The 70,573-nt window shown below is 40.4% G+C and overlaps 5 protein-coding genes across 7 annotated transcripts; 3 read left to right on the top strand and 2 right to left on the bottom strand.

The window, feature by feature from the left end:
• Positions 1–13,593: 13,593 nt before the first annotated feature.
• On the top strand, positions 13,594–14,800 carry LOC124349346 (polycomb group RING finger protein 3-like). The gene is made up of 4 exons (XM_046799834.1): positions 13,594–13,753; positions 13,820–13,972; positions 14,029–14,174; positions 14,230–14,800. The coding sequence occupies exons 1-4, from the start codon at positions 13,648–13,650 to the stop codon at positions 14,500–14,502; spliced, it is 678 nt and encodes a 225-aa protein (XP_046655790.1). The 5' UTR covers positions 13,594–13,647; the 3' UTR covers positions 14,503–14,800.
• Positions 14,801–15,386: 586 nt separating this feature from the next.
• LOC124349344 (FHIP family protein v1g243165-like) lies at positions 15,387–19,676 on the bottom strand. Of its 3 annotated transcripts, none has more exons than XM_046799830.1 (12): positions 19,405–19,676; positions 19,185–19,340; positions 18,512–19,123; positions 18,362–18,457; positions 18,131–18,178; positions 17,429–17,731; positions 17,199–17,367; positions 16,547–17,139; positions 16,112–16,487; positions 15,917–16,037; positions 15,779–15,855; positions 15,387–15,712 (listed from the first exon to the last, which is right to left on the bottom strand). In XM_046799830.1, the coding sequence occupies exons 1-12, from the start codon at positions 19,570–19,572 to the stop codon at positions 15,627–15,629; spliced, it is 2,805 nt and encodes a 934-aa protein (XP_046655786.1). In that variant the 5' UTR covers positions 19,573–19,676; the 3' UTR covers positions 15,387–15,626. The 3 variants fall into 3 exon arrangements, with proteins under 3 accessions (XP_046655786.1, XP_046655788.1, XP_046655787.1); XM_046799832.1 differs by having other exon boundaries at positions 19,185–19,335; positions 19,405–19,545; XM_046799831.1 differs by lacking the exon at positions 18,131–18,178.
• Positions 19,677–20,682: 1,006 nt separating this feature from the next.
• Positions 20,683–24,099, top strand: LOC124349345 (exonuclease mut-7 homolog). Its single transcript, XM_046799833.1, has 10 exons — positions 20,683–21,137; positions 21,205–21,345; positions 21,423–21,837; positions 21,922–22,106; positions 22,208–22,275; positions 22,336–22,463; positions 22,530–22,671; positions 22,740–23,082; positions 23,332–23,487; positions 23,554–24,099. The coding sequence occupies exons 1-10, from the start codon at positions 20,843–20,845 to the stop codon at positions 23,694–23,696; spliced, it is 2,016 nt and encodes a 671-aa protein (XP_046655789.1). The 5' UTR covers positions 20,683–20,842; the 3' UTR covers positions 23,697–24,099.
• A 587-nt stretch (positions 24,100–24,686) lies between these two features.
• Positions 24,687–45,490, bottom strand: LOC124348408. The gene is made up of 3 exons (XM_046798613.1): positions 42,246–45,490; positions 27,133–27,310; positions 24,687–26,829 (listed from the first exon to the last, which is right to left on the bottom strand). Exons 1-3 carry the CDS (start codon positions 44,559–44,561, stop codon positions 26,402–26,404), a joined length of 2,922 nt encoding a protein of 973 aa, XP_046654569.1. The 5' UTR covers positions 44,562–45,490; the 3' UTR covers positions 24,687–26,401.
• A 4,034-nt stretch (positions 45,491–49,524) lies between these two features.
• On the top strand, positions 49,525–54,852 carry LOC124348690. Its single transcript, XM_046798965.1, has 9 exons — positions 49,525–49,558; positions 49,625–50,193; positions 50,657–51,008; positions 51,107–51,291; positions 51,411–51,949; positions 52,036–52,718; positions 52,766–52,966; positions 53,035–53,424; positions 53,489–54,852. The coding sequence occupies exons 1-9, from the start codon at positions 49,525–49,527 to the stop codon at positions 54,850–54,852; spliced, it is 4,317 nt and encodes a 1,438-aa protein (XP_046654921.1).
• The last annotated feature ends 15,721 nt before the right edge of the window (positions 54,853–70,573 follow it).

Here is a 70,573-nt window from a genome sequence, read left to right as displayed (position 1 = left end):
ATATTGCGGTATTGCCAAATCTTGCCTAGAACCCTTCTATACCTAATTAAACCTAAACAAACTTTTTGATTTTTCTTATAGATGTCGTTAAATAATTGACAAAAAAATTATCTAAGTTAATCGAAAATCCAATCTTTTCTACCAAAATTTTAATTTTGATCATTTCTTTACCGATGATCAGAAATTATCGAAAGATAAATTATCGCGTAGCAAGACTGTTGTTATTGTCAAACAATTATCTGACTAACTTTTAAGGTATTCGATTGAGATAAATAATGATTGGTAGTTACATAGGTAGCGCACACGCCCCTGACGCAAAAACATAGTATACGAACCCACTCACGGGATATCTTATTATTCAAAGAAAGCCTCAAAATTTGGTCGTGCAAAAAAGTAAAAGTTGCTTGTTAGCTATCAGTTTTGGTTGTACTGGGTGTGGCGGAAAATTCAAAATAAGCGACACGCTTTATTTTTTTTCGCCATCACTGCGCTGATCTCCATTTGATCTTAAAAAAAGAGAGGTAGGGATTGCGTCAAAACGAAAGCACTGGTGAGATAGTGATAATGGATGGCGTGATGTGATGGATGGGAAGCTCAAGGAAAGGGGAAATGGAAGAGTCGCTTCTGGGTCAATCCACGCCAACTATAAAGACCGAGGGCGCACTCATCTCACCGATTTAATTCAAATTTAGAGGGTAGGTTTCCCCTATTTTATGCCCTATAGAATTTTGTTTCCATTAAACAAAGGGCAAGGGATTACAGAAGATTTAGAAAAATCTCAATCGAGTGTTAAATAACTCCCCATGGAGTTAACCTTGCCTTTTTGGTGCAAACTGTGACTGAATCCATATTCATTACGGGAAAAAGAAACAAAGACGGAACAAAGTGTCTCGTTTTCATACTGATGGGATACCAGACTACATAAATCATAAATGCTAAAGACGAAGCCGTTATTTTAAACGATATGTGAGTACTTTGTTTGCATATCAATTTTTTTTTTTTTTCTATTAGAATAACCATATTTTCAGTTAACTTTGGTTTTAACCATCGATTATAATTTCATAAGATAATTTCTACCGAAGTTCTCAGGAACAGTATTGATACAAATGAACGTAGGGTAGACAGATGGAACGACGAAAACGTTATAATGTATATTGAGTTAAAACATTGTGTAGTGAAAGAGTAAACCAAAAAAAGGAAACGTGAGAAATGCCGGTAAGAGAGAAAAAGTGAGGAAAACAGATTATGTTGAAACAGGAGGCCTCTTACAGAGATAGGAAAACTTAACAAAATGTTACAACATCGTTTTTCTTACTGAGAAGTGCTGGAAAAAACACGAACGAGTGTTACCACCATTTCTTCAAGATTAAATTACTTAAACTATACAAAAACAATTCAAGGTGAAAAAAATGTTTTATAATTAGGCCTATTATTTTTGTGTAAAAGAGCGGATCATATTAAAGCAAAGAAGATTTCTGACGCTGGAGCAAAGACGCTTTTTTGGTGGAAAATCAGAAAAAATTTATGTAGTTAACCTTCTTTAAGATAACTTCTTTTAAAACTAGCTACAAGTATTTTAAAAAATCTTATTCCTGTTACAAAAAGGAACACTCCTCACTTAACAAAATGTTACAACATCGTTTTTCTTACTGAGAAGTGCTGGAAAAAACACGAACAGTGTTACCACCATTTCTTCAAGATTAAATTACTTAAACTATACAAAAACAACTCAAGGAGAAAAAAATGTTTTATAATTAGGCCTACTATTTTTGTGTAAAAGAGCGGATCATATTAAAGCAAAGAAGATTTCTGTCATGGCTTACCTGCCTCCCCAGGAGTTTCTCAGGGTCCCCTTATCGATGTGTCAGAGAGAAGGAAGATATTCAACACTCGAATTTCCTCTGCCTTAAAATGGTGACATTTTGAATCATTTCCCATCGACAAGTGTTCTATCTGAGAGCAAAAACAATAAAAAATAATAACGTATCCCTTATTTTGATTTTAATATCAATGAAATAGATATGTAATTGTTGTTGCATGGATATTACAAAGAAAATAAGAAATTATTTCAATGGAAGACAAGATATATGAATAAGAATGAAGAATGAGCGAATTCTTAGAGTGAAAAATAATTATGACAAAGATCAAACTAGCAAAAAAGAAATCAATCAAATGACCTCCTCATTACTCAAAGACCTCAAAATGGAATACTGTGTTTCTGAATACGTCAGTAACATCATGACTGCTGTGTATCTTTTAATTTTTTTCAAAAGACCAACTGGGCGCAAAAAAATGTCAAACGAGAAGTACACGAAGGAAGGACAACGAAAAAATAAGGAATATTAGTTGCTGACAAAGACGCTTTTTTGGTGGAAAATCAGAAAAAAATTTATGTAGTTAACCTTCTTTAAGATAACTTCTTTTAAAACTAGCTACAAGTAATTTTAAAAATCTTATTCCTGTTACAAAAAGGAACACTCCACGACTGGATTTTCGGTGGTATTAATCAAGTATTTAATAGCAAAATTTTTCAGTAAAACACACTGAAACGCAGGAGGAATATTAAGTTGTACAACGATTTCATCATTTAACAATAATTTTTTTTTTCAAATTGGAAATTTTCTCTGGAATTTTATTTGCCATTAGTACAGACAGTTATAAATTAAGCACGACCCTTTAAAGTACTGTTGCTTAATTTTTATTGGTTAAAATTTCTTTAGTTTTTCATGTGAAATACCAGAAATCACTCCATAACTTCTGTGTCACTGTCTGTGTGAGTTAAAGTCGCTGGCCTCTACCTTGCTGATTATGAATCAAATTGGGCGAAACACTGTGTGGGTAATAATCTCGATTTCAAGTACTTTTATTTTACGAGAAACGACTCATATCAAACCAAAAATATTAAAATTTGAAACAATATAACAACAACTCAAGTCCAAGGCTCAAAGGGATATCAAGCCAGAGCATTTTTTAAATTTTATTTCCATGCCAAATACAGATCTTACAGAGCTCTTTTTTATGACTATTTTCTCGTCCTACTCCAATAATACCAAAAATAGAGGATTGTAGAGTAGAGATAGTATTCCCTACAGTCCCTCTTGGCCTTACCTATACTTAGGCTTCTGGTAGGTGCTGCAGGTTTTATCATGGATGCATCCATGATTTATTTTAGACGCCGTGAAAAAGTTTTCATTCTGAACGAAGAATATGGTCATGAGATTCGTAATAGATATGATGACGAATGATTATGATGAATGATGTTGCTGATTTGAATTCTCGAAGTCGAATATACCGTCCGCAAGGAAGACGAACCAAGAATTTGGTTATAGTGGATATGGTATTATTTTATGCATGAAATAAATCCTAAAGTAAAAAAAGATGTAGTCAGATGTTTCCTTTGTACCAAGAAGGTCATCTCTAAAGTGAGAATTTCTTTAATATCATGTGCAATTATTAATTACATTGCTTGGGATCTGCATCCCTTGAATTTGGTTTAAGGCACTGGATTTAAATCCCTAATGAAATTATTTCAACCTCTGTATACTAACGGCTAAAAATTCAAATCCTTCTGCTTTTCTATAAATTATTCAATGGGGAAAAAACATCTACTAATTTCACCGAAGCTTTCGTAGTTCAAGAATGGGAACTATAAAACAGAAACAAATTTTGTGTTGTGGTGCAAACATTAAAAAGGCAGTTTGATTCAAAAAACGGTTTGGATTCAAATTGTTTTTGCCGATACTTAAATTGCTGCATTGCGAAATACGGATTCTTAAACATTCCTGCCTTCATAAGCATAAATCAGAAATTCAGTGCCACCACCTTTTTTCCGTTTTCAAGGATAAAAAATTATCTCAAAAAAGAAAAAATTGGCAAAATCAAAAAATTTTATGACAAAATAATTGAAACAGACTCCTGTCAACTCAAGCTTGTAACCGATGACGACTATGTTAAACATTAAGACCTAAAAAGAACATTCAACACAATGGAATTTCACATGAACTAGTATTGAATCTGATTTTTCTGGTTTCGCCGGCAGTTCCAGTTTTGTTAACCTAATACAAAATTTAAGGTCTTGGCGAGTCTTCTAGTCTTTCGTTCACCCTCTGACATCTCTTAGACTCATCGACTCAACTGAAGAGTTGAAGATGTTAAAACTGCTGCGTTTTCTTTCTAACTGGTGCGTAACTGTTACGTCTCGAGACGTTTTAAACTCGGTATTAGGAAATGGACTAAGATATGTTATTTTATTTAAAAAATCGTGACAGAAAAAAAAATTCAGGGAGCCCGGAAAATCTATGATCCCAACTTTACAATTTTTGAAACACCAAATTATTGCCGATGTACGCTGGTTTCTTCCTATCAATTGCTTTAGTGTTAATATTTTTTTCTATGAGACTTAAAGGCAGTCTTATCTTTTTGTCGCTTGACATCTTGAATACGATATTTTAAAATTTGTTCTACCTTTTTTTAGCTTACTTTCATTACCTGAGGTGATTGAGCACGACTTTCAAGAATCCGAGAGCATAAAGGAGTAGGGATTTGGAAACGAAGGGCACGGAAAAAATTAGAGAAAAACGACAATTGACTCACGAGGTTCCTCTTAACCGCAGTACCTCACTTTTGTATCTCCAAGAGTACCTCACTTGTCGGTTCTCAGACTCCCATTTTTCTTTTAGTCTGCTTTACTACGTTTTTCTTTTTCAGAGTTACTAAGGAGTTAAATAATGGTAAGTGCCCTAGAATTAGTTAAATACTAAAAAATTAAACTTCAAACCTTTTTTTTCCTTTTAGGCTGAAGTATTTATCTCAATCATGCTAATCCCGCAGTTATTATAAACTGTATTTTGTTTGTTTGTAGTATTGCTTTATGCTGTTTCGAGAAGCTTCACGAAACACTAACAAGAAGCTATGTGTTGACCACAACAGTGTTTGACTTTGACTAACTGACGACTGACTTTTTGTTCGACTTTGACATCGTCTGTCGTACTGAGAAACACTCAAATATTGCTGACATTTCAGACTTTTCCAAATATATTTTCCAAATACAATAAATTGAGTTGGAAAGTTTGAAGGTAATCTATCACCAGTAATCTTGTTACATTTTGACGTAGTGAATGCTTTGTTCTTCATTGCAGGTTGATCTTGATGGTTTTCGTGAAGAGTTGGCTAGTGGAAAAAGTTTGACAGAAGATCAGCAACGTGCCACCGAGCACTATAATAAGGTTGTTGCCAACTTGCAAGATATTTGACAAGACACTTCTTGAAAACTTTTGATCAACAGAAAGTACAGGTCCGCACAAAACTGCAGTCGACGTAACAACCGATATGAAATATTGAGTCTTTATTAAATAAAACTTTCAGAACCCTAATTATTTTGGTCTTATTTTGCATGTCAACAACAAAGAAGGATCCTAAAGCAACTTTACCCACTATCCCCCATCCGCCCCCATCTGATATTGTGACTGAGCAAAAAGCCGAAATTCAACTGAATAAGCTGCCAGAGGAAGCTGTAAAAAAGAAGGAAGACTACCAAAACAATCCCAAGTGAAATAATTCGTCAATTAATTTGGTGAATGTTTCGAAAATTATAGATATAATGAGGACTTTAATTCCAGTAAACAAAGACTACAAGAACAATTTGATTATACTTGCTCATCTTCTAAATCTATCAATTTTGCTCTTATCCGCGGTTTCTGTCGCTCTGGTTATAATCTTGTTGTTTCTTCATTATCACTCACCTGAATCGCGTCCATGTGTAAAAAAATTTTCAATTGTTATGTTAATCTTAGCTGTTATAACTAATTAGTTCTATTACTTCAGAACCGAAGTTATGTAACACAACTAAGTTAACTAGTGTGGCCTTTAATAAACAAACAATTCCATAACTTTTCAAAGATTTTAATATGATCAACTTTCACAGACAGTCAAAATGTTAGCAAAAATTATAAAATGGTTTATTAGCAATTATAAACAATAACTACACAATGGGCACAGGGGAGATGAAGTGCGATCATAGAAACAAAAAAAATTATTTGCAAGAATGGTAAACTTTTCTCAAGGGTGAAAGACTTTCAAATGAAAAGTCAATGCATTTGGAATAAACAAATACAAAGGAATTTTACAAATATTGCCATATTTAAGCGTTGTCTATTTCATTTGCGTTAAGAGTACGTTGCAATTTTTATTTAGAAACAAGTTTGAACTTTCTGTTGCTTTTCTGTTTAAGGCTACCCTGGTCGAGGTTGTTTCTTGAGACGATAACCTCATTCTCCTTTTTTGGGAGTTCCCCCTTCTGTCCTGGCTCGGCCAAGGTTGTTACTTGAGGATAACCTCATCATCTGTCATTTTACCAACCCCATATTTATTCTCCCTTTTTTGGCTGTTCTGAGGGACGTCTATGCCCTTGGGCTGTGAATTGCAAAATTGCATTGCAAAGTTTTTTAACAATTAATATTCCGTATAATTTCTAAATTTCTCAATTATGAAAGACAAAATTAAAGAATTTTTAGGTCGAAAGCTTGAGAATATGTTTGTGTTTTGCAGCTTTTTTACGTTATTAAGGAACTGTGAATCACAGTCTGTGATTTCCAATAATACTTGTTGGAATGCGGGGTTGACACAATTAAACATGTACACAATTTTTACGCAGACATTTCCATTATTTATAAAGTAATAAATCATCTGGAAGTTTGTTGTGAATTTTTGTAAATACCACTTCTCACTTCTGAAACATACTTGTTCATATCTTAAAATAGTCAGTAATGACTCAAGTTTCTTATACTACATACCACTTGTCTGGTTATTGGAGAAGAAAAAAACCCGGACATGAGGAATTGGCAATATCGTAAATCACATATAAGTGGTTTAAGTCATGTTAAAACGCGCGTGACAAAATTTCCCCAAATTTTTCTTCATATTAACGCTTGTGAAGAACGCGATCATAACCAGTCACAGTTTTTTCTCAAAAGCTGATTGAGCAACACATAAATTTGGGGTCAGATTAAAGCTCTTTAAAAATTTAGTTCTTCGCAAGTATAGATTCTAGAGAGCGGTGTTTCATTGGTTTCATGGAAATGGCAATATTCCATTATCTATAGAGCTCTTCGGAGTTTTCTTTTCATTTACCGATTACTTGGAAACGCAGCCTGCTGAGAGAGCCAAGACGAGAGGAGTAGGGGATTTGGAAACGGAGGCCAGGCCACGGCCAAAAATTGAGAGAAAACAACAATCGACTCATGAAATTCCGCTGAACCTCAGTACCCACTTGTGTCTAAAGTCTATAGTCTTACTCACTTGTTTCCAAGTCCTGAATCTCAGTTATTGGTCCTCTCTTTTTTAAAACAATGGTAAGTACCCTAAAATTAGTTGAATACTAAAAAAATTCAACTTTTAACTTTTTTCCCTTTAGGCTGAACAAATTTTGCATAACTTACCAGTCACAGTTGCGGCGACAGCCACATTGCGCAATCGTTTGTTGCGCTCATGAAGGTCATTCATGACTATGTTGCTTCTGATCTATCCCGCAAAGCCTACCAGTTGACCATTTCTTACATCACGCTCTTGGGGATGGAAATTTTTCTCTGTGCAATAATCGTTTGTATAAATATTGAAAACAACAATAATGCCCCCCATTTCCGTCATCTTAAATTTTTACTCTGATTGATTGAAATGTGCTGTGCTAATGGGCAATTTGATGGAATCCAGAATCGCAACAACACCTCCATCATTATCCGGATTATATGGATTAATGGATATTAATGGTGACTTGTCAGACGACGATTTTCAAAATACCAGTATCAGTGGTGGGCGTGGAAAAGAACGCAAATTTGAAAACTAAATATAAATTTTTTACGTAATTTATTTTGTTTAGTTTGAAACATTGACTGGCTTTTATTCTAGACATTATTAGCGATTAAAAAATCTGATTGGTTCTTATAAGGTGAAGGAAATAGTCTGTGATTTTGAGCGTGCTGTATGGAATTCCTTCAGACAAGTATTTCAACGATTAATGTGGCTGCGCTTTACATTGGACACAGGCAATCTTCCGTTGCCTGCGTTTAATTGGCCTGTCCACCATTTATCATTCTAATCCTACATTTCAACTTCTTGTTCGTAAACTTATGTGTCTCCAACTTTTACCCCAAACTAAAATTAAGCCTTCTTTTAAGTTAGTGGCCAAGGAACTGAAAGCCCTAGATATCCCCCTAGTCAATGCTCGGGTTGTCGACTTGAACAAATTTTTGTACACCCCAATTATACCTAACATGTGTTTTGTGAAGCAAATTTTGTATGTATGTTTTTTTTTTCATTTCTTTGTTCTTCATTGCAGATAAAACTTGGTGGATTTTATATTAGATTGATCCAATCATGTCAGAAGACTCAACCTACGATGGGACTGGCAAAGAGTCTATTGAGCTTCATAATATTGGCCAATCAACCTCAATCAATATCGGCCAATCAACCTTAGCAGGTAGCACTTATAAAGAGATAAAAAGACCTAGTTTACGGACTAATTGATGTTAAGACTGTTGACATTATGTATTGATCAGTACTCTTGACAATGGCAGCAGTATAACTTACACGTGAGAAGAGACAAGTAATGAACAAAGACAATATACTTAGAGGTGTACATAATCTATTCAGACGTGGTGTCAGAGTAAGAGACACGTACCAGGGCTCTGCAAACGAATATATATGGCTAGATGTCAAGGGTAAAAGAAGATGGGATGGACAACAAAGATGGATTTGGGTTCAGCAACTGGAATCTCGGGGTTGATTATTAAAATCAACAAAGGCTCCTCCAGAAGTTGAGCCTTAACAAGATGTGGCTATGGTAAACCAATAGTTTTCAATAGTTTTTTCGTGTTCTGTTTTAATTCCCAGGTTATATTAGATTGATCCATCAGTAGACTCTTTTCAGCTACGCAAAATTGGCTAATCAACAGCAGCGAACACAACGGTAGACATCAGGTATTGAATCTTGATTGAATAATTTTTTTATGATTATTTTTGTCTTTTTTACAGGAATCTCGATAACATCGAAGCACAAGAAGGAACTGACGATGGGGCAATTATAATCCATGTAAGTTGAAGACTGTTATGTCAGCATTATTCTTAGAAAATTGCGAACAAAGCTATCACCCACTTTCAACACCTAATGGACGGGTGTAAAACAGAAGCAGCAGGTTCCACATATAAAGAGATTCAATTCCTGTGAATGCAGTAACAACAGAGCCGTGTGTTGATGCTGTACGACTCCGCTTTGATGATTGGGTGGAGGGACAACTGAGTAATGCATCTGATCAATCTGGGAATGAAGCCAAGTGACGATAACCTGGAGGATCCTTTTAGAGTATCTATTTAGAGTAGAAACCATAGAGAAATTTGCCTGCTCAAAAAATAAACAAGCGTGACTGTATATAGAGAGGGTAAGAGAAACCGGCCAGTGAGAAAAGGTCAAAAGCTGGCAGAGAAAGGGTGACTTAAAATGCAGGACAGTCAAGATGAATTATTAGCGGATTAATTATTAAATGAAAGATTTATTTGTATGCGATGCGATGTCAAGATTTACAGAAGCTTTATCACTATATGTCGTTATTGCCCGTCTTGCCTCGATTTGATCTTCAGCTGCAAATAGTGCTGTCGGAGAATGCGTCACTAACCGGAATGGTAATGGTGCTGTTTCAGGAGGTCAGCTGTTGGCGTTTTCCTCCACGTCCGTCACGCCAAAACCGAAAATATCATGTCAAATCGAGAAGGAGTTAAACGCCGTCTTATTTGGCCTGATTTAAACAACATGTCTATGGAAATCAAGTTACGGATGAGTCGTGCATGTGCCGTTTATTGGACTGATTGACAAGAAAATCATCGAGTGTTCTCCGAGCTTCCAGTGCGTGAGGCTGCTGGAAATTTCCCGACAAGAAAACGCGTTCTCTTCTATTTAACGTCAAATACTTGCAAGGAAATGTTGAATAATGTCAATAGGGATAACGCCCTAACTTGAACCCACAAGCAGCTAGAATAGTGACAACAGCCGCTGATGTCAACGCGTCAAGGACTGTTCGTACTAAGCAACCTTACGTTTCAACCAACGCGATACGAGTCCAAACAGAACGTGTGAGGTGGAAGAGGCGGGTGAAGTAGAAGAAATGGTCTTATCCATGACCAGCTCTCGATTGCTTGGCTTCAAGTGAAAAGTAATTCTCCTGTAACAATACGGAGGCCGCTGCTTCTGACCGCTTCTAACGCCAGTCAGCAAAGCATTGGAGTTCTAATTACAATTAATTGTAATTAGACCTCCAATTACCTCTTAAGAGGTAATTCTAAATGGTTGCTTTGAAATGGATTTTTTCTACAGGATGTTTGATATACTTAAGAAAATAAAACTTTTATTAGCAGACTTGGAAGTATATGTGACTCGATATAATACCCCTCCTCATAGCCAAGGTGAAATCATTTTCATCAGACTTCTAGTAGTGAGCTTTCATCAATGTTTTTCAAATCAATATTGGACACTTAATATTTGTATTATTGAAACTTAAAAGGGATGACTCTAGATTCACAGGAGTCATCTGTGGGTTTGAATTGCCCCGGGGATGTATAGTACGCTTCAGCGATTCTCAGAATCTTGGTAATCAGCAACGTTTGAGTGAAGGTAAGCCTGTAATTGAATCAAAGCAATTTTTATGCAGGGCAGCAATTTCAGGCCATATTTAATGCTCATAGGAGAGTTTAATACAAAAATAATGTAAATTTTGTGAAGTCGAGTCGCAGCATTTTGTATATGCCATAATCGAGATATTTTGTTTGTAATACTTTGTTCACTTCAATAAACTTACTGGCTCAAATCACTTCTTCGTCAGGGTCGATTGATAACATATTTTTGTCTGTCATTTAATGCAGTTAGGACAAACTATTTTGTTCATTTCTAGTAAAGTGTTGAAAAGCGGGTAATAGTAAGTGTTGCATTTGTTTTTGTTTGAAGAATTCGTCAATTTGTGGCAAACTGCAATAAATGACAGATAGACAAAACAAGTAAACAACTTCACGTACCATATATGCAATCTGGCTAAGCCATTCCTTCGATTTAATCAAATCCCATTTAGCGGCCCTCTTCGCGGTTTGCATTAATCTCGGTTACTTTCCTAAATGCTGGAAAACCACCTCTATCGTCATCCTTAAAAAAACTATAAACCGAACTACCTTCATCCAAACTTTTTTAGACCAATCAGCATACTCAACAGTCTCTCTAAACTGTTTGAGAAAATCATTCTTGCTTAACTCAAGGCTTTGGTTGCTACACACTCTTGGTTCAGCCCCAGTCAGCATGGTTTCAAGGCAGGTCTATCCACAGAAACAGCCTCCCTCTCTCTTATTAAGTTAATCGAAGGCAACAAATGTCCGCTGTATAACATGAGGTTGTTCGTTCAAACTAACTTTCAACTGCTTAAATCCGTCTTCATGGTCTTCTCCTCTAAACGAACCCTGCCGTCATTGTCCTTGAAGGTTGACAACGAATGTGTTGCTCGTTCCCACTCATGCCTGTACCTTGGTCTAACCATCGATGACAAACTCAGCTGGAACACCCACACATCTAACAAATGCGCTGCGGTAAAAAAAAACTTTTGTTCCTCATTCTAAAATGCTGTCGGTTGTCTTGGGGCCTCTCGCGTAATGCGATCTCTCTTCTATATAAAACAACTGTAATTCCCACTATACTTTACAACTGTTCTGTTTGGGCTTCGGCCATCCCCAGGAAGCGAGTAATTGCAGCCCTGAAATCCGCCCAACGCCCTTTTGCGCTGACCATTGGCCGACTGTTCAAGTCCACGTCTACTGACGCGGCTCTCATTCTCGCCAACATCCTCCCTCTGCACCTCAAAATCATCGAAACGGTTCTAAAGAGATCCATCTCTGCCCTTGTTGCTCTTCTTCCACCCTCGTCGTTACAAGTTGATGGCGATACCTCTGCCAAAATTCTGGCGTCTGAAGCTCCAGCAGGAATACCCCTTGATCTGCACAGAAAAAGAGTGTTGCGCTCGGAAATGTTTTTCCTTTGGAACGCAGCCTGGCAAAACGCAAACACGGGTGACCAGACCCGCTTGTTCTTTCCCTCAGTGGAATCCGCCTTGATTTTGTCTTCCTCTAAACTACCGTTCTTTCTCTGCAGCTTTCTCTCGGGCCTCTAAACAATTTTCTTTTTAAAATCAAAAGGTCCCCGTCACCGCTTTGTCCCTGCCTGTCAGGGGAAGTGGAAGACGCAGCTCACATTTCGTTTATCTGTGTAAGCCACGTCGCACACCGAGTCAGCCTTATTGATTCTGTGGCTGAGTTAAAGCTATCTTTGCCAGTCTCACTGGACGCCTTCTCCCAATCGAAAACTCTGTGGTCTGCGTTTGTCAAATTCCTTTGTTCTATCAAAAGACTATAACCATCATTACCTTTCCCATTTATTTATATTTTGTCTCTTCTCTTAGTTGCGATTTGGCCGCTCCTTTAATTTTGCATGAGTCCCTCGTGCCCAAATTTCTGGCGCACTTGACCCTGCTGTCACCCTCTGGCTCTAGCGGGCGCCTTAACCGGACCGTGGCCGTAAGAGTCGTCCGCTTGCTTCGCGGTGCTGGTGTCATCCAAATCAGCATCTCGTCGCTCCGGACCATCCGGGGGGTCGACAGCAGCAGTTTTTTACTCAGTCTGACAGCCGGAATGCTCTCCTCTGCCTAATAATATCGCGTGCCGCTCCGCTCCACTCCTTCCAGAACGCCAGTTCTCCTATCGATCTCTCACTCCCTCTGCCTAATTTGTTCTTCTTGGTTCTCTCTCTCTTCTTCCTTCCTTCTTGCTTATCCTTATTTTATCTCTCCTTCATAATAATTTGACTTTTGTATTTTACCTTGCCACGACAATAAATTGGTAACATTCGCCATCGGCGAATATACACCTCATTTTAAAAATATATATATATGCAATCTAGTCAAGTCTGCAGCATGTTTCGGCTATCCCCCGCCACAGTGCGCAATAGTCGACTAGCCGCACGACTTTTGCAGCACGAAGCAATTGAAAATAGGTCTATACTGTTTTTTAAATTACCCATTTCCCCATAAACTCTGTGTTAAAAACGGAAACACTTTTTCGAGAGAAAAAAAAAACAAAAGATTTGCTACATTTTTATATTTTTAAATAATTTATTTGCACAATAGAAGAGTATTTGTTAGTACAAGGTTTTAAATAACATTCAAATTGTTAAATGTCGATTTTTATATGTTTTTACGATTGTTTTTCACAAAGATTTCATATTATAAGTTCATTGCAGAGGTATATAGAAACAATGCTCATGGAAAAAAATCTACTACTATCTCAATAATTTGCTTGGGGTAAAATGGCTAATTTGTCTATATACTACATAGTAAATGGCTCTGCCGCTCTGCTTAATTTTTTTCTTTTTTTGGATAACTATAATGGCCGCTTGGTGTCTCTGCCCTCTGTACTATTATTTTGTTAAAGGGAAGTTTCTAGGTTAAATATATAGCAATCTTATGATAAAGTAGAGACAGTTAAGACTAGTAGAGTCATATACCATGGTAGAGTCTAGACTTGAGAAAGAGATATTATTCATATTCTAGGCATAAAGTTCTCTCTTTAATAATGGAAAGGAAAATCAAACTACGTTCTTTGAATAGCCACATAATCTGCAAAATTTGTGGTGGTTATCTCATCGATGCAACCACCGTCACCGAATGTCTACATACCTGTATTACGTGTTACCGGTTCATTCAGACGAGCCTTTTAATTCCAACTCATTTTTATTCTATTGCAGTTTGTAAAAGTTGCTTGGTTAAGCACCTTGAAGAAAACAATACATGCCCTTCCTGCAATATCATGATTCATCAGTCCCATCCACTTCAATACATCAGTTTTGATCGGACCATGCAAGACATCGTTTACAAACTTGTCCCTGATCTACAAGATAGTAATTCCTTATGTTCAAATGTGTGTTTTATTCTATTATAATCCTTTGTGTAATAGATGAAACCAAAAGAGAGAAAGACTTCTACTTCAACTGTGGAATCATTTGTCCAAAGGACATGCTGACAAATAATGAACATGTTGGTACCAACAAAGTCACAGAGGATGATGTGAATGATGCAGACTTGCACCGTCTTGATGAACAGGTATGATGGATCAAAGCAATGGATACTTTTTATGTAGTAAGTTATTTTCTCTTAGGTGAGCATATGTTTGGAATGTGGAGCACAACAGTTGTCACAATTACAACGAAGGTTTCTAAGATGCTCATCACAGGCCACTGTTACACACTTAAAGAAATTTATTGCCTTGAAACTTCTTGATAGTATTGATGCTTATCGAGATGTTGATATTCTTTGTAATGATGAGTTGCTGGGAAAGGACCACACTTTGAAATTTGTGATTTTGACAAGATGGAGATTTAAAGAAGCTCCACTCAAGCTAGTGTACAGACCACGTGTGGATTTGATGTAAAATTGAATTGATTCATTTGTAATAACTGATCTCACCTGAGAATCAAATGACTGCTTTTGTTTCATCAACTCCTTACCCTTGTATTCTTATAAATGATACTGTTGATTGGAGTTTACAGTGACATCAGTGTTACAGAATCTATTTTGTAATTTCAAAATGTTTTTCAGTGTCTTGGTTGAATCTTGAATGTTCATTTTTTTTTTTTTTTTCATTTCTTGGTGAAAAATTGTAAGTATGTACGTACATATAAATGTGGTGAATGTGAGGTTCAGGCTCAATAAAGAAATTATCTCAGTTCTAGATTTTTTATTTTTAAAATAGAAATGTATTAATTGTTTTCTGTGATTTTATATTTTTTCACATTTCATTCGTACCGACACACAGTAGTTAATCAAGAAGGTAGGTGGGTTATTAAGAAGAAACCATGAATCCGATGGCGACTAGATAAAAATACAACCAAGAAGCCACTGTTTTTTATTATTATTATTATTGTGGTTTTTTACTATAGATATTAAACCGCCATTATGATTTATGAAGGCTATGATGGGAGGGGGGGGGGGGGCGAACGCGTTCAACTAAGGGGTGACTTTGAATGTTAAATGCGTCTTGGTATTCCTCCCCGTTATAGCCCCTAAAAACTCTTCGTAGAACTTCGCAGGGAGTTTGGAATTATCGATTGAAATGAAAACTTAGTTAAGATTGATAACCCCCGTAGAAGCTAGGGGGGAGGGGGGGGGGATGCGAGTAGATTTTACATTTTTGTAAATTTGCCGTTCTCAAATTTCAACTGTTTCATTTTCAGTTATAATAATTTTTTATTCATTTTTCTCTAAGATTTTGAATCGATGATTGATATGCTTGCAGATCATACACAGTAACACAACATCTCTCAATTAGTGTAATAACAGTTCTTCAATAAAATTTATGCCCTTATTTCCAAAATCATGTTGACAGGTCCGTTACTCATAGGGAAAAGAATACAATTATATGCACTCACTGTAAGATTTCATTTCATAAAAATTCGATAACCAAAGCCAATACGAAGGGAAACTATATAAACCAGCAAACCAATTCTCGGGAAGAAAATTTTGCTTTAAAGTTACAATGAACCAAGTATTGCGATTTTATAATAGCGTAAGGGGGATGGTAAATGGGGTGAATTGGACAGCTTGCTCCATACACAGCGCAGCTAGTTCAAGTAACCATTCTTCTGCAAAATGATTTAAAATAAGATATTTTCACTGAAATGTGTTTCATAAATAAAGTAATCATTTACCAAGTAGAACGGCGCACATAGCAACGTGGTTCCCAATAGGATCACTATTTTCTGAATTCTCGGACCGGAAAGACTGGCTGCAAAAAGAGTAAAACAAAGGTTTACTAATAATCGAGTCAAGCAAAATTTTTAATTTACCGGTGATTATTACTGCCAAGATGATAACGTTCAGAATCTTCTTCTTTAATTGAATCCGTCACATCTTTACGAACAAAAGAATTGAAAATTCCGGCGAATTTTGAAGGTTTGTGCTTCCTTTCTAAAATTTAACGAATACTTCAGAAGTTTTGTAAAGGTAGTTACCGGTCTGAATTATTATTGTAATTCTATCACCTTTGCTGATGGGATCTCTCGTAACCTGTAGCGCAGCACGTGACAAGCGAGCCTGTAAGGCCAACCTAGCCTCCTCCATCAGTTTTTCTTGATTTTCATGAACCTTCAGAGCACTATCGATACGCTGTTTTAATGTGGCAATACAAACAGCAAGACTTGGAATGCTAGGTTGTAAGATGAGGTACGGGTTCAGTATGAGAGATCTCAACAGCGGATGAGAATAAGTAGCAAGACGGGACAAAATAGAACACAATGCAATGTTCACTTCAATGCTATTACTAAGCCATCCGTCGATGGATTTGACTAAATTTTCCAAGAATGGCCCGATGGATGGTAAGTTTGGCTGGTATATAAATGTTTGGTCCAAACGGACCACCTAATTAACAAAAAAATATTTTAAGTTTGAACAATTAATTATACTTATTAAGTACATACAGGGGTAACAATCGGTGTAGAATCGAAATCGTCGTCCCGCATTAAAGACCAAAATTCCAGATCATCTTGGACTTCTTTGGAGAAAAAGGTGGTCTCTTCTTTCAACAAGTCATTTGGTTGCAAGTTGCAATTAATACTGTAGTATCCACTGCTTTGTCCAGGTGAAGCCGAATTCGACTTCATTTCACTCAAGCACGTTGTCAACTGTTCCATACAGTACATGTAAATGTCGGCGGGATCAACTAACGGGTACTCAGAAGAAGGGGAAGAAGCCTTTTGATCAGCTTGTTTCTCTGGCAGGTTTAGCACTTGAGAGCTTGCACCCGTACACCTAATGGGTTCTTCAAGCTCTGACGAGTTATAAAGCATGCCAATGGCTTCTTTAATCGGTGGACTTGAACCGTTGTACCGATACGTCCAACATCGAACTGCGTCTACACATGGACCAATCTGATTGAACTGATCTTTAAGATATCTTTGAAAACGGGTAAAATCCAAATCAGAGGACACGCAATCATTCGAAATGATTTGCTCACTGAGTGCTAGTTTTTTCTCACTTGTTGTAAATGATAGATGACCATAACTCCTTTCACCTATAAAGATTTTTATCAACCAATGGCAATTATAATAAATGAGATGCATAAATACGAACCCGTATCATTGTTCGTTCTTGACCAGCTACGTAATCGAGAAAGAGGTTCAGATTCATGGGAATTCCGCTCAAGGTCTGCGACTCTCTTTCTGTCTAAGGCAGGAGCATTACACGCGATTGGCACTAGGGAAAGAAATTTGGCCGCCCACAAGCAGTTTGTATCACTTTCCTACGAAGGAATATCAAATTGGTCTTAATCTCAAAGAAAAATTATTTATTAGACTTTTTACCTGTAAGATATCACCCCTCTGTGACAACATGACATGTGTACACGGTAAAAGATGTCGCATAGCTAAAACTAACATAACATCTTCGCAATTCAATTCGACTAAGGCATAGAAGAGGTTTAAGGTTGCCAGCCGAAGTTCTGTTTCTGCTGACATTCGTTTGATGAGATAGTCTATAATGGGCTGTTCTTCGTGAGTGTTAACAAAAAGAAAGCGAATGAAGATGCCGATCAGACCCCGATTACGAATCCTACGAATCATGAGAGTCAGGTAGCATGTCGCGGCAAATATTTCCTTCATGGTGTTCTAAGTTTAAATTTAAAAAATATGTATATGATTAGTTTCGTTTCAACCTAAAATGCAAAACAAGAACGACCAGTCTCCGCAAAATCATGCTCTTCACTAACTACACAAGCCAATGACCAAACTTAAGACACCCATACATTGTTAATTATTAGAAGCAACTAAATTAAAATAGTACTCATAAATCATAACATGTACGCAAAAAAAGAAAAAAAGGAGAGGATTAGTCAAGTAATTAGGGGTTTTAACTAAATTAAACGGTTTGTTAATGTTTCCAGATTCCAGCCGACTATTAAATTTTGCAAGTATAAAAGTCATGGGCTAGCATGCCGAGCTAGCAGATAAATGCTGTCTACAATATACACGTTGTTCATGTTGTTCTTGGTTCTTAGTTGTACTAACCACATTTAAAGGCGAGTCGAGTAACTTAACGCTGAGTCCTGTCGAATCCTATAAAATCGCACATGTTCATATTTACAATTATTGATAGGGTACGGTAACAAGTAATGTGCTTCTACTGGATAAGAGGGTGAATTTTAGTTATAGATTTCAACAATTTTAATATAAACTTTCTCCTTATTTGGTGAAACGAGGCCGACAAAATGTTTTAGGCATTTGATATAAATTTGGTACCTGAAAAAGTGCAGGACCAAGAACAGGAACAAGGAAGCCTTTATAGCACATGTCCAGTAATCTATTGACAATAAGCCAAGATGATGTTTCCAGGACCTGTTGAAAATATTTTAGTGAAAATGGCTGATAAATCTCTATAATAAAATTTACCGAGTCGCAAAATTCTAAAGATGTTACAAAATTTTCCACTTCTTTCAACGATTCAATATCCATGGCTGACAGCATTCCCGCTTTTTCTATGTGGCCAGGTAATGGACGGGGTAAATCAGAGAATACCGCACTTAACCCAGTTGCAACAATAGGGCATAAATCTGAATGTAAAGCTATAAATTGGGCTAACAACTGGTGTTCTTTTGCAAGTGCCATCAACAACTTTAAATTATCTCGAGAGGTTTGGCCTTGGGCTCCACATTTGTGCAAATTGCAGATTAATAAGGTCATCAAGGGAAACTTTGGCTCAACTGCAATGGTAGCAATATCATAAAACAAATCCAAGTATGATGGTTCCCTCACAATAAAGACACAGACATAGTAGGATATTGAGACAAGTAAGGCTTCAATTTTGGCAGAAACACATTTGCCAGACACTTTTTCAACTTCATATCTTTTCAATAATTGGCTGATTGGTAGATGAAAACTTGGATTTCTCAATAGTTCCAAATCTTTATCAACTTTCTTGGCTGCAGCTAATATTGCATCAATTGCCCCTGCTATAGCAATTAACAGGCCATCATGATCATTTTCAAGGCTCCAATTACAAACCTGTAAAAAGCAAACACATTTATCATCATTTTAGATTATACTGGTCAAGTTGTCAACTAACTGTTGAAATGATGTTTTTGCTGAGAAAATGATCTAGGCAAGCAGAAGGTCCTGAAATAGATCTTCTCGTTTCAACATCTTTGCCTACTAAATTCACCAAGTGTTCTAAATGACTAATAATGATGAGTTCAAAGTCATCAGCGGGGACCATTCTTCTCTGAAGAAACAATAATTTGAAACAAAAAATTGTTATAATATACATATCAAAGCCTATAACTTACATTATAGCTAGAGATAGTTTCTTCCAATTGTGTACAATGGTGCCGGTACGTTTCAAAACAAGCATCGCTATCATCTCCACGATTGATTTGAGAACTGTCTCGGTTTTCAATTACATTTTCTTGTCTTCTTCTAAAACTTCCAGTGAAATTGTTCCGAATGAAATTCATCTTCAACTCGAAATCCCGCTATCCCATTCACAGTATGTATTTATCGTGTCTACCCCTGATAAGGTTTTTTTTTATCTTTTTTTATCCAAAAGTAGAAATTGACTTGACGCCATTCTGTAAACATAAAACTAATAAATATGTAAAAACATATTCGCCACCTAGTGATGAGGAATTCTATTACATTCTCTAACATTCTGGTTTATCAGAGTGACCCAGAGCAGCCCAGACCATTGTCCTTAATTGAAATTGCTGTGCTCCCTGGATAGTTGGTAAAGATACGAACAAAGTTAATTTTGATTTTTATGTTATTTATGTTTTATTCAAATGTTATTCATGTTTGAAGTTCTGATTTCATCATTTTCATTAACCCGCTACCGCTAGAGCATAGGCATGGTGGAAGAATAAAATGGGCGTACCCTAAACGCGAAACTCTAAAACGCGTAACCGTATCGCGGCATCAAATGCTGGGGGCATCCTATGATTTTTTTAAATCATTGCGCAATTTTGAAATATGCTGCTTTTTGTCAAAAGTAAAGCCTACACATTGTATTTTTGCGAACTAGAGAAACGGTGAACTGTAGAAAACAAATACAAATGATCACATTGACTAAATGCAATTTGAATCACAACAAGATTATTAATTATCTTTAAAAATCCAATGTCTTAATTAATTTAACTTGACGTACGCATTAAGGGTAAGGTATAAGCTTGTCTGTAAATTGCCAAGGTGAATTATGCTTATGCAATATGCATAGTGGTGCGCTTAGACCTTTTTTTTTACCCGTCGCTTAAGTAAATGACCGCTTCAATATGCCCTTCTAGCACTTCAGGTTTTATAAAAATATTTTTGTTTCTTTCAGTGTTTTTTTTTTTTTTTTTTTTTTGTTTGTTTGTTTGTTTGCTTTTTTTTAGAAAATTCCGTCCTCCAGTCCAGGTCCAGGGTGTAATATGCGAAAAATGTTCGTTTCGCGCTGCTGATAGCTGATACCGTTTAGGGTTTTACGCTCCAAGTTTCCACTTCCGCTTTTTAGGGACATCCGAATTAAAGAATAAAAAAAAACATAAACCTGCTGAGCTTTGCTAGCTAAGCCTCATCTTTGAATTTACATTCGAACGATTTACCAGTCGAATTTTTAATGTCACGACACGGTCATTGACCATTTCTAATCCATTTGCGATCGAAGGCATTTATTATTGTTTTCATCAGTGTAATTTTACAATTGATTTCCAACAACTGACTGAGAAAAGTTCTAGGCACTTCGTGTATAAAATGGCATCGTATGAAGATTTTGATTCTGACACTGATGATGAATTTCTGAAAGATGTTGTTGCTGTTTCTTTACCTGGGAACCAAGAATTACCTCTGAGTATTGATAAGAACATGTGTCTGAGTATTGACTCAGTTGGGCTGGATAAGCCAGATGAGAAAACTGAAGTGATTTATGGACAAAATCACATTGGTGCTGTGAAAAATTTTAGAGATGTATCTTTCAGTTCTGATAACTTTCTCACTGATCCGTGTAGAGGACATCAATGTTCAATGATTCAAGAAGCATGGATTTCTGGTGTGTTGTGGTTACTTAATTAACAAATTAATTTGATTCTTATCAGTTGATTTTTTTATTGAAACAGGTGGAATGGGAGGTCAACAGGTGAAGCAACTTACTCACAAACTCTTCAGTTCTAGCCAAAATCCTCATCTTTCAGCTGTTTATCTTATGTATCACAGCTATGATTTCTTTAAGAATAAAACAAATTCCTTGGCTGCATTTGGTAATTTATATTATATATTATTCGCATGTATGGTAGTATGGATAAATAATTTTTGTATGTTTCTTGTTTACTTACAGTTGTGGACCAGTTTGAAGTTTGGTTGGAAGAGTTTCTTAAAGCAAACGGATACTACCCTGCAGTAGATCAGCAAACAACAAGAGAAGCTATGGTGGCAGTTTCTAGGCAGAGAAATGGAAAAATCTTAAAGAAGATTGTCACTCTGTACCATGGGGTTCATTACAAAGCACATTTAATTGAAGTTGTAAATGAATTGATTGGTTATCAAGAGTTTGCATCAGCATGTAGATTGGCTGTTGCACTTGAACTGTTCAGCCAGTTTGAAAAAGAGGATTTTGTGCTTCCTTTGATTGTCCAAGATAAACTGCCTTTAGCCGAAGAATATTTGAGAAAAAATCGTTCTATGCAACAAGATGTGGTGTCATTCTTAGACAAACATATAAAACAACCATGTGAAATGCTTCGTTTGATTTCGTAAGTTCTTCTGTTAAAAACCATACTTCCGGAGAAATTGTAACATGCGTCATATTTATTTATTTTTTTTTTTTTTTTTTGTAGTGAAAGGAAGTCGATTCCAGATGTGAACTACGAAAAAATGAACTCCAAAAACGTTGCTAATATGGTCACTCGTTTGGCAAAACGTTTTGAATTAGACGAGGAGACACATCCAGAAACCATCCTGAGACAGAAAGTAGGATCCCTTCGCTACTTGATCCATAAAAAATACAATGAAAGATCAATCGGTAACACGTTAATTTATGTTTTACTTTATATATCGGCTTGTCTGAACGCACTAATAGAGTTCGAGAAAAATTTACATGTTCTGTTGATTACCATCACATAGATAACGAAAACTGGGAAGAACTTGTTGAAGTTGCAGTGGCAAACTCTTTGGATCTCCAAGTAGAACTGGTAGCCTGCATTTATTCCCAATTAATTAATTTTTTCTATGTAATGTTATTCTTTGTTCAGATTCAGCAGCTTCACTGTATTGACGAAGAAGCTGCTTCGAAATATGCTGAAATCTATGCTATTCCAGAAGAAAGACTTCCATACAACTTTTCTCCTTATGTTAAGTCAGATAGCAGCAGTCAAGCAGAGTAAAAAAGGAAACATTTAATATTTTAATCAAAACTGGTTTTAAGATTACATTTAATTTTTCTTAGAACTGAACCATCGAATGAAATCGCGTGTGATATTCAAGACAAAATCAACACGGAATTCTACTCTCTAACTATGCCATTTGAAAATATTCATTGGATCTGCTCTTGGGAAGGTGTACACGAATTCCTCGGCATTGTTTCAAAAGTAAATGAATTTTGTATAAAGTTACACAGTATCGTGTTTTAAGAGATCCGTTTCTTTGTTTTTCTTAGTCAACTGTGGTCGGTGTCGATATTGAGTGGCCACCATTTGGAACTCTCGCAAAAGCAACGGTTCTTCAAATCGCTACAAACGATAAAATTTTTCTTTTGGACATTTTCTCTTTGCGAGAAGATAAAAGTTGTTCAGTAATTAACAGTCAACAATTAATTGGTGATTTATTCGGCAATCGACACATCCTAAAACTAGGATATGGCCTGAAAGAAGATCTTCACGTTCTTTCTCGATCTTTGCCTGGGATAGGTGATGTATCTAAATCTATCGTTAATTGGATAGATATTAAAAATTTGTGGTCAAACATTGAAACGAAATATCCATCATTCCTCCCTCCTGCTGGTGAGAACTATAATTTTTTAGTTTATTTTTGTGTTACTTGGTATTATCGCTAATTTTGGCATTTATACTCATCGAGTCGACGAATATGTTAAAGAATATCGATAATATTTACTCTTCTTTTTCACCATTATGAGTTGTCAAATCCATCAGGATACATTATTTTAGATTCACATAGTCTATAAAAAAATACTCTTTTAAGTGAGTACCTATTAACTATTCATTTTGATACATTTCATGATTTATTTGTAGTATTGAATGATGAAGGAGATACCTGCTGCAGTCAAGAAACTCATAAAGGATTAAGTGGATTAGTCAAGCTGTTACTAGGACTTCCGTTGGATAAAAAGGAGCAGTTTTCGGATTGGCAAAAAAGGCCTCTTCGAACGTCACAACTTATTTATGCTGGTATACTAAGTTACGATTTAAACATGCTTTCTTTTAAACAATATTTTTAATTATTTAACTTAATAGCTCTTGATGCCTTCTGCTTATTGGAAGTATACGATTATCTTCAAAAACGCTCACAATTTCTTGAAATTGACTGGAGGAGTGTACTGGAAAAGCTTGGTACTGTTCATCATTCATTTGAATTAAAACAAACTCATAACGTTTAACACATGTAACGAGTTTCACTTCATTGAAATGTACTAGTCTTAATTGTTTCTTCCACACACGTACACAATAAAAATGTATTTTCATAATTGTCGTTTAACTCCGTGCAAAATTCCTTTTTAACTAGATTAGCGTAACTGAAAGGATTCAACTTGTGTTTTAAATGCTGTATTTTGTCATTGCTAGCGTACGTCATATGCAATTGATTCCCTTAAATTATTTTTAAGTACAAAAGGTGATCCAAACAATTTAGGCCCATCATCTCGTGATAACACAAGTTACAATGATGATATTCTTTTTTTTTTCTTTTTTTTTCTTAAATTGATGATCTGTGATGTTGTATCCAAATCTTTGACGGAATAGTGTAATCATTGGAAAATTTGGATTGATACAAGATTAATATTATTTATAGTTGCTTCTTTTGATATTTTTCTTTCATTCGATGTGCAAAAAATGACTTGGAAATTTGGAGTTACATGATTTCAACGCAGTTCAAATAAAGAATAATTTTTTGAATACAAATTTCTTTTTGCAAGATCACCGTTATTTTTTTCAGGATCGATTTGAAAGAAGACGGATCCTATCTGTAGTCTGCAGTGATCGAGTTGCTGCATGGTGTTTATTGATTTCGAAGAGCCCAACAGCCGCAACAACAATGATTGCAGGAAAGGAATTGGATGCTGTCAAGTGCCATCCGTACACGGTCAATAGTCAATACGTTCGGATTGAACCTGACGTTCCATCCACACGGATTTCAAAGCTTTCACTGTGTCCTCGGTTCTAAAGTTCTTGAACCAGATAGTTCGATATTTTAGGTAAATCGAAAAATTCATACATAATGATTAATGAATTTGGCTCCGTTCTCCGAACATGTATTTTGTCAAATTTTCGACATGCGAAAATCTAGCGAAAACATAGTGCACGTTAAAAAAAATGATTAGGCCTAGAACGTATTGTAATAAATTTTAAAACAAATAAAGAAACTCGACGAATTAGCATCAAATGGCTTGTATTTTGTGTACCGGATTGCTCTGTTAACAACATAAAGTGCCCTACCATTATGCACAGAACATTATAGCAATCTGGTAATAGTAAATAATAGATAAAACAGTGGCTACGTTCTCTCATAACAGCTTGGGCAAGGACTCCACATCTAAGGTCTTATATTATTGTGATGCATCTATTTCTCCTTTGAATTATTCACCGTCGTATTACTTCCTCTTCTTGAATTTTCTCTCGCGGTGAATCATGGGGTGTCTGGTCGATAATCAATACACTCTCGCTACATTTGCAGCAGACATGATTTTCATCTGTGTTAAGTTTGCAGACAAAACTAAGATATCTAAACAATTTTTTTCGGTTTACAAACTATATGGTGGAAAAGATGAGAGTAAATGAAAGGAAGATGGATGAAAAATTTAATCCCAAATGGGATTCACTTTGAAACATTCACCCACAGTCGAAACCGAAACAGACTAACAGAGTTGCTCTTCAATCCCACGTATATAAAGATATACACGTCGTAAAAGGTAAAACCAAGGCAAAGTTAAAAAACTTGTCAATCAGTAAAACGAACCATTTTTCTTGGAGTTCAAGCAATCGGTAATTTATCAGTTAAATTATCTAACGAACAGTATATCGGTGCGAGAAAGAATAAAGGCTGCTATATTTATTGTACATTTCACTAGGAATAAAAAAGATACAAGGGGGAGGGAAACTATTGGCTATTGGGATATTCACGGACCAGTCAAATTTTAAATTCCCTATGAATTGCTTTGATCCACCTCTCGTCCGTCGCTATTGATTTCGTTGTCGCCGTAAAAATCACGACGTGCAAAACCATTGCTTTTTCAACAATGAACAAAATGAAGCTCGCTTCAGATCAAACAAAGTTAATCACCTTACCAACTTTTGCGCAATACTGTCGTACATAGAGATATTGTTGAAACCAAACGATTCAAATTTTTCGTAAACTGAAAAAATCGCCAAAGCATAATTCAACAACGCTCAACTGTCTGTATGTAGCTCTTCGCAGTTTACATACCAGATGCGTCCTTGAAAAAGCATTTTTTAAATTGTGTTTTTTTTTTGTGTGTGGAAATAGTAGCAAAACAGTGCTCTGAACAACAACGAGATTAATTCAACACAGAAACTTGTGTTTTTTTCTTGGAATTCGAGGATCTGGCCATTCGGTAAAAATCTAAAGATTTAGATGAACTATAGAATTTTGAACGAAATGAAGCAACTAAGATGTAAGAATGGATGAATATTCTACTTCGTTCGACAGTCTTTGAAAGTTGGCAAGTTTTCATTCCTCAAAGGAAAAAAAACGGAATTCAAATAAGATAATTTAGTGAGATGGGAAAGACGAAAAAAAAAAGAAATTGTTTGGGCTGTCAAGAATTGTCATTCCTTATCGCGAACCAAACATATATTTGACATTTTTATCGTAACTTTGCGCGATGACTAATATCACGGAGATTCTCCGTGTGAAATAGTAGTTTTTTTGTTATAAATAATTTCAGTCGTGCAATGTGCGCGACTGAGGTTAACTGCAATATTTAACGTTCATAAAATCACCAACGAGAGGGAGTGGGCGACGTGAAACATTTTGGTGTTGAATTTGAAAGAGGTAAAGAGAGAGAGAGAGAGAGAGACTTGAACACAGATTTTTTTTTTTTTACACGAAACACACTCATTTGATAGTCTATGTGAAATACTGGATAACCGACGGAAGAATGGCGAAAGGAAGCACTAATGTTCGCCACTGCCATCCAAAATGCAAATGATTCGTCCACCCACTACTAGACAGTCGACCAGTCAAAGGTGGATCTTTGTCCGAGAATGGAGTGCATTGGTCATCACTGACGTCCAAGTCGCCCAGCAATTCTGAATCCGCGACGATTCCGCCAACCGAAGCTGTATCATTCTTATATGTTTGTTGACAGTCTTCCCTGTCGGTGGTAACATCAGCGTCTTCTTCAACGAAGCCGGATATGTCACCCAAGCTGGCCACACAGAGTGACGGGTCGATGTCTGGCTCTAGATTGTACTCCAGAGTGCATGGCCGGTAACAAGACCGTTCACTGTAAGCTGAATTTGTCGACTGATTGGTGGTTTCCCGTACGTCAGGATCTGTGTAAGACCAACCAAAAACAAGAAAAGACTGATAAGAAACTCAACAACATTCCGTTGTAACTAGGACAGTTGCAATAAAAGGACCGTGTTGGCGTTAGTGCCTATTTCATTTTCATGTTTTAGGAATTAAACTTATACAAACAATTTAAATATTAACGTTCAAACATATTTACAATTAGTTTTTTTTTTACAAAAATGCAAAAGAATTTTTCTCTTTAAATTTTTTTATATGTTTCATAAATGGATCGAATTACGCAATATAGAATTCAAATTAAAAATATGTTGTATAGCACAATTTACCGATGCAAAGAAACGAAGGCTCTCCAGCATACTGACTACCGGGTCCCGATTTTTCAGCCGGCAAGAAATATGGGCACAAGCGCTCTACTTCGTGACAAAAGGTCCGACACGGCTTGATGCGATCTCCGTCTAGCCACATTGGCAAAACCATGGAACACACCCATTGGCGATAAGCAATCTAATAAAGAAAAAGAACAAATAATATGTTAATCGCAATTCTGTTATACGACTTGTGTAATTGTCTATGGTACCGTACATCATAAAGAAACAGTACGTATATTAGGCCTTAATGACTAACGTGGAAAAACAGAAGTCATAAGAATAGCTTATTTTGTTAGTTTTTGTTATTATCTAAATAGAATAAAATCGAATGTTTTATTCTCTTTTTTATGCGTTGATGTGACGGCCTAGACTTTTAAAACGTACTAGATAGTCCTTTTTAGATCCATCTTTCTATTTTCTTTAACAAATAAAGTAAAAAAAAATCAAAATCAAAGCAATTGCAAATTGAGGTCCGAACAGTCAGACTGGACATTACGATTATTGATTTTATCCTCTAGGTTTATGCTACTAAATTCGATCTCTCACAGTGGAACAATAAAATACCGTCTATGTTCAACTGATTCAGTTTAAATGTAATTTACACTTCATTTGAAAAATAATATAGCCTATAGAAGAATGATGCGATAAGTTGCTAGGGCAATAGACAACGGGGGTATTTAGAACGTACTGACACGTTTACCTTTTTGCGTTTTGCTAACGAACTTATCTGAAACGGGAACAGGTTGTACAGTGTTTTAAGACTTAGAAGCCGTATCGGTAAGTAAGCTCCCTTAGGTATTTTTCTTTTGAAATTTTTGCAGAGGCGTTTATCATATTCGATAGTTGTCTCTTATTTATAAAATTCAAAGGAGAATTCAACAAAAGCTAATGGCAGAAAGAGAGAGGCTAGGATACAATATTGGTCATGTATTCTCCCTTAGTAATTATTGAATTGAAACTAATAAGCGCTAAAAAGGTCGATAGATTCGGGGCCGAATCCGGCTTAATCGAAACCAATTGAACCAGGAAACATTATATACACTATTATATTATATCCCCATTTCGTGGATTGAGCCAAAGTCAAAGGACAAAAAAATGTTGGAAAACAACAATAAAAACGTTAAATAAAATATTGAAAGCTGAATCATGGTCGCCCAATTTTAGAACAAATTCGGAAGAGAACCAACTTGCAGACCAATATGTTGTTCTGCTTGCTGAATGTAAATGTCTTTGCCATGTATGCATAAAGTAGCGACGCATCCGTATTTCAAAATTAGTTGACGCCATTAAATCTTCGATATGGACATAAAATAGTATCACAAAAAACCTTGCAAAAAACGCAGCTGTTGGTCCTCGATCTACGAAATAAATCTCTACATGGATATCTCAAAATCTGTCTACGTTATATGTAAGATAAAACAAGAATCAAGAAGGCAGGATCATCTAGGCTATAACTCTCGAAGTCCTGAAAATATATGTGACATATTGTGGTCACGTTACGATTTTATTACCTTCTCTTCATATCTTTTTCTTGTCTGATAGTACGTCATCACTTTATAACATAAAGATTTTAAAGATTTCAATTACCGTTAGCAATCTCTTGTCCTTAAACGATCTTATATCTTATACAAATAGACAACAGTACTATATTTTTCTGGACTAAAATAAAAAAACAAACAAAAATCGGTACTTTATCGTTTTATTGTAGACCAGATCAAATAATGTCCCTACCAGTACGTACTGCATTTTAGAAAATTGATGTAGAACTGCGGAGAATAAATGCGCGTGCATTGTTCCACACGTTTACCCAATTAGTGTTTTACACTAAACTGCCTGCTTTATGTTTCTTTTTTTCTTCTTTTTAAATTTAACCGCTGCTGCTGCTGGCCTGGTGACCCGCGACTATTGGCTTATTACCTAATTTTCTGTTGCCCTTTGTTTGCCTTGTTTTTAATTTCGTTCATTTATTTGATTTCATGCTTGTTTGTTTGCGTTTGTTTGTCAATAGACGTGTTATTTACTTGATTTGATTTTTTCCATCGTTCATTCATTTCTGTAGGCCTTTAATCCACACCCCACACGATGTGAATGAGTGATTGCTTGTTTATTATAATTTTTCACAAAGGGATGCGTACAGACGCACAGAACTTCTCACCGTCATGTGAGTAAAACGTGGTAGACTCTTGGACTGGCAGGAATCAGCACATTATAATGCAAGATTGTGAGTGACTTACGATAAAACATGCTAGAAACAATTCCTATTCAATCAGCGTTTTAAGCATTAATTATTATCGAACATTTTAGTTTGATCGATCAAAGTGATCAAGAAAATCGAACGTCTAACAATGCTTCATTTGTCCCGGAACACTTGCGACGTGATCTTATATTTTTATAGGGAGCGCTTGTCAAGTCTAAAATTTTGATTTACATCCTGACTATTTCCGAAAATAATAAAGAATATCGATTGTTGGTGTGATGAGGGGCGGGATGTGTTGATGCTGGGCGGGATAGCAAGAGAAGATTTCTTTGTATTTCGCACGGCGCAGCAGCGACGGCGAGGCACGTGACTCGAGCTAATCGATACAAGTCAAGTGGTACGGCTACCTCTTTATGGTGGGTAGTCGTCAGCTCTGCTAACGGCTCCGTGGTCCATCTATTCATTTCCCTCATCTACTGAGTTCTCAGCTCATCTCTGACTTTAATAGCTCTTGTTTCTACACACTTTTTTAGACCCTTTTTTTCAAATTTGTTTCCATTTCTTTCCTAAATCCCCCCTCCTCCTCCTTCACGATAGGTATCTTTTTCTTTTGTTGCTGTAGCTCTTGTCTTCCTCTTTTCACAAAATTCTAAAGCAAAAAAGGTACTATACTGGATGATGAAAAAGATAGGCTATATAACAAAGACTATCTACGCAGAATTGCTGGTGCAGCCGAGAGATCGACATCCTACTATAAGCTGCAAACACCAGAAGACAACAGAAGAAAAGTCCCCTCCCCCCCCCCCCCCAAAAAAAAAAAAAAAAAAAGAAAAGAAAAAATATTGATCTGCTTTTTCCTGTTGTATCAAACTGTCTTATTAATTTCCTTGTGGAATGGTGACAATTCTTTTTGTATAGAAACTAATACAAAACGAGTTATTTTGACAACTAAAAACGCGTAATAAGTTGATAAACTTCATTAAAATGCCATCCCAGTTTGTTTGTTTTCATTCGCAAACGATGGCACCCAAAACTTGTTGATGAAAAAAATTCACGCGTGCAAAACATTTTTTTATGATCAATATACTCATCTTGCCTATTAGGATTGCTGATTAAACCAACATTGTCTACTTGAGAAACCAAGAAAAACGTTTGTATTAGAAATGATATCATTAATTCCATGTGTGTTACAACTGGTTGTGGTTTCTGCTGTTCCTTTGAAAAATAAAAGTTTGCGGAACAGCCAAATTGAATTTTACCCTAAGAAGGCACGCGGTTTCATGCAAAACATGAGAGTAACATGTTGATTTGTAAAAAAAAAAAGCCTTACTGACTACCAAATAAACCAGTTTAGTTGCCCCATATAGTAATGACATTTTCGAATTTTTAATTAAGATGGAGCGAAACGGCTTTTGCTTCTTTGCCTCTCAGTGCAGCTTTTTTCCGAAGTTAAAAAGAATGAAAGCCCCAGCGGTAGCAGTTTCATCCGACATTTTTGTATTTTTATTTTCTCTGTGTGTGTATTTATCTAATGAATGGAGTACAAAAGCTTTCCGTTTCCTTCCGATGTGCCATTCTTCCATCCTATTGTTGCAAATAAAGAGACTGAACAATCTTCACTATAGTCACGCTCAAGTCTAGCCTACCTTCTTTGCCGGACTTGTACAAAAGCTCAAAGCTTATTATGGAAGCAGAGCTTTGCTTCATTCGGGGAAAAAAAGAGCCAGGCCAGAGAAATTCATGTATTTACTATACACGAAACTATACGGCCGTCACATAAATCATCAGATTAAAATGGAACGAGTGACGAAAAGAGGAAGAACAGAAAAATATATGTCGAGAGAAATAAGGGTAACGAAACACGGCAGTTCGATCACTACTCGGCTGTTAACGGAATTTGTCACCTCCCATTTGGGCTGCTGGATCAGCTGGAACATGACAAGAAAATCCATAACATACATGCGGGATGTAACCGCGTAATAATAAGAAAACAAAGGGAATGGTCCGTGACTTGCGACTAGAGAGAGAGAGAAAATACAAACTTTAAATGAGTTTCAAGCCGCCTAATTCGATTACGCCCAACCACTAATGAAATTTTGACCGCGTACGCAGAAGTAGTATGGGGTACAGTCTGAGTAAAAAACATCGATTGGAAAAAACAAACTAAGTTGAAAAACAGACTCTAGCGATCACTAGCGATTCTTCGACGTACGGTCTTGCTGCTTATAGTTATTTGTCTCAATTTCTACTTGTAGCCTCAAAGAACCGGAAAAGGTAGGCGGTTGTCTATGCCCCCTCCCAAAAAGTCAGTCTCCGTTTTTTCTGTCGGCTGAACCTGGTTCTTCATCATATCACTGAATTGATTAAGGTGCTGCTGCATGTTATCTACTCCGTGCGGGGCATGTTATAGACCACCTACACAGCACGCGCTGCTGCGGCGTGACAAGGAGTATTCTTATTCGCCCAGATAGCGCAGGCTGCTGGGCATCTGTCCCAAATTCCTTGCTATTGTGTCTATGTATCGGTGGAAGTTGTGCGCGGGCGCAGGGCGGATAGGAGCCTGCTCATATAGGACTCTGTGTGTGTGTGTGTGTCGAAACCTTAAGTTTGTTCTTCGGATCTCGTTCTCTCTCTCTCTCTCTCTCTCTCACTCTCTTTTGGTCGGACACTTTATTGATCGAGTTCTACCGAAAATGGGAGGTGGAAGAGAAGAAGAAGAAGAAGAAGAAGAAGGAGGAGGAGAAGGAGGAGAAGGAGAAGAAGAAAGAGATAAGGAGGGCGAAAGAGAAACGAAGATGAGAGGGACCGAAAAGGGAACGATGAGAGAGAAAGAAATAGATGGGCAGAAGAAGTATGAAGTTATCCGCGAAAAAAGGCGACGGCCATCCTCTTCAAAGTCAAACTGGGTAAAAGTAAAAAGAAAAAGAAAAAGAAAAAGAAAAAAGAAATACCTATCGAAAAGAAATAAAATAAATGCCCAAGATTCTACAATCCTCTGTGCATTCGATGTCACAATCTCAATTTTTCTCCGTTTTGCAATCATCATCCCGTTTTCTCGCTGCTGGCTTGCAATCATTGGCATACAGCACGTACTTTTCAATATCGGACACCAATACGTGGATATAGTTGCCAATGCTTTGAAATGCTTATTCCTAGCCAGACAATGTCCAATTTCATTCATTAATGGCAGAAATTAGCAATTGACTGCCATTTCAAATTTCAATTTCGAACTTGTTTGGAGGGGTTCGCAGTTCGTACTGTGCCGTCGAGCGGTTGCTGTTGTGCTTATACAAGGTCGTGGTTACCTGCATCAGCGCCGTACTTAAAAAAAAAAACAAGAAAAAATTTCATCTAGCCTATAAGATGTTAGCTTAAAGTCAGCTTAAAGTTGATTTGGATTCACCGACTTACGGAGATGAGCATCTATAAATAATAATACAAAATAAAAATACTTTGCATCTCGTCAATTACAACTGCTTATTACGATTTCGGGATTCACGTTGGATTGAAAAAATAAGGTACAGCCTCAGCCCCAACCTCTCAGCAGCCAGCAGTCAACAGAGTTATAGGCTATGTTTGACATGTTGTGATTTCTCTGAGCTTGAAGAAAAAGACCAGTCAACTACACCCAAGGAAATATAGCGAAGGGAGTGGGGGAGGCTTTCGGCTTTCAGATGTTGGTGAGTGTGATGGCGTCCCGAGTGAACTCAAACAAACATGAACAACCAGCATGACCCATAAAGGAGCTACTGTTGGCTATCACCCGCCGGCAATCTCCTTTAACCCGAGCAGCTAACGCACCTAGCCTAAAATGTCCCAGTTAAAATTATAGGCTATGTCTGTTATGCACGTAGCCAGAAAGAAAAAAAGTTGCTAAACCCCCCTTGACAACCCAAATAAAGCTCGTCAAAAGCTGACGATGACGACAGAACGCGCTAATGTCTCTGTGGTCGTCGTGTGGATGTATCGAACCAGACACGATGCTGGACGGCATTGTATGAACATCACCAAAGACAATATGTTTCCACTTGATAGGCCTACTGAGATTTGGTAACAATTGGGGATGATTTGTTGTGATGACTGCCGATGGATGGGAAAGAAAAAGATCGAAAAGGGAAGTCTTGTAACATGTTTTTGAATGCGAGAAAACGCTTGATGAACGGCTGAGGCATGATAATAATCGGAGAAAAATATAGTACGAAAGTCATTTGTATGGCGCTTTTGCGCTCACGACGGCGATCATGAAGCGGATAGCGAATTGACGGAAGAGCGAGAATAGGAGTTGGATGACGAAATGAGGAGATGAGTTTTAGTCTGGCCCTACTGCCCTGCGGATAGCATACCCGCATATGCACCCGACGGAGCTCTTTACTCTCTCCATATGCGAGCAAAGTATCGATTTCCAGTCGCCTTTTTGTGTACTTCTCCATCTTTTTCATTGGCTCTCTCCTCTCTCTCTCCACCCGTATACCCGCCGTATGATTCTCTCGCACGTTTTTTTTTTTCATTTCTCTTTCGGCCTCCTCACCAGCACCACACGGTCAATTATTTGATTTTTAACTTTCCCACAGTTCATGCGAATAAATTTTGTTCTTTCTATTTCTATCAATTTTCTAATAATAAAATTGATTTCAGCTAGGTTGAAAAAGTTTTTATATAGAGAGTAAATTTTTAAATCTTCGGTAAGTTAGTGAATCACCTTGTGCCTGTGTATAAAAAAAATAAATTTACGTTGGTGTCTACATCAAATTCCGGTTAATTCTATGAAATGCTGTTCATGCAGGCACGTTCTCACTCGGTGCGTTCTTGTGTATTGGCGTTTTTACTTGCGTTTTGTTTCTCTATCAGTTAACAATTGTTTTTTACAAGGTTATTTACTGAATTGTGCAACGAATTCTGTGTGGATATTCAGCGGGAATCAGTTGATTCGTTATCAAACGCATTTTCGCATTTTTCTGAAATATCAAATATCAGCACAGCATCTAGATTTCAAGGAAATAAAATGGTTGCACCGCTTAATGACGCAGCAGTAGCTGATCATTTCATTACTCAATTAGGAGTTATATTTTTTGGCGCAATTTTTGAGTGGTACATAAACATCACTAGCTCGAAACAGGTACAATTCCGCATTTAGGATTCCGCCAGAAAGATTAAGAAAAGAAAATCAATAAAGCTGGTATGTAATTCTGGAAACATTGTACAAAGTGACGTGATAATCCTAATGCTAAATTAGTATTGAGTAAACCCAATATAAATTATCAGTTCAAAAGTTTATCGATAAGATTTTGCATGTTCAACTATTTATAAGTAACCATAAATACCTATTACCTAATATGAGTAAATAATATCATATAAATTTAAGGTATAGGCTATTGAGCAATTGTTTTATAGGCAAATGGACGATTTTATTTACAATGTTCATTTTTTCTATCGAAACACAGCTTTTGTGACATGTTGTTTGAGAAAACTTTTGAATCAACAAAGAAACCCCTGTCATGACAAACAATTGCACAAAAGAGCGCGAATTCCGTCGGACAGAATAATAAAAAAAGGAAAAAAAAAAGAAAAAAAAAAGAATTTAATGAATTTCCAATACAAGTTCGTTGCGGTTACGAAACATGCTGGTGGTATACAAAGGCGGAGTTGTATAGTTTCTACTGTGGGCGCGTCGCACGTTCGTTATTTTGGCTTCGTCTGATTCATCAGTGCGACGCGTGCATAAGACAATGCTTCATCCCTCTACCACTCGATGATCCTATACGAGAGAGAAGGACGACGAGGAGCGAGAGTACAAGCCAGCAATCGCCGGCAACCTGCATATCGACTAACCTTTGACTGTTCTTCACATCACGTCCGTGCTCACAACTCCGCATTTAGTACTTAAGTACGAAGCCTAAATATACTGTGCTCTTTTGCGAGGGGTCGTGACTTTCACACTGATGTTTATACTCTCTCGGCCCCAAATTAATTTCCAGTTCCTTACCACAGGCTTTGTTGGGTCATGTTTTATCTTCCAAGAAAACTATAATCTTTGGCTACTGATTGCGACGAGCCCTACTACTGCTGATTGATTTGATCATTACGTCATGTATGAAGTAGCCTTATGTCTGGACCAGTCTGAATTCGGAGAATTTTTATAATACATTTAACATAACAGTATAGCATACCGGTATCTAGTAATTCACTATATAACGTGTTGTTCGATCGGGAAACAAATGAATAATTTTTACCGTTCTGAAATCAGGTAAGTATATGGAATAGTTTCGTTATCTTGGTTTACTTGGTTCTGAGTTTATAACTATATCAGGCTGATATTCATTACGTATAGTTAATATATGTTTTCTGTCGTTCAATCGTTTCATCGACTAATCTAAACATGAAAGAGACACGCAGCAATAATATAATGCTAGTGTTCAATTCATTTGTCGATGAATTACCTGATGTAAAGCTATTTCGTGTTGACTAATATAATATTGCATCACGTAAGTAAGATTTCTGGACTTTTCTTCCAAAGGTATACGCACTACATTTCCGTTTTCCCCGTTGATCGAAAGAATAACGGAGAAAGAGAGGGGAAGCTTCACCCATTCAATAGATGGCGTGCGAAAATTTTCCGCCGCAGTGACCGGCTAGTGATATGTAAGACTTGTCTACTATAGTATGTCTTAATGTCCGATTAAGGTGAAATGCATTCTAACATATGATGAATATTCCTTTCAGAAAATTAACTAAGCAAAGTACGTACTGGAAGTTATACTATAGTGTTGATTGTCATTTCGTTGCGTCCTCGGCATGTCTAGGGATTTCTTATCAGAATCAAACCAGACCCCCCTCCCCCCTAAAAGGAGGAAAAAAAATCAATACTACCGGTACTCTTCTACTCTGTAATGGTACGTATACAAGTTATATAAGGAATGAAAAAAACTTTGTAGCCTAGTTTTATTTTCTCATGAAAGCGTTCGTAGTTATCAAAAAAAATTTTAAAAGTGCCTATCACTGTATGACCGTAACGAAAAATGTTTAAAAAATCCGCGGGCGAAATGCCACAGGACAAACTTCAATCATGATTTTTTTAAAACGAACAAACAAAAAAAAACAAAACAAAAAAACAAAAAAACAAAAAACAAAAAAAAATAATCAAATGACGAGCGAGAAGTATTTTGCGAATAGAATCATTACAGCCATCTGTTTTTGCGAATGAATAAATTATGAAATCAAGATGATAATTCCCGCAGTGAATGACGCCCAACTTTACCTCGACTGTACGCCGCGACTGCTATTTTTTTTCTCCGTAAAAGTGTACTCAATACTACTTCAAAGATATAATAAAACCACCGCGGTCGAAGATTGAGACGAGTTTAAGTTTGTAAATATGAAATTAACGTGGACCAAGATGTCTTCTGAATCAAATAAGTTATAATGCTACTCCCTTCGTCGTCGTCAGCGTCAGCGTCATCTTTCCTTCAGATCAGCCTATAGAGAACGAAATCGAAATGAAATTGACAAGTCATGAAATTGACAAAATTTCATTACGTTTTTTCTCAACTGCTGTACATCGTAAATGAAAGGCAAGTAGGGAAATGGCATGAACAAAGCGAAACTCCCAGCAAGTCCTAATCACACTTTGATCAATAGAACTGCATTGTCAGCAACAGCAGCAAACCAGCCATCGCGTGGTTCTGCCGACATGCATATTCTGTTTTTCTCTTTGATTTCCCATCGAACGGAAGTAGTATGAGGCATCGGGGAAAATAGCATCACAAAAAAGCGTACCCTAAGGCACATTGCAGCCGCTTTTGACACTGCGCTATTCACTAATCACCAGGTCTCCAAAGACGTCTTCTCTTTTGGCTTGTATCACGGTAAATAGGTCCTTGTTAAGCTAATTTACTGAATAAGATTAGACCCGAAGAAAAAAAAGGAAAAAAATGATGAGAAATCACAAAATTCGATCGTGAAAAATTGTAATCTTCTGCCGCAATGGCAAATCGATGACGAATAATGGATATTACGGGTGGGAATTCCCATCGAAAACTTTTTTTCCTATGTACTGCGTTCATACAAAAGCGATCTTCTATTATAAATACGTAATAGTTATCACAATTGAAATAGTACAATTGAAATTGTAAAATTTTGTCATTTACCATACGTCAACTACATTTCCCTTATTGGCCATGTGTGATAAAGGGATTCTCGATACGAATCCAAAATTAAATTTTGAAAACTATTGTGAAAATGTACAGTCGCGTCAAGCCGTCAACAACAAGTATAAAAGTAATACCGCAAAAACACGGCAACTTATTTTGTTTCGATTGCGCTGTTTGTTTTCTAAGTGACCAATCTAAAAAACGTGTTTTGAGTTGCGACTATGGATGAAAACAAGCGAGGTCACGCTTGTTATACGCTTTACACACGGTGAATTAGTTACCTGATCCGGCAGAGGTAACCCTAAGCTCTCCCCGACTCTTCCGAATTCATTGTACTTTTTCCATTTCCATTAGTGTTCCTGTCCATCGGTTCTGTAACCACCAAGAGGGAGGGGGGGGGGGATCTGTTCAGGTGACACTTATGGTCAACAGTGACGTGCCAGTGGACGGCCTCACGTCTCCTATGCGCTAACGATTCGGCAAATAGGTTCAGTCTCTTTTACGCTAATGGATGCAGGAACGTAGAAGATGAAATCTAAATAATGAGCCATGATGGTGCACTTATGTTATTATCAACAACGGGAAGAAACGAGTGTCCCGATAGTATACTATACTATGGCGGCGGCGGAATCAAGATAGAAGCAGCACAGTAGGGGAGATATAAGCGGGTAGGACACAACGATTTTTTTAAACAAGCGCACGCAGGCATTCATCATACTGTACAGAATCAAGGAAGTTAGAATTTACATTGTTAAGCAATTAACTTCGTCTAACTACTCCACCCTACGAAAGTTGAATGCTGTTCCGACAATTCGTGGTAGTTCAACGCATTTATATAGAAGCTAGCAGCAAGAAAGATCTATATAATGCTTCATTCCGATGGTTGAGTCAATATATGTATACTGTAGCCCACTGCAGTCTAGAGGATTTCAAAATAAATTTCCTCAGACTTTTCGTATAACAATACAGAAAGTAACGAATAGCCAAAAAAAAGCTCACAATTGCTGGAGGGAAAAAAAAAGAAAACGAAAAAACAGTGACAACACCCAGAGTTGGTTTATTAGTCCATGAAACCCAAGGTAGCAATAGTGCATATAGGAGAGGCAGGAGGAGGATGTGTGTGAAGAGGGAACGACGGAAGGTGTCATCGGAGAATGGTAGGAAGCCGGGAAGCTGCTGCTGTGCGCGTTCATATATAATTATATATGGAGCAGGACGGAAAGACAGGATATACACAGCAAAGTGAAAAAGGAAATCGGTAAGAATGTGGGGGAAATGAGTGAAAGAGAAAAGGCAGGCGAAAGAGAGAGGGGCAAATCCCTTTCCTTTGACACCGCATATAAGATCCTCGACAAACTTAGCGCGTTGTGATGAAGTGGCCTCGGCGGCAAGCGCTCGCTTGACGACAATCAAGGAGCCTTAAGAGTTTCGAGGCAAAAGTCTAGGCAGCAGGCAGCAGGCTGCAAAAGGGGAAGACACTGTCGAGACAATGGGCCAAGAAACTATAGTGGGAGGAAGAACGATGGAAACATGCGAGTCTGGAAGAGTCCAAGGTGAAGATTGTGAGGGCGGTTAGTAAGAGAAAAAAAGGGAGAAAGAAGCTATAGATGCACCCAACGGCAGCCGAAGGAAAAATGAGTAGGCTAGAAAAAATAGGGTGGACGCGTACACACGAGCAAACTGCACGATATAGTGTGTAGGAGAGAGCTATTGACACGTCAGCAGCCGGCAATCAAACAAGAACATCCTTCTCCCTGGGTTCTGTTCCTATTTTCGTATAGACTTATTCTCTCTGCTCTGCTCTGCTCTGCTCTCTCGGTTTTTATATGTCGATCTCTTATAGGCCCAGCTACTATCTCTCTCCTTTTGTCTTGCTGCGTCAATGCACTACCTCTTTGCCTTTCTTTCTTTTTCTTCCTTTTCTTCCTTTTCGTCCTTTTCTTTCTTTCTTTCTTTCTTATTTTCTTTCTTTTCTTTTTCTCTCTCGTTTGTTTCTCCGTCACAGGACTAACAGGAGAATAAGCAGAAGCAATTCGGCCATTTGTCTATTTTCCAAGTCTACCAACTCAGCAGTCAGCATCCATTGTTTCTACGGAATCCGCCACTCCGCACCATTCGACGGATGGCTCCTTTCGGCTCCCGCCCCGCTAGTCATCTCGTCCACCGTCGTCTCTAACCCGCTGCCCATTGGCAGAATACAAAGTGTGTGTGTCTGCGTCTAGAGGTGGACCAGCTAGGGCTCGAAAAAAAAAAAAAAAGAGAGAAAAGGTTGGAAAAAGAATAAGAAAACGTATAAAGGATAAAAGAAAATAGATAAGAAGACCGGGGCGGAAGTGTCGCCAACAATGACGTTCTCTCTACCCTCTATCGGCGAGATCTGATTTTCAAGTAGGAATCCGCAGCTAGCGGAGAGGGATGTATAGAAGCCAGAAGGATCGGCCTGTATCTGCCTGCCTGCTGGTTGCCTGCAGCAGCAGCAGCTAGGGGTGCGGGAATATACTATATAAGGCTCTTTCATCCCGCTGTACACAAAGCCACACAAATGAATCGAATCGTCTTGCATGGCATCGACTCGACTCGTCGAACCACGTCGAATATACACCGACCATGCGCTTATATTAATAGATCGATAGAGCACGTCCATCTCTGGCTCTCAAACAGTCGAGTTCTTCAACTTTCCCAGATTTTCACTGCGGGTCAAGAATCGAAGAGATTCGTCCGATGGGGTGGTGGGTTGGTGGGGGGGGGGCATATTCAAGAGTGTTTTTGACTATAAGGGATAATATAATGTGGTCTGTGCGCTGTGTAGGATATCTGACATGCGGCGGCCGTCCCTATTTCCATTGCTGGATTCTCGGCTCCCCCCACCCCTTTAGAGTCGCATGACAATCTAAACAAAGGCGGGCCAACACAAAAAAAAAGAAGAGTCTTCAACTTTTTTTTCGGTGAGCCCCTCGTCTCGGGTCAGGGGCCCTGACAGTCGCGGGACTCGCGGGCGCGTATTTAGTCAATACCGGCAAGCCAGTCAGTCGGATTTTTTTTTCTTCTTTTTTTTTTCTTTTCGTTTGAAACTTGAAACTTTTATCTCTCTTGTTTCATCCGCCCCTGCTGTTCTCTGAGCCGAACATTGGAGAGAAAGACTGTTGAAAGGAGGGATATATAGACTGAAAGGAAACAAGCAGCAGAGGAAAAAGAGAAAAAAGGAACGCGTGAGCGAAAGCAATGGAGGAAAGAGAGGAGACGAGATGAGAGAACGAATCTGCTCCGTTGATATGAGCGGGACACGGACACTCCATCTTTTCCCCTAGTTTCTCTTCTTCTTCTTCTTCTTCTTCTTCTTCTTCTTCTTCTTCTTCCATTTCTTCTTTCTCCCTTTTCTTATTCGTTGCTTCGCTCTCTCTTTCATCTTTCCTTTCGGTCTCCCTCCCTCCCTCCCCCCTACCCCCCGCTTTTCCATCCATCCATCCGCCCTCTCTCTCGTCTACTCTTTCGAGTTTCGACTCTCTTCCGTCGTCTCCTTCCATCGCCTTTTGAGCCAGTCAAGGGAAAGATGTTGAGATTGCTGGCGGGAATCAATAAAGTTGCAGCCGAATACAGGTTCGGCTAGAACCGTGTCTGCAACCTACTTACTAACCTTCTCTCCCTCTCTGTCCCTCTTTCTCTGCCTGTATCTCTATGTTCATGCGTTCGTGTGTTTCGACCGTGGTCCTTATCCTTCCCCATAACTCACAGGCTTCATTGAACACATTCATCAACAACTGCCACACAACTCAAGAGTGTCGTCTACAAGGGTGAAACATTGAGCAAGGAGAGCCAAACCCATTGATGACGATGGAAGTTTGGATTGAGAATAGATCACACGGGGAGGGCGTTTGTGGCAAAAGCGGATGCAGAGGTGATAATATGCAAAGGCAGAATACATTGGCTAGACGGACATGACATCACTTTCGATCGAATTGGGGTATCTGAAAGAATCCTGCTGAGACTGTACGTTGCATAAGAGAAGCAACGATACTCGTCACAATCAAGTTGTTCATTTCATTTCATTCGTTTTTTTCCCTTCTCATTTCAAATGAACTAAGGAATGCAAATTTCCCGTTAACTAATTGGCTTGATTAATGACATGCATCAAAGGCGTGTAATTTGTTTGGCATTTGATTGATTATATAACTACCAAAGTCACAACAAGCAACGCCAACATCGCCAAAATGTCAACTTGTAACTTGAAAGCCAGAAAAACAGAAATCTGCAAATGAAATGAGACCGAAAAAGTTTGTTTCGCAGGAACGAGAAAAGGTGGAGCGTCAGTATAGGATTATCGATCGGATCAACCGAATAATGCCGGGACCCGTAGAATCGCAATAAATAACAAACTTATAGCCAATAAGCCTATGGCATAGGTAGCTCGCACGCTTCGGCATTTATGTTGTGGTATAATGCCCCTCATGGAGCAAACTATGGCTACTAGACCTGATTTGTTTTAATGCAGCTTTACGATACACCCTAAAACGCAAGTTAAACACAGGCATCTAGGCCAAAACTCCAGCACGGAAAAATTCAATATCGTAACCGTGAAAAAACATTAGCTTATATATGAACAATTAGTCGATAAACTCAGCTAATCGATCACAGTACTATAATCTATCATTTCAAATTTTAGAAAAAAAAAAAAAAAAAAATCCATCGTAGTAGCCCATCAAAGAAGTCAAGTCAAGTGACACACTGACCTTGCATTTCTGGCACGACGACTTGCTGGAGAAAGTCTGGCCACAATCGTAACGTCGAATGATATCCTCAAATTGGCACACAAAGTGGGCGGCAAGGTTGTCCAGTCGCTCGACGGCCTCAAGGTAAGCATAGCACTGCGACCGGCTGATGGCGATGCCCTCTCGCATGGTGTCGCTGAGGACGTGCCACAAGCTGTAGTGGTAGCAGTGGTGCAGGTGGTACTTGCGCAAGGTGTCGACCCGTTTGGCGCCGTCGGCATGGCCGCAGATGCACTCGGCTGACGACGGTCCCTCATCTCGATCCCCATCGTTCGTCTCCTGGCTCCTACTGCTGGGCTTCAAGTAAGGAAGGCACTGACTAACTTTGGCTACGGCTGCGTCCGCGTTCCTCGAGCCGCCGTCGTCAGCCGTCACTCCGCGTCCGCTCCATCTCTCAACCTCTTCTTCGCCACCTTCTCTTCTTGCATTGTTGCCTTTGGCGGGGTCGAGCGAGGGCGGCCCGTTTTGGACGTCGTCTTTGCTGCCGCCGCTAGTATTGAGACTATTCGTCGGTAGACTGCTACTTCGATGGCCAAATGTGACTGGAAATGGACGCCCGTTGACGGCAAAGCTTCCCACCGTTTCGGGCAGACGGCAATAACGGTCGGACGGACAGGCCGGAATAGTCGGCTGAGGAGTGCATGACCCGGGATTGGGCCTAATCCAGTTGAGAGGCGAAGAATTTGGAGTGTTCCCGTTAGCCGCCCGCAGGATGAGCCCACCATCGGCAGCCAGCCATGGATTGAGGGAGTCGGTCATCGGCAAACGGTCGCCGGCCAGTGAGGATGACGGCGACTCCGGCACTGATTGAAATGCCGGCCCTGGCGTGCTAGACGAAACGGCAAAGGAACTGAAACTACTCAAAAGGAGCACTACCACCAGGCAACTCGAAGAAAGTGTCGACGAAGCTTTCCAAACTGATCTCCTTCGGCCGAGAGAAGTGAACAGCGGGTGCTCGATGGTGATGGTGAGCCGGCTCGTCTGCTCTTGATTCGCTACTAACATAGGGGGCGAAGCTGTCGGAAGACGTCGCCCCAACCGACGATTCACGAAACGATCGTTTGCAGTGCCGTTATCGGCACCGGTGCGGTTTGATCGCCGCTGCCACTGAGAAATTGCACAAATCCACTGAAGGCAACCTCGTCGGTCCGTCCGTCGACGGTGCGACTGAGCTAAAAGATCGGGCCGACCAAGACCGGGGCTTTCGTTCCGCGCTGGCCACAGCCAACTCCACCAGTCGCACCACGTCACGTGACACTTGTCGCCGTTGCGTCGGATGCGGTTGTGATCACGGTGAAGGAGGGAACGATGATTAGCGTTAATCCGGACGTTAATAATGTCCCGGCTTCCGGTGCGGTCACCATTGAATTGACCTTCACCACCGTCACCGACACATTTGGAAAAGGAATTCGATTTCGAACGGGCGTCACCGGCAAGGGAATTGGATCGGTGATCGAATTTGGATTTGGGTCGCCGCAACCAGACGGATGATGTCCGAATGAGCCGGCACAGGACGGCGCAGCAGAGCAGTGCGCTGTCCAGTATCCAAATCGAGATCAGTGTTCCATCGCTGGGTGAAGCCGACAGGAAGAGCGGGTGTAAGCACTGCAAACCGTAAGTTTCACTCTCATCCGGAGCCAGGGGGTGAGCTACCTGATCGCAAGGTGGGAGGGAGGAGAGAATCAAAGCGTCCACTGAAACCGGAGAGGGTGCGATCAAAGGGGCTGGCAACAAGGAAACCGGCGAAGATTCAACCAAATGGAAGACCAAGGCTAGAAGGACCAGGAGATCGGAAATAACGAAGACAAATGCAACTAACAAAGGAATGCTATTCGGCCAATACCAGGCTTCTCGAAGCGGATCAATTGTGGCAAATCGCTCGTCTGGGTTGGGCGAAAGCAAGGGCGGCGGCGACCAAGTCGACGGCCGGTGCTGGCGTGCGTTCCACTGGGACTGGTGCAGAATCAACCGAGCTGGTTGGACTGGGCAATGGGCCGGCGACCCGCAGCAGTCGAAACGCCGACTGCTGCTCCAGTGCTGGTGATGGGAGCCACGATTGGAAAGAGAGAGCAATCTCTTCGGTCGAATCGGCTGCATCGTTTCGGGTGGGAAACGTGTGGCCGGGCTCCACCAGCACCACCTGCAGGTTTTGCGACTCTTGTCCGGACTTCTTATCATCATCAACATGCTGTCGATTCGGGTTCGCCTCCTTCCTCTGGCTGGGCTCCTGCTGCTCATTGAGAGGTGACAGCAGCGGCGGTGGAAGTAGATTGACATGACCGAGGCCTATAAGGTCCGCATCCGCTACTGCTCCGCCCGGCCCAGGCATTGCAGTAGCTGGGCTGCAATCCAGTACCGGCGATCAAAGCAAGACGCAATCGCCGGCGGCTGGCCGGTGCCACGATGCTGTCTTCTCAGCAGCGACACGCTGCTGTCCTGAACCCTACAGGAGAGACGGCGCTGCCAGCTTGTTCCGTCAGCTCTACTGGATCTTCGAACCGCCACCGTGTATAAATGTTAGGGGAAATTTTCCAGAGGATCGACGGCACTTTTCTATGCCTCCCACTCACGCTTGGAGTTCCGAGTCAACCTCGCATTTACTGTGTGTTCTTAAATCTTAAGTGGAAGATACCATCGATCTACCGAAGACTGTTAGATTAAATGTTATTAAATGGTTTTATAAAAATAAAAAATGGGTAAACGACTGGGAAATAAAATAGAAAGTAGATAAATTATTGAAAAGGTGAAACTAAACACAATAAAAAAATGGCGTTAAATAGAAAAACGTATAACGGAGTTAATGCCAGCTTTGGTCAATTGAGATAAAGGAATTCCGATAGGGGGGGGGGGATCACTTGGACTTGTTAAAGATGTAACAGTTTGTTGGACTGAAATGAAGTATGAAAACGGAAGAGCGAGAACAAACGCGTTTGGTCTCAAATCGACGATAGATGGAGCAAACAACCTTCGATTCCTTTTACTTTGTGTGATCGGAGATTGAAGTTCTCACTGCACTGCACCACAAATCAAACGCTTTCTCTTTCTCATTCACACTAATTCACCCGCAGTAACTATTTACACCAAACAAGGTGAGTTTTTCTTTATGAAATAGTAAAACATTCTACCATAGCGGAAAAATGAGGAAGCCAACTCAACTTTCTAGTTTATCGCACCGCTCCTCCTGATACACTGTACTATTCTCAACGCGCCGCTCTTTGCTTCTGTTCCACTTCATTCTTCTCTTTCCCTCAACCCTGACGACTCTTCGCTCACGCCAGCGCAAAGCCGATGCGTTTGACCCACCATCTATGAAAAGACGTATTGACTAAAAGAGAAATAATCTACATACAAAAAGGTTTTTCGAAGTAACGTAACAAGAAACAGGAAAAGCATTGTATAAATAGAATACAAAAAAAAGACAGTTAGTTAATTAATTAAAAATTATGATAACAATAAATTATAAAATGGGCCTACTGTCCATGCTCGCGATTCCCAGCAAGAAAGTTCGAAGACCTTCATAAAGTTTTATCATTAATTTGGAAATCCCAAAGTTAAAAGTAATGATAAAACGAAGATCCCAAAAGATCCCAAATTGGGATCTTTTCTTCGTTTTTAATGAAAGGTTTTTAATAGGTTAGCTTGAATTTGCCTGTAGGTGTACGGAAAATTTTGCGTCACCACAAGTCGCATTTTTTTGTCGAAAATGACAATTATGGACTCCGTCTTATCCCTGAGGAATTTAGTTTACTAAATTACCGAAGGTTTAGGGGCCTTTAATGCAGCACAAGTTACAGTAGTCTGCTGAGAGAGGCACCCCGAAAGTCTTTATTGGGAATTTTCTCGACCAATCAGAATCGAGGAAATCCGAAAAACACGATTTAGGGTATTTTAAAGGTTTAGTTTTTAACTATAAGGCATGACGAAGTTAGGTATAGAGCTTATTAGATACTTCTAGCAGAAGAATTTCGTTCGTAGCGTGGTCGATTCTGTCTAGAAACGTCTAGAAACGTCTGCTACAGGAGACGAACAAAAAAACCAGTCACAAACAAAAATTAATTAAAAATTAACCAGATGGAATTGGGGACAGAAATAAAAATTAGGTAATAGAGAAATGAATAAAGTATTCACTGTTAGGAAGAAAAGGGGGGAAATCAAAGTTATAGGTAGGAAAACAACTTTTTTAACGGGAAGAAGTTGGTTTTCCCATAAGACGCTGTAGGTGACACACACCAGCTTGGACACAAATGAGATTTTCGCATTTGCGGAGAATGCGCAACGCAGGATGTGTAACTGCTCCATTGTAATGTACCTCCCATATTTTTTTTATAATTTTATAATTAACCATTTCCCCATAAAAGACCTTTAATGTTTACTCAGATTTATGGGAGGAGCCTATTTTTGGGGGTAAGTGAGGACACTGGGGTGGGTGGTAAGGGACGTCCTCCGTTTTCGCCTTAAAATTCATTAATAAAATTTAAAAAAATTTAAAAAGTGTTCCACTGCATAGACTCTTTGAGTTTATAAATGTTTCAATTTTATTATTTTGTTAATAAACCTTTTTTCTTATATAACAAAATTCCTTATGGAGCAGTAGGATATCCTGCGTAGCCAGGTCAGGAAATCAAGCCTCTTTAAAATGCTGTACGCTGATTGGCCCGTAACTGTCCCATTTTTGGCAAAAACAGCTGTCCCGATTTCCCGATTATGACTCTTTTTTTAAAAAGTTCATACTGTCTAAATGAATTGATCTAAAATTCTAATTTTTGTTTTAAACGATCAAGAAATGAATCAGCTTCATTTCCATATTAAATTTAGATGCCATTAGCGTTTATTTCTTTCTATAAACATAAAATGGCGGAGACGAAAATTTCAAAAAAAAAACCGTTTTTTTAGTTTTGTCAATAACTCATGCAGTTATTGACAAAAATCAACCAAATTTCATGCTAAAGTAGATTATACAGATTTACATAACATACTAAAAAATTTCAAAGTTTTATAAACATCTACTATTTTTCCCCCCACTGTCCCTTTTGACCCGGTGTCCCGTTTTACTCCAGTCTCCCCTACATCTAAAATTTAACTAACTCTAAATTCCGAAGGCGCCCAAGGGGCTTTATTAGTCTAAGCACATCAGGAGCTGACTTAAAATACCTGAAAGTAGTGTCGTATTTTAGTATATTCAACAGTCATTTCAATTCATGCGGTTTTTTATTTTAATAATTACCAAAAATGTGAGATAATTATCATAAAAAACTCCTTATTTAGGGACTGAGGAATATGGGTAACATTATGCAAATAAATGATTAAATGGATATCGAATTTACAGCGAATTTAAGCAGACTTGTTACGTTGCCCAAATTTAAATTTTTTAAAATAAAATTTACTAAATTGCAAGCCAAAACTTTGGATTTAAGAAACACAATATTTTTAATGAATATCACTTAGAGGAGTTTAAATTGGTGTTTGCAAGCCCACTTAAAGGAAATATTTCAACCTTTTAATTTTAAAATTATTATTTTTCAAATTTTAGCGTCCTTTTCACCTTCTCCTAATCTTCTTTAAAAAAAAGCCTAAAGTAATAAAAGTAATATCGCTATCGCGTTTTCTATCGCACGATGAAAATGCGATAAAAACGATCGAAACTTCAATTTTTCAACAGCGAATTCCGGACAGCGATCCGACTTATGGCGTTTGTGCGTAAACGCGAAACGCGAATTTCCGATTCTAATGATCAAAACTGATTCTAATGATATTTTTTTCAAAGGAATCCCTTGTTCATGCACCAACCCTATTCTGGACAGCAGACGAAAAAAAAATGACTAACTCTTCATTACCCTTTTATCCATCGTATCTATATCAACATAGCACATGTCATCATGCATATCAATATCAGCCTACCATGTGGAAGGACTGATGTTCGATACCAGCAAAGGGTAAATCTGCAGTTAAAAAATTAGCAAAATCTTATAGTCGAACATTCAATTAGAACTGCAAAGCAAGCAAAAGACATATTGAAAAAAAGGATACTTTTCCAAACTTATAAAGATCGATTACAGAGCGGACAGTGTAGTCTGTCCAGAATTCGCATCATAGCTCCTTATGGGAGCAAGACTGAAGTAACATATAAGTGATTTTGAAAAAGAAATAAAAATTAAAGAATTAACTGATAACTAAGGAATTTTGTAATCCAATTGGTAACGGAACTGACGAAAATTTCAATGGAAAAAATTGAAACTAAAATTGAAACGGGCGAAACTCTGTAAGCCGCCATGAAAAAACTGTTACTAATTCACTTCCAATTTTTTTTCACAATTTCAGTGAACTGGAAACTTCGGACGTTAGCCAAATCTATTCGTTGTTTTACCTAGTTTTAAAATCCAACGCGTATAATCACAAGACATAAAAAGAATTTTCGATGATGATTCGATCATTGATCATCGCAGCGATATTAAAAAGCCTGATACAGTACCAATCCTGTATTAATCTGAGCTTTTTAAACTATATTGCTGATGTTTTGTTTCACATAGTATGGTGATCCATTTAAACCTAGTAAACCCCTCTACAGTCCATGGAGAACATGCGACAAGCGAAAAGCAATGGCTCAATCTCGAAGAAAAAAATATGCATGTACCATGTCGGATTGATTGGATATCACGGATTGTACCTGAGCTCTTGAGAACTGATAAATATGCTACACAGTAATGAGTTTGTAGCCAACAGACGAAGATCGCTGGACAATCGCAAATGTGCAAAAATACTAGCTTAGTTGGGAATTGAAAATGTAAAGGTCCCTAGTTAGATTCCTGGTTTCGGCAAGTTCTTCGTTCAGATTCCCTTGCGTCTCTAAGCGAGAATCATACGAATGGACAAATGAGCCGTGTGCAAATAAGGAAAAAATGTATCAATTATTTGTATATGTCGAAATAGCTCAGTTGGGAGAGCGTTATATTGAAGAGTTAAACGTCCCTGATTCGATCCCGTGTTTCGGCAGAAATCTTTGTTCAAAATCCCATATCGTCTATATCGCCCAAGAGGCTCGGTGGACGTGTTTTCGCGAGATCCCCCGCATGGTGAATCTGCCTGCATCAGTTTATCATAGGAACTTTTCAAGTGAATCGTGCCTAGATTGCTTTATTATTACACTAGGAAGTGATTTAGTTCGTTTTAGAATTTATTGGTCTTATTAGTCAGCGACTTTATTGCCCCTCCTCTCCCTCCCGGCTTGAGGCGATGCTTCGCCATGAGGTATGAAGACACTTTTGAAATTGGGTTTGGTAACCCACAGCCCCGTCTCCAGTTGTGAACAGTGCACCGTTTTGTGACTGGTCTCGGCCTCCAAGAATCACAAATCTTGGCGATCGTTCCAGTCCTGTTGGTCGGTGATCAGGTCGTGCGAGTCACCCTTTTCAAGTCTGCAGACGTAACGGCGATTTTGGACAAACATGGCGGTCCTCAGCAACATGTCCTTGAAAGCCGGACGGTTCAAGTTCTCATCAAAGACCCCAACGTGGACGAGAAATTTGAGCGGATTTTGGACTACCCACCCAACGCCAATATGGAAGTCCTCAAAGTTGGACTACGGGAATTTGGTTCTGTGCTGGACCTGCGGGAAGATCGTTACGCAAGGGCCATAGCTGGCATGATTCCCTGCCTCACTGGCGAAATTACGGTTCGGATGCCCTTGAGTGCCACCATTCCCTCTTACCTTCAAGTTGGGGACTACAAAGTTTATAAGCGTTACTCCAAACAGCCAATAACGTGCGGGGAATGTAACCTGACTGGTCATATGGCAACGGCCTGCCCGCAGAAATTGATTAAGATCCCGCCGGCAGCGTCCAAACCTAGCTCCAGGAAGGGTCCTATGGCCCCCAAGGTGGTCACAAAAACTCTGGCGAGAGAAATTGTGCCGGTTCTATCTACCAAAATCCCCCCCCCCCCCCGCTTTTGTCGTCAGAGACGGATCAATGGCGCCAGGTCACGGGCCGTAATAAATCCACAGCCGTGTTGGAGAGACTACTCTTTCCTGATTCAGGAGATCCCATCGTCTGAAGCGGAGCCGATTGTTGTAGATCTGACCACTAGAGGTCGTCCGGTCAAGGCAGACCCCTCAGATGGAGAGCACGAATACACTTAGTCTTCTACACACACTTGATGTTGTAACATGGTGTCAGAAGTTCTGACGTCTGCACAGTCCTGCACGTGGTTTTTCTAGACTGTGTACTGAACTCTCGTGTATCCAGCTTCATCTGGTGCATCCTGCTACTTCCTAATCTTAATTTAGGATGTCGTCATCTCTCAAGACCCCTGAACCTTTTTCGTTCGATGCCAGTGATTTGGTGTCACAGTGAAAACTTTGACGTCGACAATTCGAGTGGTACCTGATCGCCATTCACACTGATCCTGACGAAGATGTCGATGAAGAAAAACAGGTGGGCATGCTGATCACTCTTCTCGGTAGTGAGGGCCTCAAAATTTACGACACGTTCATATTCTCTCGAGCACTAGACGACGATGCCAAGAAGATACAGCCGGTGTTAGACAAATTTCAAGCACACTTTGAGCCCAGACGTAGTGAGGTATTTGAACGTTTCAAGTTTCTAAGACGCCATCAGCTTCCAGGAGAAACTTTGGACACGTGGTTAATTCAACTAAAAAGCCTGATACAGTCGTGTGGTTATCCAGCTGATGCCATTGAGTCGGTGTTACGTGATCAACTCATGCTAGGTGTGGCGGATTCTCTTGTGAGGGAAAAGCTTCTCTACGAAAACGATTTGAAACTGGCTAAAGGGTTGTGTTGTCTTACGCGCATGTGAAACGTCCAGGAATCAACTCACGATCATCAATACTCCGTCTGCAACTGAGTCAACACACGCGGATCGAAGCTTCGACCGGAGGCCCTCCAGTATGCCAGATTATTGCCCGTCTACAAGGCGGCAGCAGCCCACATCGACAAATCAAACCTTGCCGTCAACTCAACCTCATCCAGACAATCAGCAAGGGAGATGCAGTAAGTGTAATCGTTATCATAATAAAAATTAGTGTCGTGTGGGTAATGTGCGCTGTCATGGTTGCGGAGTGCTTGGACATGCCGTCAGTTGCTGTCCTAATCAGAATGATCAACACCAGAGGCCACCGCAGCAGCCAGCACGTCAAACGCCGCCAGCAACAACAGGCAGGGTGCATGCGTTGGAAGAAGAGTATCAGTGGATTGGCAACGTTGAACAAGGAGGTACCGCAATGTCTCTTCCGAGGTCTGTTGATGATGATTATTTTGTGAATCACATGTTGCGTTCGTCCAGTGGTGGGACCGAGTGGCACCAACAGCTGTCGCTAGATGGCGTCGACGTAAACTTCAAACTTGACTCTGGCGCCACCTGCAATTTTTTTCCTCATGAATTCTTTCTCGGTATGCCCCGTCAACATCTTCGTCCAGGGCCTATTGTTCGAAACTATGGCCCACAAAACGGTCTGTTAAAAGTTCTAGGCCGACACACCGCTCAAATAGTTCATCGTGGTACTAAAGTGGTGGTTGACTTTGTGGTTGTTGACGAGCCTGGGCAGCCACCTAACCAAGGCCTGCCATCTTGTGAAAAACTTAATCGCATTCGCCGAGTTGATGCCCTTCAGTCGATTCCCGTCACCCAACCTCATCCAATAGTGGTGAAGTACATGGATGTATTTACTGGTCTAGGTAAATTACCAGTAGAACACGATATAAAATTGTTATCTGGCACTAATTGTGTTGATCCAGTTATATGTGCGGCCAGCCGCCTGCCTTTTTGCCTCGAAGATCGTGTGAACTTGATGAAATGAAGGATGCGGGCATCACACCTGTTCACGAACCCATTGAGTGGGCCAGCCGGATTATGGTGGTGGGAAAGCCGGATGGTGACGTGCGTATTTGTCTGGACCCGTCGGAATTGAACAAAGCAGTCCAGCGACAACACTTCTCAGTACCTACCATCGAACAACTCTTTGCAAAAATCGGTAAGGCCCGATACTCCTGCAGCCTTCATGCCGCCTCAGGCTTTTACCAAATACCATTGTCTACTGCAGCGTCCTACCTCTGTACGATGGCGACACCTAGGGGCCGGTACCGGTACCTTCGCCTGCCGTTTGGACTGAAGTCAGCCCCGGAAGTCTACCTTCAAACCATGTTTGATCTATTTGGAGATCTGCCAGGTGTTCTCATTTACTTTGATGACTTCCTCATCACCGGAGAAACACAGGAGAAGCTGCACGCAAATCTCGAAAAAGTATTCCTATGTTGCCGTCTTCACAACTTCAAACTTCAGTTAAAGAAATGTCGGTTCTTCCTCCAGGAACTTCCGTGGCTTGGTCACGTCATAGGACAGGGGACTCTCACACTGGATCCCAACAAAGTCAGCGCAATGCTAGAAATGCCAGATCCCGACACTCCTGCTGACCTTGTACGTATTCTCGGAATGGTCACCTATCTGTAAAATTTTGTCGGGACCTAGTTGAACTCACCAGACCACTTCGTGACCTACTAAAAGCCGACGCCGCGTGGATCTGGGAGGAGCCTCAAAAGTTGGCATTCGCCACACTGAAAAATGCCCTAGCGTCTATACCTGTCTTACGTCTCTTTGATCATTCTCAGGATGTTGTCGTTTCGGTGGATGCGTCCCCCATTGGCATTAGAGCCGTGTTGCTGCAGAACGGTCAGCCCGTCGCATATTCATCAACATCACCCACGTAGACTCAAAAACGCTACTTTCAAATTGAAAAGGAGCTCTTGCGATTCAATTTGGTCTACTGCAATTTAAACAGTACGTGTACGGCCAGACAGTGGTGGCTGAAACGGACCACAAGCCGCTGGTTGGCCTCTTGGAAAAACTAATCGCATCTTTTTCGCCCAGAATCCAGCGGATGCGTCTCCAGTTGCAACAGTTCGACTTCAAGTTGGTTTACAAGCCGGGCAAGGATCTCTTCATTGCTGACACACTCAGTAGGGGGCCGTCACCCAACTTATTTAATGATAACGTCACTCAGGGGTGTGAAGAGCAAGTTCATGCAGTGCTCGACCTAGTCATCCCGAAAGCATCCACTAGAGAAAAATTTGCAGCTGCAAAGATTGCGGATCCTACGCTTTGTCTCGTCAAAGAGATCCTGTCAAAAGGTTGGACTGACCACAAGTCTCATTGTCCAATAGCAGCAAAACCGTCATGCCCTTTCTGAAGTAGACGGACTACTTCTGTATGGCAATCGACTAGTAGTTCCAGTATCTCTCCGTCCCGAAGTCATGGAGGGGACTCACGATGGACACTTTGGTGAACTGAAATGCATTCTGAGAGCCAAATCAGCTGTGTATTGGCCAGGATGCGATGACCAAATCCGAAACATGGTTGCTGGCTGCATCACATGCCAAACACATCGCCATCGAAATCCTTCACCGCCGCTTCGTCCTGTGCCGCTGCCTTCACACGCATTCCAATATGTGTCGGGAGACATATTCACCTTTGAAAGTGTCAACTATCTGCTCGTTGTTGACGCATACAGCAAGTGGCCGTCTTGTGTGCCTCTCCGTTCGCTGACATCCTCCTCCATCATCGCGGAGGTTGCGCGTGTGTTCTCTGATTTCGGCACCCCGGAAGTGTTCATGTCAGATAACGGTTCTCAATTTGACTGTGCAGAGTTTCGTGCTTTCTGTGATCGGCGCAACATCCGTGCGGTGTCATCCAGCCCCACTTACGTTCAATCCAATGGGCTCGTCGAGCTTCATATCCAGACTGTAAAGCGTACCATCCTCAAAATGTTTGCATCCGGCAAAACGCTTTGGGAAGCTTTAGCAACCATTCGGTCCACTCCAGTATCAAATAGTCTTCCGTCGCCGTCAGTCCTCTTGCAAGGTCGTCATCTGCGTGGAAATCTTGCGTTTTTACCCGATCAACTTACTCCGCAGCATGTCCCAGCGTCTTGCGTTCAAGCTCAGCTACAACGTAGACAGGAAATGGCCTGCTTTCAACACGGAGGCCGCCTTGATGTCCGGGGATCAGCACTCAGAGTCGGACAGAGCGTCAGAGTACTCATCAGTGGTTTGTGGATACCTGGAACCATCGAATCCGTCTGTACAGTGCCGGGCTCTTATGTTGTTCGTTTGGCTGATGGTCGTGTATTTCGTCGCACACGCCGTGATATAAATATCGAAAATTCGTCCAGCACATCAAGCACAGCCCGTGCAGTGGTTGCCGTTCCCATCAATTCGTTCAGCGCATCAAGCACAGCCCGTGCAGTGGCTGCCGGTCCCATCCATTCGTCCAGCGCATCAAGCAAAGCCCGTGCAGTGGCTGCCGGTCCCATCCTTTCAAAATTAGTGTGGCATCCGCCCCTCACTCAACCGATCCGCCCGGAGGTTCCTCTCATCATTCCGTCAACATCACAAGCGACAGAACCAACCCTTCCAAATCCTACAACAGGGCCGAATCATCGTGGTCAGCCGTCCAAAACTACACCACCTACGCTTTCCCAGCAGCAGGTGATTCCTCCGGAAGCAGTGGTTATTCGGCAAGGATCTACTCGTTCCGGTCGCCCATACTTGAAGTCATAAATTTGATCTTTCTTATAATTTAATGTGTGTGATAGCTTGTGTTCTGTTGTGTTGGTTCAATCACCTCAATTATGTCACATGCTCCTTACTATCATATGCATTAGTTGGTGTATGCAAGGCTACTCGTGTTAACTAAGAATTGTTGTGTGTCATTGTAGGCTACTCGTATTAACTAAGAATTGTTGTCTGTCATTGTCCTGGCAATCAATGTATTAACTTGTCAACTAAGAAGGGGGAGATGTTGTAGATCTGACCACTAGAGGTCGTCCGGTAAAGGCAGACCCCTCAGATGCAGAGCCCGAATACACGAGAATACACTCTTCTACACACACTTGATGTTGTAACACCGATTCCGTCTGTCAACCCGTCGATTATACCGGAAACCCCGGAGGCCACACCGCGTGATGCTCCATCACTACCCGAGAGCTCCCCCGGTGGAGGTGCAAGCGATCAACATCGGCCTTCCGACTCCGCGTCGGAGGTGGACGACCACATTTCGGAGCCACACTCAGGATCCGGCCACACCCTGACCGTCCACCATTTTGTTTGTGACCCGAACGGCCGCCTTATATCGGTCCAACTGCACAATGCCTCCTTTGTTTCCCTCTACCGGACGGGGCGTACGGAAGAGTTTTTCGTGAGGAGCGGAGCGCTTTCTTCCAGGTCGTCGTCCCTGCCTTTCTGTCTACTGTCAAGCGCCCTCTCATCCTTGTCGGGGACTTCAACTCTGTAAACGGCCCTCAGGATAGGCTCCGATTAGCTGGAACAACCCCTTCTACCAAGGTTGATCATGCCTTGGTTACGTTGGTGTCCAGTTTGGAGCTAGTAGACATGTGGAAGGCCCTCCGGCCTCGGGACTTGGGAAACACCTATACTCACCAAGGGGGATCTGCTAGAATCGACTGGATTTATTTTTCCCTCCCCATCAGTTATTTCATTTCTGCAATCCATTTGGATGCTACCTACGTCACGGATCACTCCGTTCTTCATGCTCAATGTTCCCTACTTTCCGATCCAGAACTGGAGGTTCAACCACGACCTTCTATCTGGAAAATTAACATGTCTTTTTTGTCAGAAGACGCGTTTGGAAATCTGTTTACCAAGTTCCTCGCCACTGCATCGGCTCTTCCCCTCCGCCGAACAAACGTGACCGAATGGTGGGATACGGTATTCAAACTCGGGGTGAAAAGAATTGCCCAAAGCTACTGCCGTCGCCGTGCTCTTCTCCGCAAGGAGATTGGTCGATAGTGACTTTCAAAAATGACGGCCTCAGGCCGTGAGCTCAACTAGGTAGATTTTCAAGCAATCCGCGAGGAAGCTCGCAACTGGAATGTACGAACGCTCCATGGAGCAAAAATCCGCTCCTGTAGCACGTCCGAGGTCGATACCGACACCCCGTCACTTTTCCATGAGCGGAAGGAATCTTCTCGGGGCCAACTTTACCCGACCCGATCTTTGCTGGATGACAACCCTGGTAGCACGCCTCTATCCATAAGATGTACGTAGCCCATCTAATCAGCCGAGTGAGATATCTTAACCCGACGTCAATAGGATTGCATATGTCTATACTAATGTCGCGCTGTAAGACATTCAAATGGGTACGGCTTACAGCCGTCTTCAAAATACTTAAATTTAAGCAAAAAGAAAAGAAAAGAAACTTTCCTCGGTGGCACGAAACCATGTTCTTAGGAGTGGTACTCCAGTGCTCTACACACTACACCACTTGTTATTACTTTCTAACTGTATTTGGTTCAACGGATCTAAATTAATATTAGCAGTTAAAATGATGAAAATTTAGTCCATGTTTAAGTCCTTTTCGTTACGTCTGTCTGTTAAGCGTCTGATTTCTAGTCACAAATGGATGTCCGTGAACGTAGATCTATAGGACATCTATACGAAGATAGCATAAGGTCGTAGTAAATTGAGTATCCATTTGATATCCAATTTAGGTTGTAGCTAGATGAGATTCGATTTAGACATGAAGACATCCATATGATAGACGATGGATGTGAGTGTGCTACCAGGGAACGGAGATACCATATCGGACATCGCCGCGGTCAATAAATCCTTTACCTACAGCTTTTGCAAGGTATTCAGTGTCAAAAATTGCGGAAGTAACCTTGAAAGCCGCCTTTCTTGGTAGAATCCAGCGTTAATCTTTCCCATCTGATCTGTATCGTCCACCGGAACTGGCGGAATTATCCGCGACACTCCACAAGATGCCACTAAACGGCAGCCCAGGTGAAGACGGCATCCCCTACGACTTTTACAAACAATTTTGGAACGACAATTTTGGTCTTCCTCGAAATGTTCAATGCGGTTCTGCGACAAAAGCGGGTGACGGAATCTCAGGCGATCGGCTTGGTCATCCTTGTCCCGAAATCTGACAAGCCCAGCAAAGTATGGGATTAGCGTCCCATAAAACTGTTGAACTGTGACTACAATATCATAGCCGGAACGATAGTCAATCGCTTGAAGAAAACGCTTCCCGACGTAGTCGAGTCCTCTCAATGTGGCGGGATCCCTTGGCGAAAGATTTACGATAACTTATAGCTGTATCGCGATATTATTGCATTTATCGAAGAGAGAAACGTGCCTTGCGTCGATAGTATTTCAGGCACAGCGATTCCGGGCCTCGTCATTGGTGTCGACTTCACGAAGGCCTATGATCTAGTTCAACGTCACACTCTTTGGAAAATTTTGGACGCTTTTGGTTACCCCGAAATTTTCATCTAATGGATTCAAGCTCTCTACTCGGGAGCCCGTATGGCCATACTGAATGGCAGTACCGTCGCTGGTACCAACCAATGCCTCTCGTCCTTGAGGCAAAGATGTCTGCTTTCGATTCATCTATACGCGCTGTTTCTCGAGCCGCTGCTATGCCGCCTCCACCGCGATCTAAAAGGAATATCCATGTTTAACCGGACAGTGACTACCCGCGCCTTCGTTGATGACCTCGCCACTTTTACTGGCTCGGATACTGATATTTTACGTGGTGTCCAAGTCCTGCAAGATTTCTGTTCTTCTTCTTCTCAACAAGGTTAAATCCAAAGCCCTTGGCCTCGGTAGCTGGACTCAACGAAAGATCTGGCCAGTGCCTTGGCTGGCAGCCGACTCAACGCTCACGCTCTTCGGGATCCCGTTTTCTTCCTCCGTCATGGAAACGACGGCCCGAGTTTGGGATGCGGCCTTTGGACACCTACAGGGACTCGTCCGAACCAACGTTGGTCGCTGCTTGTCCCTTCACCAGAAGGTTCATTTTCTAAAATCCGAAGCCTACTCCAGAATAGTTTATATCGGCCAGATTCTACCTCCCCGGCAATTGGTGTAAAGATCCAAAGTGGTGATACAAAGTTCCTGTGGGGTGGTCGGCTGGAACGACCCCCACCCGGTGCCATTTATCGCCCAACGAATGACGGCGGATTGGCCATGTTCCACACGGACCTGTTCTTGAAGGCCCTTTTCCTACGGCCCATTGCGATGGCACTATTGGGCCAGGACAGCAGTGCTCGCTTCCTGCTCTGGAACTGGCTTGTCTTCCCGACGCGCCACTTCCTTCATCTTTACAAGGTCACACCGGCGACGGCGGCCCTTTTCCAACGGCCGGCACACATGGAGACGGCCCTCCAGCACCTACGGATGATTCTGGCTAACGGATCTCCCCTCCCTCAACCTCTTACTCACCGTAGGATTTATACTCGGCTCTTGGTTTCAAAGTTTACTTCAGGCCACATTGAACTTGCCCAGCCGGAATTGGATCTGGAGGCTATCTGGCGCTCAGCAAAGTTCCTCCCTCCGGCCACCCGAGAGTCCCAGTTCCTATTCAACCAGCGGCTTCTTTTCACCAGAGACCGTTGCAACGAAATTGACCCTAGGGTAGACCCAGTTAGTGATCGCTGCCACATCGAGATTGAAACGGCCGTCCATCTCATGACAGGTTGTTTCGCTTGACGGGACCTCACTTCTTGACTGCAGTCAACTCTCCAGTCGCTTGGATGTGTTGGAAATCTCTCGTCATGGATCCGGGGTGACATTGGCCAACTGCCTTATCGATCCCCTGCCCGTCTTCTGGTAGCAGTCTATGTAGACCTCACCTGGAGAACCCGTGAAAGACGCCGGATGCTAACAATCACCAAGATTCAGCACAACTGGCGGTCCCATTGCCCATCTTAACTGATCCGAAATATTTTTTCTCGTCGTCCCTCTTGCTCTCCTGTTTTGCTTTTTGTCGCGCCTATGGTTGTATAAATAGTTCCACCTCCCACCCACCCCCACCCTGTGATATCCGTTTCGCTAGTATCGTCATCATAAAGTCATCTGAACCCCACATTGTCTACTTACATCGTCTAACCTAATCAGTCCTTTCAAAAAAGAAACGTTTCTTAATTTAAAAAAAAAAATCCCGGTATGGGAATGGAGGGCATAACAGTAGAAAAGTGAGAATATATCAATTTGGGATTATCTTCTGACGACAAGGATCTAGCTCAGGCCCCACACAACCAGTTCAGCAGATCAATCCTATTCCCACTGTTGTAATGGCAGCCCAGCATAAGTTCATTCCACCCCCATGTTTTAGTGCGAGAGTTGGAGAAAACGCCTTATATTGGTTGGAGCGGTATTTATTGACGGGTAGATACAATCATTGGGGAAACCAGGAAATGAGGGCCAATTTTGTGATAAATACTTGGAAGGAACGGCCATAAAATGGTATTTATTCTCCAATCTACCTGGTGACTGGGAAGATCAAGCAGCTGTCCCAGCAGTGGCAGGTGTGGTGGTAGTTCCGTTTGCGGCAGGGTTGCGAACCATCTTTCTTCAGGAATTTAAGTAAGATAACTTTTTACTCATTCAAGAGGCTAAATTACGTCAGTGGGTTCAAAGGGAGGAGGAGGATGTGGCGTCTTATTAATACGATTTTCTCAAGATGTGTCATACGGTAAATCCTAACATGCTACAAACTCAACAGCTTGATTTTTTATTTGGCAGGTTACATAAGTCGTTAGTGAAAAAAATTTATCCCTTCACACCGAGTCGTCTTTGCTACTGGATAGACGTGCATGGACGGAAAAAAATGGTTTTGGCTCATCTGCACCAGTGGTCCGTCAGGAACAGTCCGCAGGGAAAGATAATCTCGATCTATGAATGGTTTTGGCAGGCCTTCAAGATTCCCTTAATGAATTAAAAAACGCTTCTACACAAAAGAAAGTTACTTCTGATATTGCACCTTTGACTCAAAGAGCGGCAGATGGCCGATCTGTATGTTATTATTGTTCCCGTAGTGGTCACTATGCTCTTAATTGCTTCAGCAACCCCCGATCCCAATTATTTAGGGGTGGACGACAAGGTGTGCCGTATCGTCCATCGAATGGGGGCCCTCCACAGGGTAGGCTTCCCGTCAATTACTTAGACAATGGATCGTTTCAAGATAAGAATAGCCCTCAGAAACCATCACCAATCCTTCCGTCGGAATTTCAACAACAACCTGCTCAGCTGCCGGAATAAGATCAACGGCAATGGCGTGTCATAACTTGTATTTCCATTACGAGGCTTTGATTACTAACATTTCGTTATGTATGCTAAATTCCTCGAAGCTCATTACTGAAACGGTGCATTGTGGAAGAAGGGTTGTTAAGGCGGTGGTTGAAACTGGGATTGTCATCACAATCATTTCTCCTAAATTACTGAACTGTACACAATTTACGTTGGAGTCATGCATGGCCCGAATATTGTCAAGGCGAATGGAGCGACGATCTCTCCGATAGGGGCTGCCTATATGATGGTTACAATTCATAATAAATTGCCCATGGGAACAGCACTCGTTATGCAGATGGAGGGCATTGATCTTTTGTTAGGTAACGATTTCCTGAAGCAATTTGGAAACGTACACATAGATTATCAGGCGTCAAAAACGTTAATAACGACGGGATATTGCCGTTAAATTTTATAGAACCTCAGAAAATTGAATTGGCGAAATCACGCAAGATTAAAACAAAGGAAGGAGTGAATATTCCGGCATTTTCCATTCGACATGTTGGAACCGAGACGGCAATAGTATCGCCGTCTGGGGTGGCCCAGCTGTTTACTCTGTCTCGGCGATTGATGTTGAATAAAGCTCTGACAGTAGGCCACGCTTTACTTCCTGCTCGTGCAAACACTGTGCCAATTGCCAAAATTTCTGGTCAAGAAGTCTGGCTTAACAAGGAGTCTACGCTGGTTAAGACTCAAAATTATAATAAACAAGTAATTTTGTGTGATTTAGACGAGGCGGTGCCACTACCAACTGTTCTGGATTCGACAGACGATAATCAGCTACTTATATTTGAAGATTTAGAACAAGCTATTAATGCAGATTTAAGCGAAGACGATAGGAGTACGTTGAAATATATGTTAAAACATCATAAGGCTTGTTTCGCTTCAAACTCCAAGGAGATAGGACGTTGTCCGGTCGCCGAACATGCTATTCAAGGACTCAAGGAAGGGGCGAAACAGTTCAACGAGGACCTTATCCCAGCGCTTGGAAGGCAAGACAAATTATACAAACCCAGGTAGGGGACATGTTAGACGCAGACATTATTGAGATTTATCAAAGTGCCTGGTCTGCACCAGTGGTACTTATTCTCAAACCAGATGTTACATGGAGGTTTTGTGTTGACTATAGGGGACTGAACGAGGTGACGGTAAGGAACGTGTACCCATTACCTCGAATGAGTGATATCCTCAGTAAGATACAAAGAGCGGAGTTATTTTCCATCATGGATCTGCAATCCGGTTATCACCAATTACCGTTACGAAAAGAAGATAGGGAGAAAACAGCATTCGTCACCCCCGATGGACTTATTACCTTTAAATTAATTTAATTTAAATTTCTGCCTTTCAGCCAGGCAAATGATCCTAGTACCTTTCAAGGTACCATGGATATTATCCTTGGAGGGTTACGTTGGACTTCCTAACTAGCTAGTTTACCTTGATTACATTATTGTTTACGCCTCTACTTTTTCTTCCTTTACAGCACCTCAATCTAGTATTATCATGTTTGTCAAAAGCCGGATTGAAGTTGAAAATGGCCAAATGTTAATTTGCTATGACGACGTTGAAGCATCTTTTTGTTTCGTCATAGACAAGGTACTTTGTATTCTTGGCCAGCTTTGAAACTACAAACAAGTTGTCTTCAAGGGCAAAACTATACTCAGGTTAAAGGGTGTCAAGGTGTGGGATTTTGACACTCCATTGCAAGCAGATGCCTATCAAGACACTGCCATTGAGGTATGTTTATCACATAAGTCCAGAAAAATCATCAATTAAATTTTCTTTGTCTTGTAATCGGGTACTAAGTTCCTCAGATGACTGCTTACCTGTACCATTCAAGGAATGATTGGAGGATAGATGGGAGAGGGGGAGGGAAAGAGAAAGAGCTGGAAGGAAAAGAGGATGAGCTGGAAGAGAAGGAAGAGAAACCTCAACATGGAAATAAAGAGGAGCTGCAAGGTAGAGAGAGAGATAAAAACTGGAAAAAGATGTAACTTCTTCTTCTTCTTCTTCTTCTTCTTCTTCTTCTTCTTCTTCTTCTTCTTCTTCTTCTCCTTCAGAGCTGTGATGAATTGATTGGGAAAATTGTCCTTCTACCCTCCCCTTCATCCACTCCTTTGACCAAAGTTATGCGCTGTTGAGCTCACGACGTCGCCAATGGGTGTTGAGAACGAACACGGCACCTCATTAGACGCATCCGATCCGCTCCCGCTCCTCCTCATTGTGCAGCAGCTCCGCAGCATGCTTCTCTCCAGACTCTCGTGCTCCATCGCTCTTATTCTTTCATTCTCCTCGCATAATGAGCGATTGAAACACGAATAAAGAAATACAAGGAGAAATACAAACCCCAGCCAACCGAACAGTCTGTTAGATAATAAGGTTGCAAAAATTCAATATTCGTGACACTAGAATAAATACCCAATGAAAATCATTTTGTTGTATTTGCCATAAATTTTTATTTATTGGTAATATTTGTCGTGTATTTTATTTTGTAAAATTGAAATCGATAAAATTGAATTAAAATTGTAAATTTATATTTACACCCTAACCCTTCGGATACCTTGGGGCGTACAGTATCCTAAAAAATCCGAATGCGATTTTTTTGAGGAAAACCATCTAGCGGCTGGTGAAAACAAGCTCTTTCTGAAAATAGGAGTGATTGTAGAATTTTTCTGGACAAGGTCACAAGTTGACCAAGGACAAAGCCTCGCAGGAACAACAACTCACGTAATCTTCGGCAAGTTGTTATTCCTTCTTCTACGTTGTCAAATGAATCCAAATAATTGTCAACATAAAATTATCAAGAAATTTTTTTGGCGACCTCAGCGTAATCCGGATTGTCTTTCACTATATTGCGCAATACGTAGGTGGCGGAAGTTGGAGATGAGCTGGCTCCGAATATAAGCACCATCATCCGATACGTGATCGGTGGCCCAGGATTACCAGGTCGTCGCCAGAAGAATCTGAACACTGATTGGTCTTCTGGCCGGATGCGTACTTATAAAAACATTTTGTTGATATCCATGCTGACTGCGTACGGATTTTCTGAAATGAAATAAGGCGTCCAGCATGTCCGTCATCAGCAGTTGACCGTTGTGAAGGGCGTCGTTTAAACAAACGTTCTTAAATTTGCTAGCTGCGTTAAAAACTAAGCGCGGTTTATCCGGTTTTAGAATATTTCCCACTAATCCGTGAGGGACGTACCATACTTTCCCTGTCGGGCCTATCAGCTAATCCATTCTAATGCGTCTTGCGAATCAAAGGTCCATATACGCTTCGATAGCTTTGGTGTAACGATTCGTGTAGAGAGGGTCCACTCTGAAGCGGCTTTCTACGGCGTAGAGTCGTTGGAGTGAACTGGATCTGTTGTTTGGTAAAACAACTTTTGGTGTGAAGAAGGGTAGTCCAATTTCGTATCTCGATTGTGCGTCTGTCCCAATCCATTTAATCCTTGAATCTAGTGTGGCTAATGCTGTTTCATCTTGCATCTTGTTTTTATTCTTTTGCGGTCCATCGACCCACAAAATTCATGCGTCCAGAACTGTGCAGTACGTCGTTGTTTTCCTCTTCTTGTATGCTGTTACATGTGGCCGTAGTTGACTCGCAAATTTCTTTGAGCACGTTGCCCTGAACAGTCCAACCAAAGGTCGTTTTTACACCATGAGGGCCACTTCGTATTGGAGCGCGGGTTTCCAGTTGTTTTAGATCGTCGATGACATTCGCTCCAATAAATATTCCTACTTCTCTCCAATCAAAATTCTTTAGGTCGAGATACTGCAGATGAGCCTACTGGTGCTGATGTTGACTCCATTTTATGCATCTTCTGTTTACTCTTAAGTCTGGGACGACAAGAAGAGGCTCAACATCTATTTCCCTGTTGCTGTTAGTCGTGGGGAAAATTTGGCATCTCGTTTTAATCACAGCTAGTTTTGGGTCTCTTCCATGGAAGGTCGCCAATTTCATGTTCGTTCGTTTTCCGTTGAGTTTTAGAATGTCGGCGAGATCTTTGGAGATGAGTGAGGTCTCACATCCTGGATCCAGTAAATCGGTTGCTGTAGCGTTGTAATCACGATTGTGCACTAAAAGGCTGACAAACGGCGAAACGGCCACCTGAAGGGCTCCAGTTCCTTCCATTGGGGCCGTCACGGAATTCATCTGGCGTCATTGTTTGTGTGGACGTCTGCTAAGTCCTGCCATGTTTGCCCGGTTGCTTTCCGTTGAAATTCGATCTGCGTCGTGGGTCATGGTGTGATGTGTGGAGCTGTTTCAAATTTTCTTTTTTGCAATCACGGCATAGTTGGTTGCGACCCAGGCATCGGAAGCAATTCTCTAGGTCCTACACCGTCTGGGCTCGTTGGTTGACTGTCATCTCTATAAATCGCGTACAACGTTCCAATGCATGGCCCGGTTCTTCGTTGCACACTTTCCATTTGCTTGTGTATGATTGATCCGCGTTGATGCCTTAAACGTTGACAACAGGGCCGCTTGATTCTGTTGGGTAGTCGAATGGTGAGATGCCTGTTTCTCTTGCCGATTCCAATACGACGATGACCTCTCTTGTTGATTTCTGTTAGAATATTGTGATAGAGGGTTTACAGCTGGAGTCTCCGGGACAGTAGACCTTGCGCTCTGGACGTTCTTCATTCCCATGAGATCCAAATCAAGCCACAGGTCTAAGTCTCGCAATGTCGGATTACTTGTGAATAATCGTGTAACTTTTCTTCCCCATCTTGACAGAAGACTATCTGGTAGTTTTTTTGCTAAGCCTTCGAGTGCGGCGCTGGATTCCAGTTCATTCATGTCAATAGCTGGCGGTGTCCAGAGTGGCGACTGCTCCATACAGCTACGACGAGAAAGTTTCTAGCTCATTTCCTCCTCGGCATAATTGGATTGCCATAAGATGTCGGATATAGGAGCGTACCACAAAGTGGGGGTGTCCATGCTTTCTATACAGTTCTATTAACGCTGCACGTTAAGCTTGTGGCGTTACAAAGATTTGACTCATTCCTTCTTTAAGATGTGGGTAAAGCATCGTCGACAGCATCGTCAATCATTGTACGTCCAATGAAAAACGTCGTGAACCATGATTTTTACTCTTTGTATGAAGACCGGCAAGTCTCGTGGTTCTCCTCCAAACGGTTTCATTATGGCCTTGTCTTCAGCCAATCTTTTTCTCGCCATCGCCATCTTCTATCTCGTGACGTCTCTTAAGCGAGTCTTTTTGTTTTTGAGCTGCTGTGGCCGTTTGAACATCGGTGAGCGCTTTTTGAGCGTTTAGGAATTACTGGGTGTCGTTATCCTCTTGTATCTCCAATAGCTGTAGAGCGGCCAACGTAGCTTCAGCATTCTTCATTTTCACGTAGAAATAAATCTCTCCAAAGATTTTTTAAATAACTCTAATGAAGGGCCATGGCCCAGTTTTCCGCTCTCTCCTTGTCTGGGCCGTCTTCACCAGCAATTATTGCTGAAGAATTGCTGTGTAGCCGCATGCATTCTTCATATAGTTCGATTAACGTTTCTTTCTGTTCCACCAACACTGCGACGTTTTTGGAGGCGGCAATTCCTGCTTCGATTGCCGTGCAAAGTTTCGTAAACTTTGATCGACACAGTTTACGTAAGGATTTGGCCAATTCTGGGGATAAGCTTGATTCGTCATGTTCACTATCTGACATTTTTGGTGATTATCGTTCCTTGATTGTTGTCACTCAATATCTGTAAGAAAAATGTATGCCTTTAGGCCACAAACTCGTAAACTTTTTTTAATTTTTACCTAATGGTCTTAAGAGCCAAGTTCTGCCTTGAGGCTGCCTTGTGGCTTCGTATTGGATCAACTCGGGTACTATCTAGTCCTTTGGGCTTCGTCTTTGAATAATCCTGATATTATCTAGTCAAGCATTTATAATTAGTGCCTTGAGGACATTTCACGCGTCTTTTAAACTTAGTTTTTCTCATTTTTTTCACAACTTCATTTGTCACGAAACGGGTTTCGGCACCATTATGTTGACTTTCGCAAGAAAACACTTGAAAATTACGTTCTCTCTTCTTCTCATACCTCTATAGTATGAAAATTATGCTACCTTGTTAATGAAATTGCATTTAATTCAGCTTCGGTACTTTATTCAATGACAGAAAAAACTTCTTCCTTCTTACAGCAAAACTGCCATAAGGCATCAAAAATTGTCTGCTCTTTTCCCATCCCACGAACCAAAAAAAGCGTTGCCGGATAATATCTTCCATCAGGAACAAAGTTGAAATAATTCAAGAATGCAAAAATGGTAAAAGGAAGCTCATCAATTTGGTATTAAGGTTTTAGTGGTAGGGTCAAGGAATCAAAATGTTAACTAATTTATAATTTCCAGATTGGTGAAGTCTGAAGTGTGACATGAAATCGTCAGCTTAGTGACAAAGGAACCACCAGCCCTGCCTAGCCTCTTAGAGTTAGCGTGAAGGAGGAATGGAGGAGGGCCCACTTCGGCTGAAAAGTGACGCTATGCTGTTATTGCCTTTGGCAAAAGATTGATTCCCTTTTTTGTCACTAGGTGCGGAAGGGTAGCCTTCCATGTACTTTTTATTGTGATGCTAATAAAACGCGCGAGTTCAAACAAACTAAAAATTTATTCTCTCAGGGGTTAGACTAGTAATAAACAAGGTACATGAGGGTCTACAATTTTGAAAGTTTTGAATGAGCATGTTTTTTGGTGTGAATCAATCAGCACAAATCATCGCTCATTTGTTTAGTTACGTATTTATAACGAATCACTAAAAAATCATAAATAATATTGCTCATTAATTTCAAAAAGTGAGTAGGACAGCGCACTTTTGGAAGCTTATCGACGCAAAGAGTATAGAGAATATCACGAAAAGAATCGAAATGAATGATATCTCCAACAGCGCAAAAGTCTAACACATAAAATTCCACTCGTTTCAACAATTCAAACAGTTTCGGGCAAGAGTATCTCAATTTCCCCCTGCTTTTTGTTTTCGTGAGAAAATGAGCCGTAAAATCCGCAGGTAAATTTTATAATTTAACTTCCATCGTTTGGTGGCATTCATGGCAATAATTGCCATTTTTAACAAAACGATGTATCAAATAGCCACTGATTTGAAATACGACATTTTGATTTTTGGCCGACACATCTACGTCAAAATCGCTGTTGTTATCATGGTCTACCTTCATGTTGGTTAGCAGAAGGTCCTTCATGTAGTCCTTGAGCGATTATTTAGCCTAACTTTCACGTTATCTTTAAATCGCCGGATCAGCCAATCCATGTATGATGTCAGCATTTCTATTTTCTCCTCGCCATCGACGTTGCATCCTCGGAGAATGGTCTTGGTCGGGTAATATAAGCTGAGCATTCTGAATAGTTGGAGGAATGAGGATGCGGTTGGTTTGTTTTGGGCTCCACCCGCTGAGCGAATGATCCCAAAAAACCTCTGTATAAAAAAAAATGAAATATATCCTTGTCATCAAATCAGTTATTAACGTGCGCCATTGCACAACTATATAACTTACCTCCAAACAATCTTGATTAAATTTTGCTGTGAGGACATAGATCAAGTTGAACGAAGGGCCCAATAAAGCTCAATCAGGTCTATTATTGATTTGATAGTTATTCGTAGAGCCTTTATTGTGTCTTTAGAGACAAAAGGTGGAGGTAATTCCGGACGTGCCACCCCTTCATAAAAAGACTGCGTACGATCTTTCGGCTTAGGAACAACTGGGAGCTTCATCTTGATGAAAACTGTAGTTTCACGTAAGTTTTCATCCAATTTGAGCAGCTTCTATTAACATCGAACGTAACGTCAGCATTCATCAGGCTTACATATATAGCTTTCATCAAACAAAATAATGAAGAAATGTTTACCTCTTTTTTTTCCTTCCATTTCTGCTTTTTAATGCCGTCGCGTGGCCTACGGGCATTCATGGTGTCGAAGCAGTCGTTCAGTAATTGTAGTAATTCTTCTACTGGTTTGCTTTTGACAAACTTTCCCCGGTTCTTCTTCAATTTGATGACAAGTGTGGTAGTATTCCAGCCCCTTGGCAACTGAAGAAGAAAGAACCTGATAAAAGGTATAAATGTTATATTACACTGATACTGCGGATAACACTTGTTTGAAGCGATACCTGCATAGCTAAGCTGACATTCATTTTCTGAAATGAGGTGGGGTTTATATGCATCTTTCTCAGCTTTGGACAGGCCGCTCCTTCACCAAATACTGCATCGGTATCATATAACTCAGCTATTAGCTGATGGGGAGTCATCAATTCCCCTTGACACTGTTCATTGAAAGAAAATGTAATACAGTAATGTAATCGCTCTAAATATTCAATTGACGAACCTGCACTGTTTCGTGATTGTAAAGTTGGTTCCGCATGCATTTGAATGCATGGGGTGGGTCTTGGAGTACATGAATTTTTCGATCAGGATTTATGGGGTGAGGAAATGAATTCGTGACTGTTTCTTCATCACCTTTCTTTTCAACGCCGGCTCCTGTGAGCTTCCAAAATTTCATGTTAGTAGATGCGCCATCACTTACAGTTGCCAATACCCGGACACCGCGAGCTTCAAGCCGTATAATCGCAGCAATAACTAAGCGATGCAAATCATCGCCGGAAGCAGCTCTAGCAGAAGCAAACACTCCAAACGGTTGAACCCAATTACTCAGTAGCGGTCGAACCATAAAAACCAGAGCATGATCTACTAGCACTGGAGTCTCGCTTATATTAGGCTCTGGTCGCGACGCGTCTACCTCATCATGATGCTCAATTTCATCTCTGTTGTAAACGGGATCAATACTAAGGTTCACAAAACCGTCTATAGCAAACGATTCTTGGTTGAAATTCGGTTGCGGAGTAAGGGCTATTTTGTCAAAAGTGAGGATGACTGAAAGATCTTTTCCTGATTTCCCTTCCACAATTTTTTCTACGGCCTTTAGGGCTGCCGTGTTGAAATCGAAATGGCAACTAACACCGCTAAGAAGTCGTCGCAAAGTGCTACAGCTAGGTAGGGGAGGGAGCTTAAGTCTTCTTATATGTTCGTATGCCGAAACAGTTTTGATTCTAAGAAGAAGACATTCGAGCAACCACTCTGCCTCGTAGTGCATTCCGTGTTTGCTTTGTACTTGGGCCCGGGCTAAAATTGTTTGTAGAGTTAACTTGGCCTGAAATACACCGAGCAGATATGAATCGTTTATCACAACCAAATACTAACAATAATTGTGTGCAAATAACAATAGATAATAGTGTAGTAGGTGGAGTGGGACGAAGTGCTTACAAAATATATAACATGCATGAATGGGTTTAGTTATTAAATCACTAAAGTGTGTAAATAAATGTGTTTTTAGATGAAGTGTGCAATCTACAGGGAGACAGTTGTTCAAAATGTGATACGTGGAGGCTAGAGGGATTCATAAAAGACGATTAACAGGACAAATATGCATCCTGCCGTCACAAATTCATTTTTTTTATGTAATTAAGGGAGCATGGTATATGTGTAGTTGATGAATAACGGGTGGTGTAGACTTAAGTGATGTGTGGACGCTTGAAGGTATCGTTATTCAGGTGAAGTGCATGACGGAGCGTGATAAGTTTTTACCTTGGGGTCCATGGGTGTCTTCATATTCTTCATGAGGTGTTGTAATGTGGTTGTTTAAGCAGCTTAAGCCAGTTTTAAGCGAATGTTGCATACCTCTGCCTGCAGGGTCTAGTAAGTCGGAACAAAAGTTGTAAATTAATAGAATCCACCATGATAATAAACGATATTTTCCCATACCTTTAATCGTGCAATCGCGCGTTTCTTCCACCTTTCCAGCACTTTAATTTTTCTTGTTGCCTGATTAAGTGCATACTGTAGTTCTTTTTTAGTTTTGTATGCGTGAATCACCTTATTCGCAGCACTTTTTCCTGTTTTGGTGGCACGGTAGCGGCTCATGACCAATGCAAGCAGAAGCAATTTGCATTCAACACATATGGCGCTATCTGTCGCCGCAAGCAAGTGACAACTGAATTGAAGATTCAAATGTTTTAAAATTAAGCAGAAAAGAAAATGTGTAGCAAGGTGTCTTACTTTTTAGCTCTCCAAATTTTTGTATCGTCCTCAGGCTCATGTAGATGTGATGCAGTTGCAACGCGGACTACATCTTTGAATGCAGGATCGCTGATTCCAACACACCTATCTTGTGTTGCAAAATCTCG

This window comes from Daphnia pulicaria, chromosome 7, assembly GCF_021234035.1.
Source record: "Daphnia pulicaria isolate SC F1-1A chromosome 7, SC_F0-13Bv2, whole genome shotgun sequence".
NCBI classification, from domain to species: Eukaryota; Metazoa; Arthropoda; class Branchiopoda; order Diplostraca; family Daphniidae; genus Daphnia; species Daphnia pulicaria.
The sequence above is the reverse complement of the archived record's forward strand: the minus strand, read 5'-3'. Positions and strand labels throughout refer to the sequence as shown.

Excerpts from the sequence above, each read along its gene's own strand:
- LOC124349346 (XM_046799834.1), top strand. The coding sequence starts at position 13,648 with ATGGAAAGGAAAATCAAACTACGTTCTTTGAATAGCCACATAATCTGC. Across the intron at positions 13,973-14,028 it reads TGTCCCTGATCTACAAGATA|ATGAAACCAAAAGAGAGAAA; the intron begins GTAATTCCTTAT and ends TTTGTGTAATAG. Across the intron at positions 14,175-14,229 it reads TGCACCGTCTTGATGAACAG|GTGAGCATATGTTTGGAATG; the intron begins GTATGATGGATC and ends ATTTTCTCTTAG.
- LOC124349345 (XM_046799833.1), top strand. The coding sequence starts at position 20,843 with ATGGCATCGTATGAAGATTTTGATTCTGACACTGATGATGAATTTCTG. Across the intron at positions 21,838-21,921 it reads GAAATGCTTCGTTTGATTTC|TGAAAGGAAGTCGATTCCAG; the intron begins GTAAGTTCTTCT and ends TTTTTTTTGTAG. Across the intron at positions 23,488-23,553 it reads GTCACAACTTATTTATGCTG|CTCTTGATGCCTTCTGCTTA; the intron begins GTATACTAAGTT and ends TTAACTTAATAG.
- LOC124348690 (XM_046798965.1), top strand. The coding sequence starts at position 49,525 with ATGAGGTATGAAGACACTTTTGAAATTGGGTTTG. Across the intron at positions 52,967-53,034 it reads AGCCGTGTTGCTGCAGAACG|GAGCTCTTGCGATTCAATTT; the intron begins GTCAGCCCGTCG and ends CAAATTGAAAAG. Across the intron at positions 53,425-53,488 it reads CAAAGAGATCCTGTCAAAAG|ACGGACTACTTCTGTATGGC; the intron begins GTTGGACTGACC and ends TTTCTGAAGTAG.
- LOC124348408 (XM_046798613.1), bottom strand. The coding sequence starts at position 44,561 with ATGTCAATCTACTTCCACCGCCGCTGCTGTCACCTCTCAATGAGCAGC. Across the intron at positions 27,311-42,245 it reads CGTCGTGCCAGAAATGCAAG|ATTGCTTATCGCCAATGGGT; the intron begins GTCAGTGTGTCA and ends TTTCTTTATTAG. Across the intron at positions 26,830-27,132 it reads GCCTTCGTTTCTTTGCATCG|ATCCTGACGTACGGGAAACC; the intron begins GTAAATTGTGCT and ends GGTCTTACACAG.
- LOC124349344 (XM_046799830.1), bottom strand. The coding sequence starts at position 19,572 with ATGAATTTCATTCGGAACAATTTCACTGGAAGTTTTAGAAGAAGACAA. Across the intron at positions 17,732-18,130 it reads TCGACTCGCCTTTAAATGTG|AACACCATGAAGGAAATATT; the intron begins GTTAGTACAACT and ends ATTTAAACTTAG. Across the intron at positions 15,713-15,778 it reads TATGTGCGCCGTTCTACTTG|AAGAATGGTTACTTGAACTA; the intron begins GTAAATGATTAC and ends ATCATTTTGCAG.